Source organism: Musa acuminata, chromosome BXJ1-1 (assembly GCF_036884655.1).
Source record: "Musa acuminata AAA Group cultivar baxijiao chromosome BXJ1-1, Cavendish_Baxijiao_AAA, whole genome shotgun sequence".
Classification (NCBI taxonomy): domain Eukaryota; kingdom Viridiplantae; phylum Streptophyta; class Magnoliopsida; order Zingiberales; family Musaceae; genus Musa; species Musa acuminata.
This window is the reverse complement of record NC_088327.1, coordinates 38,608,138-38,680,226: the sequence shown is the minus strand read 5'-3', so window position 1 is coordinate 38,680,226 and position 72,089 is coordinate 38,608,138.

Below are 72,089 nucleotides of genomic sequence, written 5' to 3'. Positions count from 1 at the left end.
CACAAAGTAAACTTTAAATCCTCTCTTAGTAGCTTTTATGCACTTGAAAGATATGAAATAATTTTTTTAAATTTAAATCTTAATAGTGTTATATAAACTATAAGTATCTTGTCAAAAGATGATAATATTCTTATAAAATATTTACCTTATGGATATAACAAGCATAGTTTATAAATTGTATGATGTCATGATTTTTTATTCAACTTTTATACATTTCAATTCTTCCATTTTATACATTATTAGATACTACGGAAGTTACTATATACAATAAAGATTTCAGTTACATTAAAAGTATTAAAATAATATAACATTATGCATAAAATTTAATTGACCCTAATCTTTATATTACCTCACTCTTGTGATTAATAATTCAACCATCTACACATTACTTCAATAATGCAAAATTTATTTTTTTTACGTATAATGTAATGTTAGTCTGTCACGTTCGAAGACAACTTCTTATTGGCCTAACGATCTTCCTTCTTTAAACGACAATGTAATTTTTTGCACTATCATATAAAGAGATTGCTCCTCCATCATCTTGAGAATTAGAATAGTCGGCTAAAATATTATTTTAGTAATAATATAGTTTCACTTGCTTAAGATATTCGGAATAATATACGATGACGCATTATGTATGTTTCGATGTTAAAACTTATGATTAATAACACCAAGTTCACCACAATATTGACCTTAAAAATAAGTAGTTTGTGAAAATTTGTGTAGTTTTTTTAATGCCATCAAGATTGCTTTTTTTTAAAAACTAATTATGCTATATTATTCAACATTTTAGATAATATCATATAATTATTAAAATTTAGATCTTCTTTCAAAATATTTTACTAACATGAATTACGTTTATTTTTTAGCCATTGCTATAAAAGAGGCGATAGTTGGGGATGAGATCAGATCAATTGATATTAATCCTATAATCATACCTCCCCTTTAAAATCTAGTACACCTTACATCTCCTTGAGCTAATTTTTTCTAATATCATAAAAAATAAATTTTAATGCATTATGTATTATCATTATCATAATATGTGATGAATAAAAAATGATAAAATAAAAGTCTTTAATATTATCGATAAAATTGATATGGTTAGATGTCAACTTGAGGAAAAAATGACCCAAACGAAATTATAAATATCAATTTTAAACATTTATAGATTGCCAACAATCATGACAAGTATTATTAAATCAAAGAATGCTCTCTTTCTATTTCTAGAAATAGAAACATCCAAGTTTATAAGAAAGAAATTTTGACATGACTATTACCACATGAAATCAAGTTATATCATTAATTTGTAGAAATTTTCCAGTAAGATGAATAATTTTTTTCGATATTATTTAATTATATAGTTTATTATTTTAAATGTGTAATTCTTGTAATAGGGGTAGATTTTCAATTTCCTCTACAAATGCAAATCAATGTCCTTAAAACTAACTTTATTAAAGTACAATTATATTATTAGCTACTAGGTTTTGATAATGAATAACGTAGTCGATAGTTAAATGAACAAATTCTCAATTTAGGTCACTAGCATTTACTAAGTCAAAATATTTCTATAAAAAGAAACTCTCATTATAAGTTACCTATAATAAAATAATCTTAGAGCATTAGAATTTGCTCATCTTGAAAATTAAGTGATTGCAAAGTCAATGTTGGCAAAACAAATATTTAATGCATTTTAACAAAATATCAAATTTGTCTTCATAAATTTTGATTATGTTAAATTTTTAATTCACATATTTATACAATTGATTATTAAAATTCATCTTTGTTATTTAGCATGGGGGAAACAAATTAACATAAAATGCAAGACTTTTTTACAAATATTTCTAACTTTGCCATGCTCGTTTAAAATCATGATAACATCATATTATGACTCAAATTATCATGATAATCTTGATGTTTGTTGAAATAGTTTGCTCTTTTGATATAAAATAATGAACAAACATCTTGAATATGTCAAATTGACAATAATTTCATCCACATTTTGAAAATTTTAAATTTTATGAAAAAGATCATCGACTAGGTTCATTAATAAAGGTGAACTAGATATTATTCAAATTATTATTTCTAAGAGTAAGAATTTTTGTTTTTTATATTTTCAAAAATTACAAGAAAATTGATCTAAAAAAATTGAAGTTAGTTCTATTTTTAAAAAAGATTTCTATGTGTGGAGTTTAGAACCATGCCTCATGTAATTGATCACAAAAAAGCATAAAGTATTGGATGACTAAAGGATTACTAGCCAATTTACAAAAGAGATGCTTATTCCTCTCTCAATTATATTTATGCACTTGAAGGATATGGAATATATTTTTTTCAACATACCATACAATAATCTTAGATTTTTACATAAAGTATATGCATTATGTTAAAAGATGACATTATTTCTATAAAATATTAATTAATAAATATAACAAGCATAGTGTATAAAGTCATAATTCTTTATTTAATTTATATACATTTCCCTTGTACCATTTGATATGTTATTGCATGCAAAGAAAGTTACAATATACAATGAAGATTTCAGTTTCTAGACGACCATGGTCAGTTTCAAAAAACTAAAACCTCATGCATAACGTTTAATTAATCCTAATTTTTAAAGCAACTCACTCTTGCGATAAAACAATTCATCCATCAAGATATATTACTTCAGTATTGTAATTTCATTTACAAATATTCAAGTGTTGGCCCATCATGTTTCTAAGACAACTTCTCATTAGCCTGATGGTCTTCCTCCTCTTAACGACAATGCAATTTTTCTCGGTAGCGTCTGATAAGCTTCCTCCAACATCATCTTCAGCATTAGAAGAGTTGGCAAAAATCTTAGGTCAGTAGTAATTATTATTTATTTACTTATAGTATTTGAAATAGCGTATGATCCAGCATTATTGTAGTTTTGATATTAAAACAATGATAAATAACACCAAGTTCTTCTCAATGCTGACCATATAGGAAATATGTTAAGTGAAGAGTTATCTTCAATTCTTTTGATGCAAATCTAAAAGCTTGTTTCTTTTACTAATTTTGTTATATTCGATAATAGTTTTTATTGCTTCGTATGCTTGTTAAAATTTAGAGTTTGTTTCAAAATATTTTACTAATTGAATTACTTTTGTTCTTTAGCCATTGCTATCAAAGAGGCTATAGCTGGAGATGACATCAAATCATTCGATATAAAACCTTTTATCATTCCTCCTCTACATAATCCTATAGTCCCCGCTGTACACGATTAGGTTCATTGTCTTAATATCATAAACAATAAATTGTAATGCATTATGCGTTGTCATTATTTTACTTCGAAATGATCTAAAAATTATTAAAATATATGTCTCTCAAATTTTATCGATAAAATTGAAATAGTTAAATGTGAGCTTGTAGAAAAGATAACCCAAACGAAATTTTAAATATTAACTTTCATCCGTGAAAAGCATTATTATAACTATCGATTCTATGTTTTCTTGAAAAGAAGGTTGGATATAACTATTACCACATAAAATATAGTTATGTCATTATATTACATAATTATTCCAATATAATATATTGTTTCTCAATATTATTTAATTATATAGTCTATTGCCATAAATTGATAATTCGTGAGAGCGAGTTAGAGTTCCAATTTCCACTACAAAAGTAGACCAACACACAATATCCTCACTCCATTATATTATAACAATATTCTAAGCTCTTATATTTTAATGATTAATAACTTACATGATAGTTAAATGAAAAAAATTTAATTTCAAGTCACTAGTTGGTAATGAGTTGAAACATTGCTATAAAAAGAAAGTATAAATGCCTTATTAGTTGCCCAAGATAAACTAGCATTGGACCATTAAAATACACTCATCCTGAACTTTAAGTGGTTATAATCTTAGAGTAGGCAAAACTAAAGTTTTTTTAAATTTTTATATAATTGTGACATTTTCGATTTTTAATATGTTTGACTTTTTGTTCACTCCTTTTAACAATACATTATTAAATTTTATCTTTTTTAGGATTTGAGTAAAAGAATTAACATAAACGCAAAGATAAATAATTACAAATATTTTTAGGTTTATTATCGACAAATACAATATTGATAACAACATATCTCGATTTAAATTATCATGAGATAATAGATATTTATTATAAAATATTATACTTCTGATATAAAATAATTAACAAATGACTCGAACAAGTCAAGTTGACAATCAATACATCCGTATTTTAATATTTTTAACTTGTTGGAAGAGGATCATCAACTATATTCCTGAATAAGGTGAACAAGAAATTATTCAAATATAAAATTGTACTAGTGAGAATTTTCAATCCACATTTAGATTTTTTCATATTACAAGAATACTAAATTGACAACATAAAAAATTAAATTGGGCCTCATTTTAAATAAGAATTCTATGCGTCGAGAGTTTTACACCATGCTTTATATACTTCATCTCAAAAAGAGCATAACATACTAAACTACTGAGGTATTAATTAGTAATTCACAAAGTAAACTTTAAATCCTCTCTTAGTAGCTTTTATGCACTTGAAAGATATGAAATAATTTTTTTAAATTTAAATCTTAATAGTGTTATATAAACTATAAGTATCTTGTCAAAAGATGATAATATTCTTATAAAATATTTACCTTATGGATATAACAAGCATAGTTTATAAATTGTATGATGTCATGATTTTTTATTCAACTTTTATACATTTCAATTCTTCCATTTTATACATTATTAGATACTACGGAAGTTACTATATACAATAAAGATTTCAGTTACATTAAAAGTATTAAAATAATATAACATTATGCATAAAATTTAATTGACCCTAATCTTTATATTACCTCACTCTTGTGATTAATAATTCAACCATCTACACATTACTTCAATAAAGCAAAATTTATTTTTTTTACGTATAATGTAATGTTAGTCTGTCACGTTCGAAGACAACTTCTTATTGGCCTAACGATCTTCCTTCTTTAAACGACAATGTAATTTTTTGCACTATCATATAAAGAGATTGCTCCTCCATCATCTTGAGAATTAGAATAGTCGGCTAAAATATTATTTTAGTAATAATATAGTTTCACTTGCTTAAGATATTCGGAATAATATACGATGACGCATTATGTATGTTTCGATGTTAAAACTTATGATTAATAACACCAAGTTCACCACAATATGGACCTTAAAAATAAGTAGTTTGTGAAAATTTGTGTAGTTTTTTTAATGCCATCAAGATTGCTTTTTTTTTTTAACTAATTATGCTATATTATTCAACATTTTAGATAATATCATATAATTATTAAAATTTAGATCTTCTTTCAAAATATTTTACTAACATGAATTACGTTTATTTTTTAGCCATTGCTATAAAAGAGGCGATAGTTGGGGATGAGATCAGATCAATTGATATTAATCCTATAATCATACCTCCCCTTTAAAATCTAGTACACCTTACATCTCCTTGAGCTAATTTTTTCTAATATCATAAAAAATAAATTTTAATGCATTATGTATTATCATTATCATAATATGTGATGAATAAAAAATGATAAAATAAAAGTCTTTAATATTATCGATAAAATTGATATGGTTAGATGTCAACTTGAGGAAAAAATGACCCAAACGAAATTATAAATATCAATTTTAAACATTTATAGATTGCCAACAATCATGACAAGTATTATTATATCAAAGAATGCTCTCTTTCTATTTCTAGAAATAGAAACATCCAAGTTTATAAGAAAGAAATTTTGACATGACTATTACCACATGAAATCAAGTTATATCATTAATTTGTAGAAATTTTCCAGTAAGATGAATAATTTTTTTCGATATTATTTAATTATATAGTTTATTATTTTAAATGTGTAATTCTTGTAATAGGGGTAGATTTTCAATTTCCTCTACAAATGCAAATCAATGTCCATAAAACTAACTTTATTAAAGTACAATTATATTATTAGCTACTAGGTTTTGATAATGAATAACGTAGTCGATAGTTAAATGAACAAATTCTCAATTTAGGTCACTAGCATTTACTAAGTCAAAATATTTCTATAAAAAGAAACTCTCATTATAAGTTACCTATAATAAAATAATCTTAGAGCATTAGAATTTGCTCATCTTGAAAATTAAGTGATTGCAAAGTCAATGTTGGCAAAACAAATATTTAATGCATTTTAACAAAATATCAAATTTGTCTTCATAAATTTTGATTATGTTTAATTTTTAATTCACATATTTATACAATTGATTATTAAAATTCATCTTTGTTATTTAGCATGGGGGAAACAAATTAACATAAAATGCAAGACTTTTTTACAAATATTTCTAACTTTGCCATGCTCGTTTAAAATCATGATAACATCATATTATGACTCAAATTATCATGATAATCTTGATGTTTGTTGAAATAGTTTGCTCTTTTGATATAAAATAATGAACAAACATCTTGAATATGTCAAATTGACAATAATTTCATCCACATTTTGAAAATTTTAAATTTTATGAAAAAGATCATCGACTAGGTTCATTAATAAAGGTGAACTAGATATTATTCAAATTATTATTTCTAAGAGTAAGAATTTTTGTTTTTTATATTTTCAAAAATTACAAGAAAATTGATCTAAAAAAATTTAAGTTAGTTCTATTTTTAAAAAAGATTTCTATGTGTGGAGTTTAGAACCATGCCTCATGTAATTGATCACAAAAAAGCATAAAGTATTGGATGACTAAAGGATTACTAGCCAATTTACAAAAGAGATGCTTATTCCTCTCTCAATTATATTTATGCACTTGAAGGATATGGAATATATTTTTTTCAACATACCATACAATAATCTTAGATTTTTACATAAAGTATATGCATTATGTTAAAAGATGACATTATTTCTATAAAATATTTATTAATAAATATAACAAGCATAGTGTATAAAGTCATAATTCTTTATTTAATTTATATACATTTCCCTTGTACCATTTGATATGTTATTGCATGCAAAGAAAGTTACAATATACAATGAAGATTTCAGTTTCTAGACGACCATGGTCAGTTTCAAAAAACTAAAACCTCATGCATAACGTTTAATTAATCCTAATTTTTAAAGCAACTCACTCTTGCGATAAAACAATTCATCCATCAAGATATATTACTTCAGTATTGTAATTTCATTTACAAATATTCAAGTGTTGGCCCATCATGTTTCTAAGACAACTTCTCATTAGCCTGATGGTCTTCCTCCTCTTAACGACAATGCAATTTTTCTCGGTAGCGTCTGATAAGCTTCCTCCAACATCATCTTCAGCATTAGAAGAGTTGGCAAAAATCTTAGGTCAGTAGTAATTATTATTTATTTACTTATAGTATTTGAAATAGCGTATGATCCAGCATTATTGTAGTTTTGATATTAAAACAATGATAAATAACACCAAGTTCTTCTCAATGCTGACCATATAGGAAATATGTTAAGTGAAGAGTTATCTTCAATTCTTTTGATGCAAATCTAAAAGCTTGTTTCTTTTACTAATTTTGTTATATTCGATAATAGTTTTTATTGCTTCGTATGCTTGTTAAAATTTAGAGTTTGTTTCAAAATATTTTACTAATTGAATTACTTTTGTTCTTTAGCCATTGCTATCAAAGAGGCTATAGCTGGAGATGACATCAAATCATTCGATATAAAACCTTTTATCATTCCTCCTCTACATAATCCTATAGTCCCCGCTGTACACGATTAGGTTCATTGTCTTAATATCATAAACAATAAATTGTAATGCATTATGCGTTGTCATTATTTTACTTCGAAATGATCTAAAAATTATTAAAATATATGTCTCTCAAATTTTATCGATAAAATTGAAATAGTTAAATGTGAGCTTGTAGAAAAGATAACCCAAACGAAATTTTAAATATTAACTTTCATCCGTGAAAAGCATTATTATAACTATCGATTCTATGTTTTCTTGAAAAGAAGGTTGGATATAACTATTACCACATAAAATATAGTTATGTCATTATATTACATAATTATTCCAATATAATATATTGTTTCTCAATATTATTTAATTATATAGTCTATTGCCATAAATTGATAATTCGTGAGAGCGAGTTAGAGTTCCAATTTCCACTACAAAAGTAGACCAACACACAATATCCTCACTCCATTATATTATAACAATATTCTAAGCTCTTATATTTTAATGATTAATAACTTACATGATAGTTAAATGAAAAAAATTTAATTTCAAGTCACTAGTTGGTAATGAGTTGAAACATTGCTATAAAAAGAAAGTATAAATGCCTTATTAGTTGCCCAAGATAAACTAGCATTGGACCATTAAAATACACTCATCCTGAACTTTAAGTGGTTATAATCTTAGAGTAGGCAAAACTAAAGTTTTTTTAAATTTTTATATAATTGTGACATTTTAGATTTTTAATATGTTTGACTTTTTGTTCACTCCTTTTAACAATACATTATTAAATTTTATCTTTTTTAGGATTTGAGTAAAAGAATTAACATAAAAGCAAAGATAAATAATTACAAATATTTTTAGGTTTATTATCGACAAATACAATATTGATAACAACATATCTCGATTTAAATTATCATGAGATAATAGATATTTATTATAAAATATTATACTTCTGATATAAAATAATTAACAAATGACTCGAACAAGTCAAGTTGACAATCAATACATCCGTATTTTAATATTTTTAACTTGTTGGAAGAGGATCATCAACTATATTCCTGAATAAGGTGAACAAGAAATTATTCAAATATAAAATTGTACTAGTGAGAATTTTCAATCCACATTTAGATTTTTTCATATTACAAGAATACTAAATTGACAATATAAAAAATTAAATTGGGCCTCATTTTAAATAAGAATTCTATGCGTCGAGAGTTTTACACCATGCTTTATATACTTCATCTCAAAAAGAGCATAACATACTAAACTACTGAGGTATTAATTAGTAATTCACAAAGTAAACTTTAAATCCTCTCTTAGTAGCTTTTATGCACTTGAAAGATATGAAATAATTTTTTTAAATTTAAATCTTAATAGTGTTATATAAACTATAAGTATCTTGTCAAAAGATGATAATATTCTTATAAAATATTTACCTTATGGATATAACAAGCATAGTTTATAAATTGTATGATGTCATGATTTTTTATTCAACTTTTATACATTTCAATTCTTCCATTTTATACATTATTAGATACTACGGAAGTTATTATATACAATAAAGATTTCAGTTACATTAAAAGTATTAAAATAATATAACATTATGCATAAAATTTAATTGACCCTAATCTTTATATTACCTCACTCTTGTGATTAATAATTCAACCATCTACACATTACTTCAATAATGCAAAATTTATTTTTTTTACGTATAATGTAATGTTAGTCTATCACGTTCGAAGACAACTTCTTATTGGCCTAACGATCTTCCTTCTTTAAACGACAATGTAATTTTTTGCACTATCATATAAAGAGATTGCTCCTCCATCATCTTGAGAATTAGAATAGTTGGCTAAAATATTATTTTAGTAATAATATAGTTTCACTTGCTTAAGATATTCGGAATAATATACGATGACGCATTATGTATGTTTCGATGTTAAAACTTATGATTAATAACACCAAGTTCACCACAATATGGACCTTAAAAATAAGTAGTTTGTGAAAATTTGTGTAGTTTTTTTAATGCCATCAAGATTGCTTTTTTTTTTTAACTAATTATGCTATATTATTCAACATTTTAGATAATATCATATAATTATTAAAATTTAGATCTTCTTTCAAAATATTTTAGTAACATGAATTACGTTTATTTTTTAGCCATTGCTATAAAAGAGGCGATAGTTGGGGATGAGATCAGATCAATTGATATTAATCCTATAATCATACCTCCCCTTTAAAATCTAGTACAACTTACATCTCCTTGAGCTTAGTTTTTCTAATATCATAAAAAATAAATTTTAATGCATTATGTATTATCATTATCATAATATGTGATGAATAAAAAATGATAAAAACAAAAGTCTTTAATATTATCGATAAAATTGATATGGTTAGATGTCAACTTGAGGAAAAAATGACCCAAACAATATTATAAATATCAATTTTAAATATTTATAGATTGCCAACAATCATGACAAGTATTATTATATCAAAGAATGCTCTCTTTCTATTTCTAGAAATAGAAACATCCAAGTTTATAAGAAAGAAATTTTGACATGACTATTACCACATGAAATCAAGTTATATCATTATTTTGTAGAAATTTTCCAGTAAGATGAATAATTTTTTTCGATATTATTTAATTATATAGTTTATTATTTTAAATGTGTAATTCTTGTAATAGGGGTAGATTTTCAATTTCCTCTACAAATGCAAATCAATGTCCATAAAACTAACTTTATTAAAGTATAATTATATTATTAGCTACTAGGTTTTGATAATGAATAACGTAGTCGATAGTTAAATGAACAAATTCTCAATTTAGGTCACTAGCATTTACTAAGTCAAAATATTTCTATAAAAAGAAACTCTCATTATAAGTTACCTATAATAAAATAATCTTAGAGCATTAGAATTTGCTCATCTTGAAAATTAAGTGATTGCAAAGTCAATGTTGGCAAAACAAATATTTAAGGCATTTTAACAAAATATCAAATTTGTCTTCATAAATTTTGATTATGTTTAACTTTTTAATTCACATATTTATACAATTGATTATTAAAATTCATCTTTGTTATTTAGCATGGGGGAAACAAATTAACATAAAATGCAAGACTTTTTTACAAATATTTCTAACTTTGCCATGCTCGTTTAAAATCATGATAACATCATATTATGACTCAAATTATCATGATAATCTTGATGTTTATTGAAATAGTTTGCTCTTTTGATATAAAATAATGAACAAACATCTTGAATATGTCAAATTGACAATAATTTCATCCACATTTTGAAAATTTTAAATTTTATGAAAAAGATCATCGACTAGGTTCATTAATAAAGGTGAACTAGATATTATTCAAATTATTATTTCTAAGAGTAAGAATTTTTGTTTTTTATATTTTCAAAAATTACAAGAAAATTGATCTAAAAAAATTTAAGTTAGTTCTATTTTTAAAAAAGATTTCTATGTGTGGAGTTTAGAACCATGCCTCATGTAATTGATCACAAAAAAGCATAAAGTATTGGATGACTAAAGGATTACTAGCCAATTTACAAAAGAGATGCTTATTCCTCTCTCAATTATATTTATGCACTTGAAGGATATGGAATATATTTTTTTCAACATACCATACAATAATCTTAGATTTTTACATAAAGTATATGCATTATGTTAAAAGATGACATTATTTCTATAAAATATTTATTAATAAATATAACAAGCATAGTGTATAAAGTCATAATTCTTTATTTAATTTATATACATTTCCCTTGTACCATTTGATATGTTATTGCATGCAAAGAAAGTTACAATATACAATGAAGATTTCAGTTTCTAGACGACCATGGTCAGTTTCAAAAAACTAAAACCTCATGCATAACGTTTAATTAATCCTAATTTTTAAAGCAACTCACTCTTGCGATAAAACAATTCATCCATCAAGATATATTACTTCAGTATTGTAATTTCATTTACAAATATTCAAGTGTTGGCCCATCATGTTTCTAAGACAACTTCTCATTAGCCTGATGGTCTTCCTCCTCTTAACGACAATGCAATTTTTCTCGGTAGCGTCTGATAAGCTTCCTCCAACATCATCTTCAGCATTAGAAGAGTTGGCAAAAATCTTAGGTCAGTAGTAATTATTATTTATTTACTTATAGTATTTGAAATAGCGTATGATCCAGCATTATTGTAGTTTTGATATTAAAACAATGATAAATAACACCAAGTTCTTCTCAATGCTGACCATATAGGAAATATGTTAAGTGAAGAGTTATCTTCAATTCTTTTGATGCAAATCTAAAAGCTTGTTTCTTTTACTAATTTTGTTATATTCGATAATAGTTTTTATTGCTTCGTATGCTTGTTAAAATTTAGAGTTTGTTTCAAAATATTTTACTAATTGAATTACTTTTGTTCTTTAGCCATTGCTATCAAAGAGGCTATAGCTGGAGATGACATCAAATCATTCGATATAAAACCTTTTATCATTCCTCCTCTACATAATCCTATAGTCCCCGCTGTACACGATTAGGTTCATTGTCTTAATATCATAAACAATAAATTGTAATGCATTATGCGTTGTCATTATTTTACTTCGAAATGATCTAAAAATTATTAAAATATATGTCTCTCAAATTTTATCGATAAAATTGAAATAGTTAAATGTGAGCTTGTAGAAAAGATAACCCAAACGAAATTTTAAATATTAACTTTCATCCGTGAAAAGCATTATTATAACTATCGATTCTATGTTTTCTTGAAAAGAAGGTTGGATATAACTATTACCACATAAAATATAGTTATGTCATTATATTACATAATTATTCCAATATAATATATTGTTTCTCAATATTATTTAATTATATAGTCTATTGCCATAAATTGATAATTCGTGAGAGCGAGTTAGAGTTCCAATTTCCACTACAAAAGTAGACCAACACACAATATCCTCACTCCATTATATTATAACAATATTCTAAGCTCTTATATTTTAATGATTAATAACTTACATGATAGTTAAATGAAAAAAATTTAATTTCAAGTCACTAGTTGGTAATGAGTTGAAACATTGCTATAAAAAGAAAGTATAAATGCCTTATTAGTTGCCCAAGATAAACTAGCATTGGACCATTAAAATACACTCATCCTGAACTTTAAGTGGTTATAATCTTAGAGTAGGCAAAACTAAAGTTTTTTTAAATTTTTATATAATTGTGACATTTTAGATTTTTAATATGTTTGACTTTTTGTTCACTCCTTTTAACAATACATTATTAAATTTTATCTTTTTTAGGATTTGAGTAAAAGAATTAACATAAAAGCAAAGATAAATAATTACAAATATTTTTAGGTTTATTATCGACAAATACAATATTGATAACAACATATCTCGATTTAAATTATCATGAGATAATAGATATTTATTATAAAATATTATACTTCTGATATAAAATAATTAACAAATGACTCGAACAAGTCAAGTTGACAATCAATACATCCGTATTTTAATATTTTTAACTTGTTGGAAGAGGATCATCAACTATATTCCTGAATAAGGTGAACAAGAAATTATTCAAATATAAAATTGTACTAGTGAGAATTTTCAATCCACATTTAGATTTTTTCATATTACAAGAATACTAAATTGACAATATAAAAAATTAAATTGGGCCTCATTTTAAATAAGAATTCTATGCGTCGAGAGTTTTACACCATGCTTTATATACTTCATCTCAAAAAGAGCATAACATACTAAACTACTGAGGTATTAATTAGTAATTCACAAAGTAAACTTTAAATCCTCTCTTAGTAGCTTTTATGCACTTGAAAGATATGAAATAATTTTTTTAAATTTAAATCTTAATAGTGTTATATAAACTATAAGTATCTTGTCAAAAGATGATAATATTCTTATAAAATATTTACCTTATGGATATAACAAGCATAGTTTATAAATTGTATGATGTCATGATTTTTTATTCAACTTTTATACATTTCAATTCTTCCATTTTATACATTATTAGATACTACGGAAGTTATTATATACAATAAAGATTTCAGTTACATTAAAAGTATTAAAATAATATAACATTATGCATAAAATTTAATTGACCCTAATCTTTATATTACCTCACTCTTGTGATTAATAATTCAACCATCTACACATTACTTCAATAATGCAAAATTTATTTTTTTTACGTATAATGTAATGTTAGTCTATCACGTTCGAAGACAACTTCTTATTGGCCTAACGATCTTCCTTCTTTAAACGACAATGTAATTTTTTGCACTATCATATAAAGAGATTGCTCCTCCATCATCTTGAGAATTAGAATAGTTGGCTAAAATATTATTTTAGTAATAATATAGTTTCACTTGCTTAAGATATTCGGAATAATATACGATGACGCATTATGTATGTTTCGATGTTAAAACTTATGATTAATAACACCAAGTTCACCACAATATGGACCTTAAAAATAAGTAGTTTGTGAAAATTTGTGTAGTTTTTTTAATGCCATCAAGATTGCTTTTTTTTTTTAACTAATTATGCTATATTATTCAACATTTTAGATAATATCATATAATTATTAAAATTTAGATCTTCTTTCAAAATATTTTAGTAACATGAATTACGTTTATTTTTTAGCCATTGCTATAAAAGAGGCGATAGTTGGGGATGAGATCAGATCAATTGATATTAATCCTATAATCATACCTCCCCTTTAAAATCTAGTACAACTTACATCTCCTTGAGCTTAGTTTTTCTAATATCATAAAAAATAAATTTTAATGCATTATGTATTATCATTATCATAATATGTGATGAATAAAAAATGATAAAAACAAAAGTCTTTAATATTATCGATAAAATTGATATGGTTAGATGTCAACTTGAGGAAAAAATGACCCAAACAATATTATAAATATCAATTTTAAATATTTATAGATTGCCAACAATCATGACAAGTATTATTATATCAAAGAATGCTCTCTTTCTATTTCTAGAAATAGAAACATCCAAGTTTATAAGAAAGAAATTTTGACATGACTATTACCACATGAAATCAAGTTATATCATTATTTTGTAGAAATTTTCCAGTAAGATGAATAATTTTTTTCGATATTATTTAATTATATAGTTTATTATTTTAAATGTGTAATTCTTGTAATAGGGGTAGATTTTCAATTTCCTCTACAAATGCAAATCAATGTCCATAAAACTAACTTTATTAAAGTATAATTATATTATTAGCTACTAGGTTTTGATAATGAATAACGTAGTCGATAGTTAAATGAACAAATTCTCAATTTAGGTCACTAGCATTTACTAAGTCAAAATATTTCTATAAAAAGAAACTCTCATTATAAGTTACCTATAATAAAATAATCTTAGAGCATTAGAATTTGCTCATCTTGAAAATTAAGTGATTGCAAAGTCAATGTTGGCAAAACAAATATTTAAGGCATTTTAACAAAATATCAAATTTGTCTTCATAAATTTTGATTATGTTTAACTTTTTAATTCACATATTTATACAATTGATTATTAAAATTCATCTTTGTTATTTAGCATGGGGGAAACAAATTAACATAAAATGCAAGACTTTTTTACAAATATTTCTAACTTTGCCATGCTCGTTTAAAATCATGATAACATCATATTATGACTCAAATTATCATGATAATCTTGATGTTTATTGAAATAGTTTGCTCTTTTGATATAAAATAATGAACAAACATCTTGAATATGTCAAATTGACAATAATTTCATCCACATTTTGAAAATTTTAAATTTTATGAAAAAGATCATCGACTAGGTTCATTAATAAAGGTGAACTAGATATTATTCAAATTATTATTTCTAAGAGTAAGAATTTTTGTTTTTTATATTTTCAAAAATTACAAGAAAATTGATCTAAAAAAATTGAAGTTAGTTCTATTTTTAAAAAATATTTCTATGTGTGGAGTTTAGAACCATGCCTCATGTAATTGATCACAAAAAAGCATAAAGTATTGGATGACTAAAGGATTACTAGCCAATTTACAAAAGAGATGCTTATTCCTCTCTCAATTATATTTATGCACTTGAAGGATATGGAATATATTTTTTTCAACATACCATACAATAATCTTAGATTTTTACATAAAGTATATGCATTATGTTAAAAGATGACATTATTTCTATAAAATATTTATTAATAAATATAACAAGCATAGTGTATAAAGTCATAATTCTTTATTTAATTTATATACATTTCCCTTGTACCATTTGATATGTTATTGCATGCAAAGAAAGTTACAATATACAATGAAGATTTCAGTTTCTAGACGACCATGGTCAGTTTCAAAAAACTAAAACCTCATGCATAACGTTTAATTAATCCTAATTTTTAAAGCAACTCACTCTTGCGATAAAACAATTCATCCATCAAGATATATTACTTCAGTATTGTAATTTCATTTACAAATATTCAAGTGTTGGCCCATCATGTTTCTAAGACAACTTCTCATTAGCCTGATGGTCTTCCTCCTCTTAACGACAATGCAATTTTTCTCGGTAGCGTCTGATAAGCTTCCTCCAACATCATCTTCAGCATTAGAAGAGTTGGCAAAAATCTTAGGTCAGTAGTAATTATTATTTATTTACTTATAGTATTTGAAATAGCGTATGATCCAGCATTATTGTAGTTTTGATATTAAAACAATGATAAATAACACCAAGTTCTTCTCAATGCTGACCATATAGGAAATATGTTAAGTGAAGAGTTATCTTCAATTCTTTTGATGCAAATCTAAAAGCTTGTTTCTTTTACTAATTTTGTTATATTCGATAATAGTTTTTATTGCTTCGTATGCTTGTTAAAATTTAGAGTTTGTTTCAAAATATTTTACTAATTGAATTACTTTTGTTCTTTAGCCATTGCTATCAAAGAGGCTATAGCTGGAGATGACATCAAATCATTCGATATAAAACCTTTTATCATTCCTCCTCTACATAATCCTATAGTCCCCGCTGTACACGATTAGGTTCATTGTCTTAATATCATAAACAATAAATTGTAATGCATTATGCGTTGTCATTATTTTACTTCGAAATGATCTAAAAATTATTAAAATATATGTCTCTCAAATTTTATCGATAAAATTGAAATAGTTAAATGTGAGCTTGTAGAAAAGATAACCCAAACGAAATTTTAAATATTAACTTTCATCCGTGAAAAGCATTATTATAACTATCGATTCTATGTTTTCTTGAAAAGAAGGTTGGATATAACTATTACCACATAAAATATAGTTATGTCATTATATTACATAATTATTCCAATATAATATATTGTTTCTCAATATTATTTAATTATATAGTCTATTGCCATAAATTGATAATTCGTGAGAGCGAGTTAGAGTTCCAATTTCCACTACAAAAGTAGACCAACACACAATATCCTCACTCCATTATATTATAACAATATTCTAAGCTCTTATATTTTAATGATTAATAACTTACATGATAGTTAAATGAAAAAAATTTAATTTCAAGTCACTAGTTGGTAATGAGTTGAAACATTGCTATAAAAAGAAAGTATAAATGCCTTATTAGTTGCCCAAGATAAACTAGCATTGGACCATTAAAATACACTCATCCTGAACTTTAAGTGGTTATAATCTTAGAGTAGGCAAAACTAAAGTTTTTTTAAATTTTTATATAATTGTGACATTTTAGATTTTTAATATGTTTGACTTTTTGTTCACTCCTTTTAACAATACATTATTAAATTTTATCTTTTTTAGGATTTGAGTAAAAGAATTAACATAAAAGCAAAGATAAATAATTACAAATATTTTTAGGTTTATTATCGACAAATACAATATTGATAACAACATATCTCGATTTAAATTATCATGAGATAATAGATATTTATTATAAAATATTATACTTCTGATATAAAATAATTAACAAATGACTCGAACAAGTCAAGTTGACAATCAATACATCCGTATTTTAATATTTTTAACTTGTTGGAAGAGGATCATCAACTATATTCCTGAATAAGGTGAACAAGAAATTATTCAAATATAAAATTGTACTAGTGAGAATTTTCAATCCACATTTAGATTTTTTCATATTACAAGAATACTAAATTGACAACATAAAAAATTAAATTGGGCCTCATTTTAAATAAGAATTCTATGCGTCGAGAGTTTTACACCATGCTTTATATACTTCATCTCAAAAAGAGCATAACATACTAAACTACTGAGGTATTAATTAGTAATTCACAAAGTAAACTTTAAATCCTCTCTTAGTAGCTTTTATGCACTTGAAAGATATGAAATAATTTTTTTAAATTTAAATCTTAATAGTGTTATATAAACTATAAGTATCTTGTCAAAAGATGATAATATTCTTATAAAATATTTACCTTATGGATATAACAAGCATAGTTTATAAATTGTATGATGTCATGATTTTTTATTCAACTTTTATACATTTCAATTCTTCCATTTTATACATTATTAGATACTACGGAAGTTATTATATACAATAAAGATTTCAGTTACATTAAAAGTATTAAAATAATATAACATTATGCATAAAATTTAATTGACCCTAATCTTTATATTACCTCACTCTTGTGATTAATAATTCAACCATCTACACATTACTTCAATAATGCAAAATTTATTTTTTTTACGTATAATGTAATGTTAGTCTATCACGTTCGAAGACAACTTCTTATTGGCCTAACGATCTTCCTTCTTTAAACGACAATGTAATTTTTTGCACTATCATATAAAGAGATTGCTCCTCCATCATCTTGAGAATTAGAATAGTCGGCTAAAATATTATTTTAGTAATAATATAGTTTCACTTGCTTAAGATATTCGGAATAATATACGATGACGCATTATGTATGTTTCGATGTTAAAACTTATGATTAATAACACCAAGTTCACCACAATATGGACCTTAAAAATAAGTAGTTTGTGAAAATTTGTGTAGTTTTTTTAATGCCATCAAGATTGCTTTTTTTTTTAACTAATTATGCTATATTATTCAACATTTTAGATAATATCATATAATTATTAAAATTTAGATCTTCTTTCAAAATATTTTAGTAACATGAATTACGTTTATTTTTTAGCCATTGCTATAAAAGAGGCGATAGTTGGGGATGAGATCAGATCAATTGATATTAATCCTATAATCATACCTCCCCTTTAAAATCTAGTACAACTTACATCTCCTTGAGCTTAGTTTTTCTAATATCATAAAAAATAAATTTTAATGCATTATGTATTATCATTATCATAATATGTGATGAATAAAAAATGATAAAAACAAAAGTCTTTAATATTATCGATAATATTGATATGGTTAGATGTCAACTTGAGGAAAAAATTGACCCAAACAATATTATAAATATCAATTTTAAATATTCATAGATTGCCAACAATCATGACAAGTATTATTATATCAAAGAATGCTCTCTTTCTATTTCTAGAAATAGAAACATCCAAGTTTATAAGAAAGAAATTTTGACATGACTATTACCACATGAAATCAAGTTATATCATTATTTTGTAGAAATTTTCCAGTAAGATGAATAATTTTTTTCGATATTATTTAATTATATAGTTTATTATTTTAAATGTGTAATTCTTGTAATAGGGGTAGATTTTCAATTTCCTCTGCAAATGCAAATCAATGTCCATAAAACTAACTTTATTAAAGTATAATTATATTATTAGCTACTAGGTTTTGATAATGAATAACGTAGTCGATAGTTAAATGAACAAATTCTCAATTTAGGTCACTAGCATTTACTAAGTCAAAATATTTCTATAAAAAGAAACTCTCATTATAAGTTACCTATAATAAAATAATCTTAGAGCATTAGAATTTGCTCATCTTGAAAATTAAGTGATTGCAAAGTCAATGTTGGCAAAACAAATATTTAAGGCATTTTAACAAAATATCAAATTTGTCTTCATAAATTTTGATTATGTTTAACTTTTTAATTCACATATTTATACAATTGATTATTAAAATTCATCTTTGTTATTTAGCATGGGGGAAACAAATTAACATAAAATGCAAGACTTTTTTACAAATATTTCTAACTTTGCCATGCTCGTTTAAAATCATGATAACATCATATTATGACTCAAATTATCATGATAATCTTGATGTTTATTGAAATAGTTTGCTCTTTTGATATAAAATAATGAACAAACATCTTGAATATGTCAAATTGACAATAATTTCATCCACATTTTGAAAATTTTAAATTTTATGAAAAAGATCATCGACTAGGTTCATTAATAAAGGTGAACTAGATATTATTCAAATTATTATTTCTAAGAGTAAGAATTTTTGTTTTTTATATTTTCAAAAATTACAAGAAAATTGATCTAAAAAAATTTAAGTTAGTTCTATTTTTAAAAAAGATTTCTATGTGTGGAGTTTAGAACCATGCCTCATGTAATTGATCACAAAAAAGCATAAAGTATTGGATGACTAAAGGATTACTAGCCAATTTACAAAAGAGATGCTTATTCCTCTCTCAATTATATTTATGCACTTGAAGGATATGGAATATATTTTTTTCAACATACCATACAATAATCTTAGATTTTTACATAAAGTATATGCATTATGTTAAAAGATGACATTATTTCTATAAAATATTTATTAATAAATATAACAAGCATAGTGTATAAAGTCATAATTCTTTATTTAATTTATATACATTTCCCTTGTACCATTTGATATGTTATTGCATGCAAAGAAAGTTACAATATACAATGAAGATTTCAGTTTCTAGACGACCATGGTCAGTTTCAAAAAACTAAAACCTCATGCATAACGTTTAATTAATCCTAATTTTTAAAGCAACTCACTCTTGCGATAAAACAATTCATCCATCAAGATATATTACTTCAGTATTGTAATTTCATTTACAAATATTCAAGTGTTGGCCCATCATGTTTCTAAGACAACTTCTCATTAGCCTGATGGTCTTCCTCCTCTTAACGACAATGCAATTTTTCTCGGTAGCGTCTGATAAGCTTCCTCCAACATCATCTTCAGCATTAGAAGAGTTGGCAAAAATCTTAGGTCAGTAGTAATTATTATTTATTTACTTATAGTATTTGAAATAGCGTATGATCCAGCATTATTGTAGTTTTGATATTAAAACAATGATAAATAACACCAAGTTCTTCTCAATGCTGACCATATAGGAAATATGTTAAGTGAAGAGTTATCTTCAATTCTTTTGATGCAAATCTAAAAGCTTGTTTCTTTTACTAATTTTGTTATATTCGATAATAGTTTTTATTGCTTCGTATGCTTGTTAAAATTTAGAGTTTGTTTCAAAATATTTTACTAATTGAATTACTTTTGTTCTTTAGCCATTGCTATCAAAGAGGCTATAGCTGGAGATGACATCAAATCATTCGATATAAAACCTTTTATCATTCCTCCTCTACATAATCCTATAGTCCCCGCTGTACACGATTAGGTTCATTGTCTTAATATCATAAACAATAAATTGTAATGCATTATGCGTTGTCATTATTTTACTTCGAAATGATCTAAAAATTATTAAAATATATGTCTCTCAAATTTTATCGATAAAATTGAAATAGTTAAATGTGAGCTTGTAGAAAAGATAACCCAAACGAAATTTTAAATATTAACTTTCATCCGTGAAAAGCATTATTATAACTATCGATTCTATGTTTTCTTGAAAAGAAGGTTGGATATAACTATTACCACATAAAATATAGTTATGTCATTATATTACATAATTATTCCAATATAATATATTGTTTCTCAATATTATTTAATTATATAGTCTATTGCCATAAATTGATAATTCGTGAGAGCGAGTTAGAGTTCCAATTTCCACTACAAAAGTAGACCAACACACAATATCCTCACTCCATTATATTATAACAATATTCTAAGCTCTTATATTTTAATGATTAATAACTTACATGATAGTTAAATGAAAAAAATTTAATTTCAAGTCACTAGTTGGTAATGAGTTGAAACATTGCTATAAAAAGAAAGTATAAATGCCTTATTAGTTGCCCAAGATAAACTAGCATTGGACCATTAAAATACACTCATCCTGAACTTTAAGTGGTTATAATCTTAGAGTAGGCAAAACTAAAGTTTTTTTAAATTTTTATATAATTGTGACATTTTAGATTTTTAATATGTTTGACTTTTTGTTCACTCCTTTTAACAATACATTATTAAATTTTATCTTTTTTAGGATTTGAGTAAAAGAATTAACATAAAAGCAAAGATAAATAATTACAAATATTTTTAGGTTTATTATCGACAAATACAATATTGATAACAACATATCTCGATTTAAATTATCATGAGATAATAGATATTTATTATAAAATATTATACTTCTGATATAAAATAATTAACAAATGACTCGAACAAGTCAAGTTGACAATCAATACATCCGTATTTTAATATTTTTAACTTGTTGGAAGAGGATCATCAACTATATTCCTGAATAAGGTGAACAAGAAATTATTCAAATATAAAATTGTACTAGTGAGAATTTTCAATCCACATTTAGATTTTTTCATATTACAAGAATACTAAATTGACAACATAAAAAATTAAATTGGGCCTCATTTTAAATAAGAATTCTATGCGTCGAGAGTTTTACACCATGCTTTATATACTTCATCTCAAAAAGAGCATAACATACTAAACTACTGAGGTATTAATTAGTAATTCACAAAGTAAACTTTAAATCCTCTCTTAGTAGCTTTTATGCACTTGAAAGATATGAAATAATTTTTTTAAATTTAAATCTTAATAGTGTTATATAAACTATAAGTATCTTGTCAAAAGATGATAATATTCTTATAAAATATTTACCTTATGGATATAACAAGCATAGTTTATAAATTGTATGATGTCATGATTTTTTATTCAACTTTTATACATTTCAATTCTTCCATTTTATACATTATTAGATACTACGGAAGTTATTATATACAATAAAGATTTCAGTTACATTAAAAGTATTAAAATAATATAACATTATGCATAAAATTTAATTGACCCTAATCTTTATATTACCTCACTCTTGTGATTAATAATTCAACCATCTACACATTACTTCAATAATGCAAAATTTATTTTTTTTACGTATAATGTAATGTTAGTCTATCACGTTCGAAGACAACTTCTTATTGGCCTAACGATCTTCCTTCTTTAAACGACAATGTAATTTTTTGCACTATCATATAAAGAGATTGCTCCTCCATCATCTTGAGAATTAGAATAGTTGGCTAAAATATTATTTTAGTAATAATATAGTTTCACTTGCTTAAGATATTCGGAATAATATACGATGACGCATTATGTATGTTTCGATGTTAAAACTTATGATTAATAACACCAAGTTCACCACAATATGGACCTTAAAAATAAGTAGTTTGTGAAAATTTGTGTAGTTTTTTTAATGCCATCAAGATTGCTTTTTTTTTTTAACTAATTATGCTATATTATTCAACATTTTAGATAATATCATATAATTATTAAAATTTAGATCTTCTTTCAAAATATTTTAGTAACATGAATTACGTTTATTTTTTAGCCATTGCTATAAAAGAGGCGATAGTTGGGGATGAGATCAGATCAATTGATATTAATCCTATAATCATACCTCCCCTTTAAAATCTAGTACAACTTACATCTCCTTGAGCTTAGTTTTTCTAATATCATAAAAAATAAATTTTAATGCATTATGTATTATCATTATCATAATATGTGATGAATAAAAAATGATAAAAACAAAAGTCTTTAATATTATCGATAAAATTGATATGGTTAGATGTCAACTTGAGGAAAAAATGACCCAAACAATATTATAAATATCAATTTTAAATATTTATAGATTGCCAACAATCATGACAAGTATTATTATATCAAAGAATGCTCTCTTTCTATTTCTAGAAATAGAAACATCCAAGTTTATAAGAAAGAAATTTTGACATGACTATTACCACATGAAATCAAGTTATATCATTATTTTGTAGAAATTTTCCAGTAAGATGAATAATTTTTTTCGATATTATTTAATTATATAGTTTATTATTTTAAATGTGTAATTCTTGTAATAGGGGTAGATTTTCAATTTCCTCTACAAATGCAAATCAATGTCCATAAAACTAACTTTATTAAAGTATAATTATATTATTAGCTACTAGGTTTTGATAATGAATAACGTAGTCGATAGTTAAATGAACAAATTCTCAATTTAGGTCACTAGCATTTACTAAGTCAAAATATTTCTATAAAAAGAAACTCTCATTATAAGTTACCTATAATAAAATAATCTTAGAGCATTAGAATTTGCTCATCTTGAAAATTAAGTGATTGCAAAGTCAATGTTGGCAAAACAAATATTTAAGGCATTTTAACAAAATATCAAATTTGTCTTCATAAATTTTGATTATGTTTAACTTTTTAATTCACATATTTATACAATTGATTATTAAAATTCATCTTTGTTATTTAGCATGGGGGAAACAAATTAACATAAAATGCAAGACTTTTTTACAAATATTTCTAACTTTGCCATGCTCGTTTAAAATCATGATAACATCATATTATGACTCAAATTATCATGATAATCTTGATGTTTATTGAAATAGTTTGCTCTTTTGATATAAAATAATGAACAAACATCTTGAATATGTCAAATTGACAATAATTTCATCCACATTTTGAAAATTTTAAATTTTATGAAAAAGATCATCGACTAGGTTCATTAATATAGGTGAACTAGATATTATTCAAATTATTATTTCTAAGAGTAAGAATTTTTGTTTTTTATATTTTCAAAAATTACAAGAAAATTGATCTAAAAAAATTTAAGTTAGTTCTATTTTTAAAAAAGATTTCTATGTGTGGAGTTTAGAACCATGCCTCATGTAATTGATCACAAAAAAGCATAAAGTATTGGATGACTAAAGGATTACTAGCCAATTTACAAAAGAGATGCTTATTCCTCTCTCAATTATATTTATGCACTTGAAGGATATGGAATATATTTTTTTCAACATACCATACAATAATCTTAGATTTTTACATAAAGTATATGCATTATGTTAAAAGATGACATTATTTCTATAAAATATTTATTAATAAATATAACAAGCATAGTGTATAAAGTCATAATTCTTTATTTAATTTATATACATTTCCCTTGTACCATTTGATATGTTATTGCATGCAAAGAAAGTTACAATATACAATGAAGATTTCAGTTTCTAGACGACCATGGTCAGTTTCAAAAAACTAAAACCTCATGCATAACGTTTAATTAATCCTAATTTTTAAAGCAACTCACTCTTGCGATAAAACAATTCATCCATCAAGATATATTACTTCAGTATTGTAATTTCATTTACAAATATTCAAGTGTTGGCCCATCATGTTTCTAAGACAACTTCTCATTAGCCTGATGGTCTTCCTCCTCTTAACGACAATGCAATTTTTCTCGGTAGCGTCTGATAAGCTTCCTCCAACATCATCTTCAGCATTAGAAGAGTTGGCAAAAATCTTAGGTCAGTAGTAATTATTATTTATTTACTTATAGTATTTGAAATAGCGTATGATCCAGCATTATTGTAGTTTTGATATTAAAACAATGATAAATAACACCAAGTTCTTCTCAATGCTGACCATATAGGAAATATGTTAAGTGAAGAGTTATCTTCAATTCTTTTGATGCAAATCTAAAAGCTTGTTTCTTTTACTAATTTTGTTATATTCGATAATAGTTTTTATTGCTTCGTATGCTTGTTAAAATTTAGAGTTTGTTTCAAAATATTTTACTAATTGAATTACTTTTGTTCTTTAGCCATTGCTATCAAAGAGGCTATAGCTGGAGATGACATCAAATCATTCGATATAAAACCTTTTATCATTCCTCCTCTACATAATCCTATAGTCCCCGCTGTACACGATTAGGTTCATTGTCTTAATATCATAAACAATAAATTGTAATGCATTATGCGTTGTCATTATTTTACTTCGAAATGATCTAAAAATTATTAAAATATATGTCTCTCAAATTTTATCGATAAAATTGAAATAGTTAAATGTGAGCTTGTAGAAAAGATAACCCAAACGAAATTTTAAATATTAACTTTCATCCGTGAAAAGCATTATTATAACTATCGATTCTATGTTTTCTTGAAAAGAAGGTTGGATATAACTATTACCACATAAAATATAGTTATGTCATTATATTACATAATTATTCCAATATAATATATTGTTTCTCAATATTATTTAATTATATAGTCTATTGCCATAAATTGATAATTCGTGAGAGCGAGTTAGAGTTCCAATTTCCACTACAAAAGTAGACCAACACACAATATCCTCACTCCATTATATTATAACAATATTCTAAGCTCTTATATTTTAATGATTAATAACTTACATGATAGTTAAATGAAAAAAATTTAATTTCAAGTCACTAGTTGGTAATGAGTTGAAACATTGCTATAAAAAGAAAGTATAAATGCCTTATTAGTTGCCCAAGATAAACTAGCATTGGACCATTAAAATACACTCATCCTGAACTTTAAGTGGTTATAATCTTAGAGTAGGCAAAACTAAAGTTTTTTTAAATTTTTATATAATTGTGACATTTTAGATTTTTAATATGTTTGACTTTTTGTTCACTCCTTTTAACAATACATTATTAAATTTTATCTTTTTTAGGATTTGAGTAAAAGAATTAACATAAAAGCAAAGATAAATAATTACAAATATTTTTAGGTTTATTATCGACAAATACAATATTGATAACAACATATCTCGATTTAAATTATCATGAGATAATAGATATTTATTATAAAATATTATACTTCTGATATAAAATAATTAACAAATGACTCGAACAAGTCAAGTTGACAATCAATACATCCGTATTTTAATATTTTTAACTTGTTGGAAGAGGATCATCAACTATATTCCTGAATAAGGTGAACAAGAAATTATTCAAATATAAAATTGTACTAGTGAGAATTTTCAATCCACATTTAGATTTTTTCATATTACAAGAATACTAAATTGACAACATAAAAAATTAAATTGGGCCTCATTTTAAATAAGAATTCTATGCGTCGAGAGTTTTACACCATGCTTTATATACTTCATCTCAAAAAGAGCATAACATACTAAACTACTGAGGTATTAATTAGTAATTCACAAAGTAAACTTTAAATCCTCTCTTAGTAGCTTTTATGCACTTGAAAGATATGAAATAATTTTTTTAAATTTAAATCTTAATAGTGTTATATAAACTATAAGTATCTTGTCAAAAGATGATAATATTCTTATAAAATATTTACCTTATGGATATAACAAGCATAGTTTATAAATTGTATGATGTCATGATTTTTTATTCAACTTTTATACATTTCAATTCTTCCATTTTATACATTATTAGATACTACGGAAGTTATTATATACAATAAAGATTTCAGTTACATTAAAAGTATTAAAATAATATAACATTATGCATAAAATTTAATTGACCCTAATCTTTATATTACCTCACTCTTGTGATTAATAATTCAACCATCTACACATTACTTCAATAATGCAAAATTTATTTTTTTTACGTATAATGTAATGTTAGTCTATCACGTTCGAAGACAACTTCTTATTGGCCTAACGATCTTCCTTCTTTAAACGACAATGTAATTTTTTGCACTATCATATAAAGAGATTGCTCCTCCATCATCTTGAGAATTAGAATAGTCGGCTAAAATATTATTTTAGTAATAATATAGTTTCACTTGCTTAAGATATTCGGAATAATATACGATGACGCATTATGTATGTTTCGATGTTAAAACTTATGATTAATAACACCAAGTTCACCACAATATGGACCTTAAAAATAAGTAGTTTGTGAAAATTTGTGTAGTTTTTTTAATGCCATCAAGATTGCTTTTTTTTTTTAACTAATTATGCTATATTATTCAACATTTTAGATAATATCATATAATTATTAAAATTTAGATCTTCTTTCAAAATATTTTAGTAACATGAATTACGTTTATTTTTTAGCCATTGCTATAAAAGAGGCGATAGTTGGGGATGAGATCAGATCAATTGATATTAATCCTATAATCATACCTCCCCTTTAAAATCTAGTACAACTTACATCTCCTTGAGCTTAGTTTTTCTAATATCATAAAAAATAAATTTTAATGCATTATGTATTATCATTATCATAATATGTGATGAATAAAAAATGATAAAAACAAAAGTCTTTAATATTATCGATAAAATTGATATGGTTAGATGTCAACTTGAGGAAAAAATGACCCAAACAATATTATAAATATCAATTTTAAATATTTATAGATTGCCAACAATCATGACAAGTATTATTATATCAAAGAATGCTCTCTTTCTATTTCTAGAAATAGAAACATCCAAGTTTATAAGAAAGAAATTTTGACATGACTATTACCACATGAAATCAAGTTATATCATTATTTTGTAGAAATTTTCCAGTAAGATGAATAATTTTTTTCGATATTATTTAATTATATAGTTTATTATTTTAAATGTGTAATTCTTGTAATAGGGGTAGATTTTCAATTTCCTCTACAAATGCAAATCAATGTCCATAAAACTAACTTTATTAAAGTATAATTATATTATTAGCTACTAGGTTTTGATAATGAATAACGTAGTCGATAGTTAAATGAACAAATTCTCAATTTAGGTCACTAGCATTTACTAAGTCAAAATATTTCTATAAAAAGAAACTCTCATTATAAGTTACCTATAATAAAATAATCTTAGAGCATTAGAATTTGCTCATCTTGAAAATTAAGTGATTGCAAAGTCAATGTTGGCAAAACAAATATTTAAGGCATTTTAACAAAATATCAAATTTGTCTTCATAAATTTTGATTATGTTTAACTTTTTAATTCACATATTTATACAATTGATTATTAAAATTCATCTTTGTTATTTAGCATGGGGGAAACAAATTAACATAAAATGCAAGACTTTTTTACAAATATTTCTAACTTTGCCATGCTCGTTTAAAATCATGATAACATCATATTATGACTCAAATTATCATGATAATCTTGATGTTTATTGAAATAGTTTGCTCTTTTGATATAAAATAATGAACAAACATCTTGAATATGTCAAATTGACAATAATTTCATCCACATTTTGAAAATTTTAAATTTTATAAAAAAAGATCATCGACTAGGTTCATTAATAAAGGTGAACTAGATATTATTCAAATTATTATTTCTAAGAGTAAGAATTTTTGTTTTTTATATTTTCAAAAATTACAAGAAAATTGATCTAAAAAAATTGAAGTTAGTTCTATTTTTAAAAAAGATTTCTATGTGTGGAGTTTAGAACCATGCCTCATGTAATTGATCACAAAAAAGCATAAAGTATTGGATGACTAAAGGATTACTAGCCAATTTACAAAAGAGATGCTTATTCCTCTCTCAATTATATTTATGCACTTGAAGGATATGGAATATATTTTTTTCAACATACCATACAATAATCTTAGATTTTTACATAAAGTATATGCATTATGTTAAAAGATGACATTATTTCTATAAAATATTTATTAATAAATATAACAAGCATAGTGTATAAAGTCATAATTCTTTATTTAATTTATATACATTTCCCTTGTACCATTTGATATGTTATTGCATGCAAAGAAAGTTACAATATACAATGAAGATTTCAGTTTCTAGACGACCATGGTCAGTTTCAAAAAACTAAAACCTCATGCATAACGTTTAATTAATCCTAATTTTTAAAGCAACTCACTCTTGCGACAAAACAATTCATCCATCAAGATATATTACTTCAGTATTGTAATTTCATTTACAAATATTCAAGTGTTGGCCCATCATGTTTCTAAGACAACTTCTCATTAGCCTGATGGTCTTCCTCCTCTTAACGACAATGCAATTTTTCTCGGTAGCGTCTAATAAGCTTCCTCCAACATCATCTTCAGCATTAGAAGAGTTGGCAAAAATCTTAGGTCAGTAGTAATTATTATTTATTTACTTATAGTATTTGAAATAGCGTATGATCCAGCATTATTGTAGTTTTGATATTAAAACAATGATAAATAACACCAAGTTCTTCTCAATGCTGACCATATAGGAAATATGTTAAGTGAAGAGTTATCTTCAATTCTTTTGATGCAAATCTAAAAGCTTGTTTCTTTTACTAATTTTGTTATATTCGATAATAGTTTTTATTGCTTCGTATGCTTGTTAAAATTTAGAGTTTGTTTCAAAATATTTTACTAATTGAATTACTTTTGTTCTTTAGCCATTGCTATCAAAGAGGCTATAGCTGGAGATGACATCAAATCATTCGATATAAAACCTTTTATCATTCCTCCTCTACATAATCCTATAGTCCCCGCTGTACACGATTAGGTTCATTGTCTTAATATCATAAACAATAAATTGTAATGCATTATGCGTTGTCATTATTTTACTTCGAAATGATCTAAAAATTATTAAAATATATGTCTCTCAAATTTTATCGATAAAATTGAAATAGTTAAATGTGAGCTTGTAGAAAAGATAACCCAAACGAAATTTTAAATATTAACTTTCATCCGTGAAAAGCATTATTATAACTATCGATTCTATGTTTTCTTGAAAAGAAGGTTGGATATAACTATTACCACATAAAATATAGTTATGTCATTATATTACATAATTATTCCAATATAATATATTGTTTCTCAATATTATTTAATTATATAGTCTATTGCCATAAATTGATAATTCGTGAGAGCGAGTTAGAGTTCCAATTTCCACTACAAAAGTAGACCAACACACAATATCCTCACTCCATTATATTATAACAATATTCTAAGCTCTTATATTTTAATGATTAATAACTTACATGATAGTTAAATGAAAAAAATTTAATTTCAAGTCACTAGTTGGTAATGAGTTGAAACATTGCTATAAAAAGAAAGTATAAATGCCTTATTAGTTGCCCAAGATAAACTAGCATTGGACCATTAAAATACACTCATCCTGAACTTTAAGTGGTTATAATCTTAGAGTAGGCAAAACTAAAGTTTTTTTAAATTTTTATATAATTGTGACATTTTAGATTTTTAATATGTTTGACTTTTTGTTCACTCCTTTTAACAATACATTATTAAATTTTATCTTTTTTAGGATTTGAGTAAAAGAATTAACATAAACGCAAAGATAAATAATTACAAATATTTTTAGGTTTATTATCGACAAATACAATATTGATAACAACATATCTCGATTTAAATTATCATGAGATAATAGATATTTATTATAAAATATTATACTTCTGATATAAAATAATTAACAAATGACTCGAACAAGTCAAGTTGACAATCAATACATCCGTATTTTAATATTTTTAACTTGTTGGAAGAGGATCATCAACTATATTCCTGAATAAGGTGAACAAGAAATTATTCAAATATAAAATTGTACTAGTGAGAATTTTCAATCCACATTTAGATTTTTTCATATTACAAGAATACTAAATTGACAACATAAAAAATTAAATTGGGCCTCATTTTAAATAAGAATTCTATGCGTCGAGAGTTTTACACCATGCTTTATATACTTCATCTCAAAAAGAGCATAACATACTAAACTACTGAGGTATTAATTAGTAATTCACAAAGTAAACTTTAAATCCTCTCTTAGTAGCTTTTATGCACTTGAAAGATATGAAATAATTTTTTTAAATTTAAATCTTAATAGTGTTATATAAACTATAAGTATCTTGTCAAAAGATGATAATATTCTTATAAAATATTTACCTTATGGATATAACAAGCATAGTTTATAAATTGTATGATGTCATGATTTTTTATTCAACTTTTATACATTTCAATTCTTCCATTTTATACATTATTAGATACTACGGAAGTTACTATATACAATAAAGATTTCAGTTACATTAAAAGTATTAAAATAATATAACATTATGCATAAAATTTAATTGACCCTAATCTTTATATTACCTCACTCTTGTGATTAATAATTCAACCATCTACACATTACTTCAATAATGCAAAATTTATTTTTTTTACGTATAATGTAATGTTAGTCTGTCACGTTCGAAGACAACTTCTTATTGGCCTAACGATCTTCCTTCTTTAAACGACAATGTAATTTTTTGCACTATCATATAAAGAGATTGCTCCTCCATCATCTTGAGAATTAGAATAGTCGGCTAAAATATTATTTTAGTAATAATATAGATTCACTTGCTTAAGATATTCGGAATAATATACGATGACGCATTATGTATGTTTCGATGTTAAAACTTATGATTAATAACACCAAGTTCACCACAATATGGACCTTAAAAATAAGTAGTTTGTGAAAATTTGTGTAGTTTTTTTAATGCCATCAAGATTGCTTTTTTTTTTTAACTAATTATGCTATATTATTCAACATTTTAGATAATATCATATAATTATTAAAATTTAGATCTTCTTTCAAAATATTTTACTAACATGAATTACGTTTATTTTTTAGCCATTGCTATAAAAGAGGCGATAGTTGGGGATGAGATCAGATCAATTGATATTAATCCTATAATCATACCTCCCCTTTAAAATCTAGTACACCTTACATCTCCTTGAGCTAATTTTTTCTAATATCATAAAAAATAAATTTTAATGCATTATGTATTATCATTATCATAATATGTGATGAATAAAAAATGATAAAATAAAAGTCTTTAATATTATCGATAAAATTGATATGGTTAGATGTCAACTTGAGGAAAAAATGACCCAAACGAAATTATAAATATCAATTTTAAACATTTATAGATTGCCAACAATCATGACAAGTATTATTATATCAAAGAATGCTCTCTTTCTATTTCTAGAAATAGAAACATCCAAGTTTATAAGAAAGAAATTTTGACATGACTATTACCACATGAAATCAAGTTATATCATTAATTTGTAGAAATTTTCCAGTAAGATGAATAATTTTTTTCGATATTATTTAATTATATAGTTTATTATTTTAAATGTGTAATTCTTGTAATAGGGGTAGATTTTCAATTTCCTCTACAAATGCAAATCAATGTCCATAAAACTAACTTTATTAAAGTACAATTATATTATTAGCTACTAGGTTTTGATAATGAATAACGTAGTCGATAGTTAAATGAACAAATTCTCAATTTAGGTCACTAGCATTTACTAAGTCAAAATATTTCTATAAAAAGAAACTCTCATTATAAGTTACCTATAATAAAATAATCTTAGAGCATTAGAATTTGCTCATCTTGAAAATTAAGTGATTGCAAAGTCAATGTTGGCAAAACAAATATTTAATGCATTTTAACAAAATATCAAATTTGTCTTCATAAATTTTGATTATGTTTAATTTTTAATTCACATATTTATACAATTGATTATTAAAATTCATCTTTGTTATTTAGCATGGGGGAAACAAATTAACATAAAATGCAAGACTTTTTTACAAATATTTCTAACTTTGCCATGCTCGTTTAAAATCATGATAACATCATATTATGACTCAAATTATCATGATAATCTTGATGTTTGTTGAAATAGTTTGCTCTTTTGATATAAAATAATGAACAAACATCTTGAATATGTCAAATTGACAATAATTTCATCCACATTTTGAAAATTTTAAATTTTATGAAAAAGATCATCGACTAGGTTCATTAATAAAGGTGAACTAGATATTATTCAAATTATTATTTCTAAGAGTAAGAATTTTTGTTTTTTATATTTTCAAAAATTACAAGAAAATTGATCTAAAAAAATTTAAGTTAGTTCTATTTTTAAAAAAGATTTCTATGTGTGGAGTTTAGAACCATGCCTCATGTAATTGATCACAAAAAAGCATAAAGTATTGGATGACTAAAGGATTACTAGCCAATTTACAAAAGAGATGCTTATTCCTCTCTCAATTATATTTATGCACTTGAAGGATATGGAATATATTTTTTTCAACATACCATACAATAATCTTAGATTTTTACATAAAGTATATGCATTATGTTAAAAGATGACATTATTTCTATAAAATATTTATTAATAAATATAACAAGCATAGTGTATAAAGTCATAATTCTTTATTTAATTTATATACATTTCCCTTGTACCATTTGATATGTTATTGCATGCAAAGAAAGTTACAATATACAATGAAGATTTCAGTTTCTAGACGACCATGGTCAGTTTCAAAAAACTAAAACCTCATGCATAACATTTAATTAATCCTAATTTTTAAAGCAACTCACTCTTGCGATAAAACAATTCATCCATCAAGATATATTACTTCAGTATTGTAATTTCATTTACAAATATTCAAGTGTTGGCCCATCATGTTTCTAAGACAACTTCTCATTAGCCTGATGGTCTTCCTCCTCTTAACGATAATGCAATTTTTCTCGGTAGCGTCTGATAAGCTTCCTCCAACATCATCTTCAGCATTAGAAGAGTTGGCAAAAATCTTAGGTCAGTAGTAATTATTATTTATTTACTTATAGTATTTGAAATAGCGTATGATCCAGCATTATTGTAGTTTTGATATTAAAACAATGATAAATAACACCAAGTTCTTCTCAATGCTGACCATATAGGAAATATGTTAAGTGAAGAGTTATCTTCGATTCTTTTGATGCAAATCTAAAAGCTTGTTTCTTTTACTAATTTTGTTATATTCGATAATAGTTTTTATTGCTTCGTATGCTTGTTAAAATTTAGAGTTTGTTTCAAAATATTTTACTAATTGAATTACTTTTGTTCTTTAGCCATTGCTATCAAAGAGGCTATAGCTGGAGATGACATCAAATCATTCGATATAAAACCTTTTATCATTCCTCCTCTACATAATCCTATAGTCCCCGCTGTACACGATTAGGTTCATTGTCTTAATATCATAAACAATAAATTGTAATGCATTATGCGTTGTCATTATTTTACTTCGAAATGATCTAAAAATTATTAAAATATATGTCTCTCAAATTTTATCGATAAAATTGAAATAGTTAAATGTGAGCTTGTAGAAAAGATAACCCAAACGAAATTTTAAATATTAACTTTCATCCGTGAAAAGCATTATTATAACTATCGATTCTATGTTTTCTTGAAAAGAAGGTTGGATATAACTATTACCACATAAAATATAGTTATGTCATTATATTACATAATTATTCCAATATAATATATTGTTTCTCAATATTATTTAATTATATAGTCTATTGCCATAAATTGATAATTCGTGAGAGCGAGTTAGAGTTCCAATTTCCACTACAAAAGTAGACCAACACACAATATCCTCACTCCATTATATTATAACAATATTCTAAGCTCTTATATTTTAATGATTAATAACTTACATGATAGTTAAATGAAAAAAATTTAATTTCAAGTCACTAGTTGGTAATGAGTTGAAACATTGCTATAAAAAGAAAGTATAAATGCCTTATTAGTTGCCCAAGATAAACTAGCATTGGACCATTAAAATACACTCATCCTGAACTTTAAGTGGTTATAATCTTAGAGTAGGCAAAACTAAAGTTTTTTTAAATTTTTATATAATTGTGACATTTTAGATTTTTAATATGTTTGACTTTTTGTTCACTCCTTTTAACAATACATTATTAAATTTTATCTTTTTTAGGATTTGAGTAAAAGAATTAACATAAAAGCAAAGATAAATAATTACAAATATTTTTAGGTTTATTATCGACAAATACAATATTGATAACAACATATCTCGATTTAAATTATCATGAGATAATAGATATTTATTATAAAATATTATACTTCTGATATAAAATAATTAACAAATGACTCGAACAAGTCAAGTTGACAATCAATACATCCGTATTTTAATATTTTTAACTTGTTGGAAGAGGATCATCAACTATATTCCTGAATAAGGTGAACAAGAAATTATTCAAATATAAAATTGTACTAGTGAGAATTTTCAATCCACATTTAGATTTTTTCATATTACAAGAATACTAAATTGACAACATAAAAAATTAAATTGGGCCTCATTTTAAATAAGAATTCTATGCGTCGAGAGTTTTACACCATGCTTTATATACTTCATCTCAAAAAGAGCATAACATACTAAACTACTGAGGTATTAATTAGTAATTCACAAAGTAAACTTTAAATCCTCTCTTAGTAGCTTTTATGCACTTGAAAGATATGAAATAATTTTTTTAAATTTAAATCTTAATAGTGTTATATAAACTATAAGTATCTTGTCAAAAGATGATAATATTCTTATAAAATATTTACCTTATGGATATAACAAGCATAGTTTATAAATTGTATGATGTCATGATTTTTTATTCAACTTTTATACATTTCAATTCTTCCATTTTATACATTATTAGATACTACGGAAGTTACTATATACAATAAAGATTTCAGTTACATTAAAAGTATTAAAATAATATAACATTATGCATAAAATTTAATTGACCCTAATCTTTATATTACCTCACTCTTGTGATTAATAATTCAACCATCTACACATTACTTCAATAAAGCAAAATTTATTTTTTTTACGTATAATGTAATGTTAGTCTGTCACGTTCGAAGACAACTTCTTATTGGCCTAACGATCTTCCTTCTTTAAACGACAATGTAATTTTTTGCACTATCATATAAAGAGATTGCTCCTCCATCATCTTGAGAATTAGAATAGTCGGCTAAAATATTATTTTAGTAATAATATAGTTTCACTTGCTTAAGATATTCGGAATAATATACGATGACGCATTATGTATGTTTCGATGTTAAAACTTATGATTAATAACACCAAGTTCACCACAATATGGACCTTAAAAATAAGTAGTTTGTGAAAATTTGTGTAGTTTTTTTAATGCCATCAAGATTGCTTTTTTTTTTTAACTAATTATGCTATATTATTCAACATTTTAGATAATATCATATAATTATTAAAATTTAGATCTTCTTTCAAAATATTTTACTAACATGAATTACGTTTATTTTTTAGCCATTGCTATAAAAGAGGCGATAGTTGGGGATGAGATCAGATCAATTGATATTAATCCTATAATCATACCTCCCCTTTAAAATCTAGTACACCTTACATCTCCTTGAGCTAATTTTTTCTAATATCATAAAAAATAAATTTTAATGCATTATGTATTATCATTATCATAATATGTGATGAATAAAAAATGATAAAATAAAAGTCTTTAATATTATCGATAAAATTGATATGGTTAGATGTCAACTTGAGGAAAAAATGACCCAAACGAAATTATAAATATCAATTTTAAACATTTATAGATTGCCAACAATCATGACAAGTATTATTATATCAAAGAATGCTCTCTTTCTATTTCTAGAAATAGAAACATCCAAGTTTATAAGAAAGAAATTTTGACATGACTATTACCACATGAAATCAAGTTATATCATTAATTTGTAGAAATTTTCCAGTAAGATGAATAATTTTTTTCGATATTATTTAATTATATAGTTTATTATTTTAAATGTGTAATTCTTGTAATAGGGGTAGATTTTCAATTTCCTCTACAAATGCAAATCAATGTCCATAAAACTAACTTTATTAAAGTACAATTATATTATTAGCTACTAGGTTTTGATAATGAATAACGTAGTCGATAGTTAAATGAACAAATTCTCAATTTAGGTCACTAGCATTTACTAAGTCAAAATATTTCTATAAAAAGAAACTCTCATTATAAGTTACCTATAATAAAATAATCTTAGAGCATTAGAATTTGCTCATCTTGAAAATTAAGTGATTGCAAAGTCAATGTTGGCAAAACAAATATTTAATGCATTTTAACAAAATATCAAATTTGTCTTCATAAATTTTGATTATGTTTAATTTTTAATTCACATATTTATACAATTGATTATTAAAATTCATCTTTGTTATTTAGCATGGGGGAAACAAATTAACATAAAATGCAAGACTTTTTTACAAATATTTCTAACTTTGCCATGCTCGTTTAAAATCATGATAACATCATATTATGACTCAAATTATCATGATAATCTTGATGTTTGTTGAAATAGTTTGCTCTTTTGATATAAAATAATGAACAAACATCTTGAATATGTCAAATTGACAATAATTTCATCCACATTTTGAAAATTTTAAATTTTATGAAAAAGATCATCGACTAGGTTCATTAATAAAGGTGAACTAGATATTATTCAAATTATTATTTCTAAGAGTAAGAATTTTTGTTTTTTATATTTTCAAAAATTACAAGAAAATTGATCTAAAAAAATTTAAGTTAGTTCTATTTTTAAAAAAGATTTCTATGTGTGGAGTTTAGAACCATGCCTCATGTAATTGATCACAAAAAAGCATAAAGTATTGGATGACTAAAGGATTACTAGCCAATTTACAAAAGAGATGCTTATTCCTCTCTCAATTATATTTATGCACTTGAAGGATATGGAATATATTTTTTTCAACATACCATACAATAATCTTAGATTTTTACATAAAGTATATGCATTATGTTAAAAGATGACATTATTTCTATAAAATATTTATTAATAAATATAACAAGCATAGTGTATAAAGTCATAATTCTTTATTTAATTTATATACATTTCCCTTGTACCATTTGATATGTTATTGCATGCAAAGAAAGTTACAATATACAATGAAGATTTCAGTTTCTAGACGACCATGGTCAGTTTCAAAAAACTAAAACCTCATGCATAACGTTTAATTAATCCTAATTTTTAAAGCAACTCACTCTTGCGATAAAACAATTCATCCATCAAGATATATTACTTCAGTATTGTAATTTCATTTACAAATATTCAAGTGTTGGCCCATCATGTTTCTAAGACAACTTTTCATTAGCCTGATGGTCTTCCTCCTCTTAACGACAATGCAATTTTTCTCGGTAGCGTCTGATAAGCTTCCTCCAACATCATCTTCAGCATTAGAAGAGTTGGCAAAAATCTTAGGTCAGTAGTAATTATTATTTATTACTTATAGTATTTGAAATAGCGTATGATCCAGCATTATTGTAGTTTTGATATTAAAACAATGATAAATAACACCAAGTTCTTCTCAATGCTGACCATATAGGAAATATGTTAAGTGAAGAGTTATCTTCAATTCTTTTGATGCAAATCTAAAAGCTTGTTTCTTTTACTAATTTTGTTATATTCGATAATAGTTTTTATTGCTTCGTATGCTTGTTAAAATTTAGAGTTTGTTTCAAAATATTTTACTAATTGAATTACTTTTGTTCTTTAGCCATTGCTATCAAAGAGGCTATAGCTGGAGATGACATCAAATCATTCGATATAAAACCTTTTATCATTCCTCCTCTACATAATCCTATAGTCCCCGCTGTACACGATTAGGTTCATTGTCTTAATATCATAAACAATAAATTGTAATGCATTATGCGTTGTCATTATTTTACTTCGAAATGATCTAAAAATTATTAAAATATATGTCTCTCAAATTTTATCGATAAAATTGAAATAGTTAAATGTGAGCTTGTAGAAAAGATAACCCAAACGAAATTTTAAATATTAACTTTCATCCGTGAAAAGCATTATTATAACTATCGATTCTATGTTTTCTTGAAAAGAAGGTTGGATATAACTATTACCACATAAAATATAGTTATGTCATTATATTACATAATTATTCCAATATAATATATTGTTTCTCAATATTATTTAATTATATAGTCTATTGCCATAAATTGATAATTCGTGAGAGCGAGTTAGAGTTCCAATTTCCACTACAAAAGTAGACCAACACACAATATCCTCACTCCATTATATTATAACAATATTCTAAGCTCTTATATTTTAATGATTAATAACTTACATGATAGTTAAATGAAAAAAATTTAATTTCAAGTCACTAGTTGGTAATGAGTTGAAACATTGCTATAAAAAGAAAGTATAAATGCCTTATTAGTTGCCCAAGATAAACTAGCATTGGACCATTAAAATACACTCATCCTGAACTTTAAGTGGTTATAATCTTAGAGTAGGCAAAACTAAAGTTTTTTTAAATTTTTATATAATTGTGACATTTTATATTTTTAATATGTTTGACTTTTTGTTCACTCCTTTTAACAATACATTATTAAATTTTATCTTTTTTAGGATTTGAGTAAAAGAATTAACATAAAAGCAAAGATAAATAATTACAAATATTTTTAGGTTTATTATCGACAAATACAATATTGATAACAACATATCTCGATTTAAATTATCATGAGATAATAGATATTTATTATAAAATATTATACTTCTGATATAAAATAATTAACAAATGACTCGAACAAGTCAAGTTGACAATCAATACATCCGTATTTTAATATTTTTAACTTGTTGGAAGAGGATCATCAACTATATTCCTGAATAAGGTGAACAAGAAATTATTCAAATATAAAATTGTACTAGTGAGAATTTTCAATCCACATTTAGATTTTTTCATATTACAAGAATACTAAATTGACAACATAAAAAATTAAATTGGGCCTCATTTTAAATAAGAATTCTATGCGTCGAGAGTTTTACACCATGCTTTATATACTTCATCTCAAAAAGAGCATAACATACTAAACTACTGAGGTATTAATTAGTAATTCACAAAGTAAACTTTAAATCCTCTCTTAGTAGCTTTTATGCACTTGAAAGATATGAAATAATTTTTTTAAATTTAAATCTTAATAGTGTTATATAAACTATAAGTATCTTGTCAAAAGATGATAATATTCTTATAAAATATTTACCTTATGGATATAACAAGCATAGTTTATAAATTGTATGATGTCATGATTTTTTATTCAACTTTTATACATTTCAATTCTTCCATTTTGTACATTATTAGATACTACGGAAGTTACTATATACAATAAAGATTTCAGTTACATTAAAAGTATTAAAATAATATAACATTATGCATAAAATTTAATTGACCCTAATCTTTATATTACCTCACTCTTGTGATTAATAATTCAACCATCTACACATTACTTCAATAATGCAAAATTTATTTTTTTTACGTATAATGTAATGTTAGTCTGTCACGTTCGAAGACAACTTCTTATTGGCCTAACGATCTTCCTTCTTTAAACGACAATGTAATTTTTTGCACTATCATATAAAGAGATTGCTCCTCCATCATCTTGAGAATTAGAATAGTCGGCTAAAATATTATTTTAGTAATAATATAGTTTCACTTGCTTAAGATATTCGGAATAATATACGATGACGCATTATGTATGTTTCGATGTTAAAACTTATGATTAATAACACCAAGTTCACCACAATATGGACCTTAAAAATAAGTAGTTTGTGAAAATTTGTGTAGTTTTTTTAATGCCATCAAGATTGCTTTTTTTTTTTAACTAATTATGCTATATTATTCAACATTTTAGATAATATCATATAATTATTAAAATTTAGATCTTCTTTCAAAATATTTTACTAACATGAATTACGTTTATTTTTTAGCCATTGCTATAAAAGAGGCGATAGTTGGGGATGAGATCAGATCAATTGATATTAATCCTATAATCATACCTCCCCTTTAAAATCTAGTACACCTTACATCTCCTTGAGCTAATTTTTTCTAATATCATAAAAAATAAATTTTAATGCATTATGTATTATCATTATCATAATATGTGATGAATAAAAAATGATAAAATAAAAGTCTTTAATATTATCGATAAAATTGATATGGTTAGATGTCAACTTGAGGAAAAAATGACCCAAACGAAATTATAAATATCAATTTTAAACATTTATAGATTGCCAACAATCATGACAAGTATTATTATATCAAAGAATGCTCTCTTTCTATTTCTAGAAATAGAAACATCCAAGTTTATAAGAAAGAAATTTTGACATGACTATTACCACATGAAATCAAGTTATATCATTAATTTGTAGAAATTTTCCAGTAAGATGAATAATTTTTTTCGATATTATTTAATTATATAGTTTATTATTTTAAATGTGTAATTCTTGTAATAGGGGTAGATTTTCAATTTCCTCTACAAATGCAAATCAATGTCCATAAAACTAACTTTATTAAAGTACAATTATATTATTAGCTACTAGGTTTTGATAATGAATAACGTAGTCGATAGTTAAATGAACAAATTCTCAATTTAGGTCACTAGCATTTACTAAGTCAAAATATTTCTATAAAAAGAAACTCTCATTATAAGTTACCTATAATAAAATAATCTTAGAGCATTAGAATTTGCTCATCTTGAAAATTAAGTGATTGCAAAGTCAATGTTGGCAAAACAAATATTTAATGCATTTTAACAAAATATCAAATTTGTCTTCATAAATTTTGATTATGTTTAATTTTTAATTCACATATTTATACAATTGATTATTAAAATTCATCTTTGTTATTTAGCATGGGGGAAACAAATTAACATAAAATGCAAGACTTTTTTACAAATATTTCTAACTTTGCCATGCTCGTTTAAAATCATGATAACATCATATTATGACTCAAATTATCATGATAATCTTGATGTTTGTTGAAATAGTTTGCTCTTTTGATATAAAATAATGAACAAACATCTTGAATATGTCAAATTGACAATAATTTCATCTACATTTTGAAAATTTTAAATTTTATGAAAAAGATCATCGACTAGGTTCATTAATAAAGGTGAACTAGATATTATTCAAATTATTATTTCTAAGAGTAAGAATTTTTGTTTTTTATATTTTCAAAAATTACAAGAAAATTGATCTAAAAAAATTTAAGTTAGTTCTATTTTTAAAAAAGATTTCTATGTGTGGAGTTTAGAACCATGCCTCATGTAATTGATCACAAAAAAGCATAAAGTATTGGATGACTAAAGGATTACTAGCCAATTTACAAAAGAGATGCTTATTCCTCTCTCAATTATATTTATGCACTTGAAGGATATGGAATATATTTTTTTCAACATACCATACAATAATCTTAGATTTTTACATAAAGTATATGCATTATGTTAAAAGATGACATTATTTCTATAAAATATTTATTAATAAATATAACAAGCATAGTGTATAAAGTCATAATTCTTTATTTAATTTATATACATTTCCCTTGTACCATTTGATATGTTATTGCATGCAAAGAAAGTTACAATATACAATGAAGATTTCAGTTTCTAGACGACCATGGTCAGTTTCAAAAAACTAAAACCTCATGCATAACATTTAATTAATCCTAATTTTTAAAGCAACTCACTCTTGCGATAAAACAATTCATCCATCAAGATATATTACTTCAGTATTGTAATTTCATTTACAAATATTCAAGTGTTGGCCCATCATGTTTCTAAGACAACTTCTCATTAGCCTGATGGTCTTCCTCCTCTTAACGATAATGCAATTTTTCTCGGTAGCGTCTGATAAGCTTCCTCCAACATCATCTTCAGCATTAGAAGAGTTGGCAAAAATCTTAGGTCAGTAGTAATTATTATTTATTTACTTATAGTATTTGAAATAGCGTATGATCCAGCATTATTGTAGTTTTGATATTAAAACAATGATAAATAACACCAAGTTCTTCTCAATGCTGACCATATAGGAAATATGTTAAGTGAAGAGTTATCTTCGATTCTTTTGATGCAAATCTAAAAGCTTGTTTCTTTTACTAATTTTGTTATATTCGATAATAGTTTTTATTGCTTCGTATGCTTGTTAAAATTTAGAGTTTGTTTCAAAATATTTTACTAATTGAATTACTTTTGTTCTTTAGCCATTGCTATCAAAGAGGCTATAGCTGGAGATGACATCAAATCATTCGATATAAAACCTTTTATCATTCCTCCTCTACATAATCCTATAGTCCCCGCTGTACACGATTAGGTTCATTGTCTTAATATCATAAACAATAAATTGTAATGCATTATGCGTTGTCATTATTTTACTTCGAAATGATCTAAAAATTATTAAAATATATGTCTCTCAAATTTTATCGATAAAATTGAAATAGTTAAATGTGAGCTTGTAGAAAAGATAACCCAAACGAAATTTTAAATATTAACTTTCATCCGTGAAAAGCATTATTATAACTATCGATTCTATGTTTTCTTGAAAAGAAGGTTGGATATAACTATTACCACATAAAATATAGTTATGTCATTATATTACATAATTATTCCAATATAATATATTGTTTCTCAATATTATTTAATTATATAGTCTATTGCCATAAATTGATAATTCGTGAGAGCGAGTTAGAGTTCCAATTTCCACTACAAAAGTAGACCAACACACAATATCCTCACTCCATTATATTATAACAATATTCTAAGCTCTTATATTTTAATGATTAATAACTTACATGATAGTTAAATGAAAAAAATTTAATTTCAAGTCACTAGTTGGTAATGAGTTGAAACATTGCTATAAAAAGAAAGTATAAATGCCTTATTAGTTGCCCAAGATAAACTAGCATTGGACCATTAAAATACACTCATCCTGAACTTTAAGTGGTTATAATCTTAGAGTAGGCAAAACTAAAGTTTTTTTAAATTTTTATATAATTGTGACATTTTAGATTTTTAATATGTTTGACTTTTTGTTCACTCCTTTTAACAATACATTATTAAATTTTATCTTTTTTAGGATTTGAGTAAAAGAATTAACATAAAAGCAAAGATAAATAATTACAAATATTTTTAGGTTTATTATCGACAAATACAATATTGATAACAACATATCTCGATTTAAATTATCATGAGATAATAGATATTTATTATAAAATATTATACTTCTGATATAAAATAATTAACAAATGACTCGAACAAGTCAAGTTGACAATCAATACATCCGTATTTTAATATTTTTAACTTGTTGGAAGAGGATCATCAACTATATTCCTGAATAAGGTGAACAAGAAATTATTCAAATATAAAATTGTACTAGTGAGAATTTTCAATCCACATTTAGATTTTTTCATATTACAAGAATACTAAATTGACAACATAAAAAATTAAATTGGGCCTCATTTTAAATAAGAATTCTATGCGTCGAGAGTTTTACACCATGCTTTATATACTTCATCTCAAAAAGAGCATAACATACTAAACTACTGAGGTATTAATTAGTAATTCACAAAGTAAACTTTAAATCCTCTCTTAGTAGCTTTTATGCACTTGAAAGATATGAAATAATTTTTTTAAATTTAAATCTTAATAGTGTTATATAAACTATAAGTATCTTGTCAAAAGATGATAATATTCTTATAAAATATTTACCTTATGGATATAACAAGCATAGTTTATAAATTGTATGATGTCATGATTTTTTATTCAACTTTTATACATTTCAATTCTTCCATTTTATACATTATTAGATACTACGGAAGTTACTATATACAATAAAGATTTCAGTTACATTAAAAGTATTAAAATAATATAACATTATGCATAAAATTTAATTGACCCTAATCTTTATATTACCTCACTCTTGTGATTAATAATTCAACCATCTACACATTACTTCAATAAAGCAAAATTTATTTTTTTTACGTATAATGTAATGTTAGTCTGTCACGTTCGAAGACAACTTCTTATTGGCCTAACGATCTTCCTTCTTTAAACGACAATGTAATTTTTTGCACTATCATATAAAGAGATTGCTCCTCCATCATCTTGAGAATTAGAATAGTCGGCTAAAATATTATTTTAGTAATAATATAGTTTCACTTGCTTAAGATATTCGGAATAATATACGATGACGCATTATGTATGTTTCGATGTTAAAACTTATGATTAATAACACCAAGTTCACCACAATATGGACCTTAAAAATAAGTAGTTTGTGAAAATTTGTGTAGTTTTTTTAATGCCATCAAGATTGCTTTTTTTTTTTAACTAATTATGCTATATTATTCAACATTTTAGATAATATCATATAATTATTAAAATTTAGATCTTCTTTCAAAATATTTTACTAACATGAATTACGTTTATTTTTTAGCCATTGCTATAAAAGAGGCGATAGTTGGGGATGAGATCAGATCAATTGATATTAATCCTATAATCATACCTCCCCTTTAAAATCTAGTACACCTTACATCTCCTTGAGCTAATTTTTTCTAATATCATAAAAAATAAATTTTAATGCATTATGTATTATCATTATCATAATATGTGATGAATAAAAAATGATAAAATAAAAGTCTTTAATATTATCGATAAAATTGATATGGTTAGATGTCAACTTGAGGAAAAAATGACCCAAACGAAATTATAAATATCAATTTTAAACATTTATAGATTGCCAACAATCATGACAAGTATTATTATATCAAAGAATGCTCTCTTTCTATTTCTAGAAATAGAAACATCCAAGTTTATAAGAAAGAAATTTTGACATGACTATTACCACATGAAATCAAGTTATATCATTAATTTGTAGAAATTTTCCAGTAAGATGAATAATTTTTTTCGATATTATTTAATTATATAGTTTATTATTTTAAATGTGTAATTCTTGTAATAGGGGTAGATTTTCAATTTCCTCTACAAATGCAAATCAATGTCCATAAAACTAACTTTATTAAAGTACAATTATATTATTAGCTACTAGGTTTTGATAATGAATAACGTAGTCGATAGTTAAATGAACAAATTCTCAATTTAGGTCACTAGCATTTACTAAGTCAAAATATTTCTATAAAAAGAAACTCTCATTATAAGTTACCTATAATAAAATAATCTTAGAGCATTAGAATTTGCTCATCTTGAAAATTAAGTGATTGCAAAGTCAATGTTGGCAAAACAAATATTTAATGCATTTTAACAAAATATCAAATTTGTCTTCATAAATTTTGATTATGTTTAATTTTTAATTCACATATTTATACAATTGATTATTAAAATTCATCTTTGTTATTTAGCATGGGGGAAACAAATTAACATAAAATGCAAGACTTTTTTACAAATATTTCTAACTTTGCCATGCTCGTTTAAAATCATGATAACATCATATTATGACTCAAATTATCATGATAATCTTGATGTTTGTTGAAATAGTTTGCTCTTTTGATATAAAATAATGAACAAACATCTTGAATATGTCAAATTGACAATAATTTCATCCACATTTTGAAAATTTTAAATTTTATGAAAAAGATCATCGACTAGGTTCATTAATAAAGGTGAACTAGATATTATTCAAATTATTATTTCTAAGAGTAAGAATTTTTGTTTTTTATATTTTCAAAAATTACAAGAAAATTGATCTAAAAAAATTTAAGTTAGTTCTATTTTTAAAAAAGATTTCTATGTGTGGAGTTTAGAACCATGCCTCATGTAATTGATCACAAAAAAGCATAAAGTATTGGATGACTAAAGGATTACTAGCCAATTTACAAAAGAGATGCTTATTCCTCTCTCAATTATATTTATGCACTTGAAGGATATGGAATATATTTTTTTCAACATACCATACAATAATCTTAGATTTTTACATAAAGTATATGCATTATGTTAAAAGATGACATTATTTCTATAAAATATTTATTAATAAATATAACAAGCATAGTGTATAAAGTCATAATTCTTTATTTAATTTATATACATTTCCCTTGTACCATTTGATATGTTATTGCATGCAAAGAAAGTTACAATATACAATGAAGATTTCAGTTTCTAGACGACCATGGTCAGTTTCAAAAAACTAAAACCTCATGCATAACGTTTAATTAATCCTAATTTTTAAAGCAACTCACTCTTGCGATAAAACAATTCATCCATCAAGATATATTACTTCAGTATTGTAATTTCATTTACAAATATTCAAGTGTTGGCCCATCATGTTTCTAAGACAACTTTTCATTAGCCTGATGGTCTTCCTCCTCTTAACGACAATGCAATTTTTCTCGGTAGCGTCTGATAAACTTCCTCCAACATCATCTTCAGCATTAGAAGAGTTGGCAAAAATCTTAGGTCAGTAGTAATTATTATTTATTACTTATAGTATTTGAAATAGCGTATGATCCAGCATTATTGTAGTTTTGATATTAAAACAATGATAAATAACACCAAGTTCTTCTCAATGCTGACCATATAGGAAATATGTTAAGTGAAGAGTTATCTTCAATTCTTTTGATGCAAATCTAAAAGCTTGTTTCTTTTACTAATTTTGTTATATTCGATAATAGTTTTTATTGCTTCGTATGCTTGTTAAAATTTAGAGTTTGTTTCAAAATATTTTACTAATTGAATTACTTTTGTTCTTTAGCCATTGCTATCAAAGAGGCTATAGCTGGAGATGACATCAAATCATTCGATATAAAACCTTTTATCATTCCTCCTCTACATAATCCTATAGTCCCCGCTGTACACGATTAGGTTCATTGTCTTAATATCATAAACAATAAATTGTAATGCATTATGCGTTGTCATTATTTTACTTCGAAATGATCTAAAAATTATTAAAATATATGTCTCTCAAATTTTATCGATAAAATTGAAATAGTTAAATGTGAGCTTGTAGAAAAGATAACCCAAACGAAATTTTAAATATTAACTTTCATCCGTGAAAAGCATTATTATAACTATCGATTCTATGTTTTCTTGAAAAGAAGGTTGGATATAACTATTACCACATAAAATATAGTTATGTCATTATATTACATAATTATTCCAATATAATATATTGTTTCTCAATATTATTTAATTATATAGTCTATTGCCATAAATTGATAATTCGTGAGAGCGAGTTAGAGTTCCAATTTCCACTACAAAAGTAGACCAACACACAATATCCTCACTCCATTATATTATAACAATATTCTAAGCTCTTATATTTTAATGATTAATAACTTACATGATAGTTAAATGAAAAAAATTTAATTTCAAGTCACTAGTTGGTAATGAGTTGAAACATTGCTATAAAAAGAAAGTATAAATGCCTTATTAGTTGCCCAAGATAAACTAGCATTGGACCATTAAAATACACTCATCCTGAACTTTAAGTGGTTATAATCTTAGAGTAGGCAAAACTAAAGTTTTTTTAAATTTTTATATAATTGTGACATTTTAGATTTTTAATATGTTTGACTTTTTGTTCACTCCTTTTAACAATACATTATTAAATTTTATCTTTTTTAGGATTTGAGTAAAAGAATTAACATAAAAGCAAAGATAAATAATTACAAATATTTTTAGGTTTATTATCGACAAATACAATATTGATAACAACATATCTCGATTTAAATTATCATGAGATAATAGATATTTATTATAAAATATTATACTTCTGATATAAAATAATTAACAAATGACTCGAACAAGTCAAGTTGACAATCAATACATCCGTATTTTAATATTTTTAACTTGTTGGAAGAGGATCATCAACTATATTCCTGAATAAGGTGAACAAGAAATTATTCAAATATAAAATTGTACTAGTGAGAATTTTCAATCCACATTTAGATTTTTTCATATTACAAGAATACTAAATTGACAACATAAAAAATTAAATTGGGCCTCATTTTAAATAAGAATTCTATGCGTCGAGAGTTTTACACCATGCTTTATATACTTCATCTCAAAAAGAGCATAACATACTAAACTACTGAGGTATTAATTAGTAATTCACAAAGTAAACTTTAAATCCTCTCTTAGTAGCTTTTATGCACTTGAAAGATATGAAATAATTTTTTTAAATTTAAATCTTAATAGTGTTATATAAACTATAAGTATCTTGTCAAAAGATGATAATATTCTTATAAAATATTTACCTTATGGATATAACAAGCATAGTTTATAAATTGTATGATGTCATGATTTTTTATTCAACTTTTATACATTTCAATTCTTCCATTTTATACATTATTAGATACTACGGAAGTTACTATATACAATAAAGATTTCAGTTACATTAAAAGTATTAAAATAATATAACATTATGCATAAAATTTAATTGACCCTAATCTTTATATTACCTCACTCTTGTGATTAATAATTCAACCATCTACACATTACTTCAATAAAGCAAAATTTATTTTTTTTACGTATAATGTAATGTTAGTCTGTCACGTTCGAAGACAACTTCTTATTGGCCTAACGATCTTCCTTCTTTAAACGACAATGTAATTTTTTGCACTATCATATAAAGAGATTGCTCCTCCATCATCTTGAGAATTAGAATAGTCGGCTAAAATATTATTTTAGTAATAATATAGTTTCACTTGCTTAAGATATTCGGAATAATATACGATGACGCATTATGTATGTTTCGATGTTAAAACTTATGATTAATAACACCAAGTTCACCACAATATGGACCTTAAAAATAAGTAGTTTGTGAAAATTTGTGTAGTTTTTTTAATGCCATCAAGATTGCTTTTTTTTTTTAACTAATTATGCTATATTATTCAACATTTTAGATAATATCATATAATTATTAAAATTTAGATCTTCTTTCAAAATATTTTACTAACATGAATTACGTTTATTTTTTAGCCATTGCTATAAAAGAGGCGATAGTTGGGGATGAGATCAGATCAATTGATATTAATCCTATAATCATACCTCCCCTTTAAAATCTAGTACACCTTACATCTCCTTGAGCTAATTTTTTCTAATATCATAAAAAATAAATTTTAATGCATTATGTATTATCATTATCATAATATGTGATGAATAAAAAATGATAAAATAAAAGTCTTTAATATTATCGATAAAATTGATATGGTTAGATGTCAACTTGAGGAAAAAATGACCCAAACGAAATTATAAATATCAATTTTAAACATTTATAGATTGCCAACAATCATGACAAGTATTATTATATCAAAGAATGCTCTCTTTCTATTTCTAGAAATAGAAACATCCAAGTTTATAAGAAAGAAATTTTGACATGACTATTACCACATGAAATCAAGTTATATCATTAATTTGTAGAAATTTTCCAGTAAGATGAATAATTTTTTTCGATATTATTTAATTATATAGTTTATTATTTTAAATGTGTAATTCTTGTAATAGGGGTAGATTTTCAATTTCCTCTACAAATGCAAATCAATGTCCATAAAACTAACTTTATTAAAGTACAATTATATTATTAGCTACTAGGTTTTGATAATGAATAACGTAGTCGATAGTTAAATGAACAAATTCTCAATTTAGGTCACTAGCATTTACTAAGTCAAAATATTTCTATAAAAAGAAACTCTCATTATAAGTTACCTATAATAAAATAATCTTAGAGCATTAGAATTTGCTCATCTTGAAAATTAAGTGATTGCAAAGTCAATGTTGGCAAAACAAATATTTAATGCATTTTAACAAAATATCAAATTTGTCTTCATAAATTTTGATTATGTTTAATTTTTAATTCACATATTTATACAATTGATTATTAAAATTCATCTTTGTTATTTAGCATGGGGGAAACAAATTAACATAAAATGCAAGACTTTTTTACAAATATTTCTAACTTTGCCATGCTCGTTTAAAATCATGATAACATCATATTATGACTCAAATTATCATGATAATCTTGATGTTTGTTGAAATAGTTTGCTCTTTTGATATAAAATAATGAACAAACATCTTGAATATGTCAAATTGACAATAATTTCATCCACATTTTGAAAATTTTAAATTTTATGAAAAAGATCATCGACTAGGTTCATTAATAAAGGTGAACTAGATATTATTCAAATTATTATTTCTAAGAGTAAGAATTTTTGTTTTTTATATTTTCAAAAATTACAAGAAAATTGATCTAAAAAAATTTAAGTTAGTTCTATTTTTAAAAAAGATTTCTATGTGTGGAGTTTAGAACCATGCCTCATGTAATTGATCACAAAAAAGCATAAAGTATTGGATGACTAAAGGATTACTAGCCAATTTACAAAAGAGATGCTTATTCCTCTCTCAATTATATTTATGCACTTGAAGGATATGGAATATATTTTTTTCAACATACCATACAATAATCTTAGATTTTTACATAAAGTATATGCATTATGTTAAAAGATGACATTATTTCTATAAAATATTTATTAATAAATATAACAAGCATAGTGTATAAAGTCATAATTCTTTATTTAATTTATATACATTTCCCTTGTACCATTTGATATGTTATTGCATGCAAAGAAAGTTACAATATACAATGAAGATTTCAGTTTCTAGACGACCATGGTCAGTTTCAAAAAACTAAAACCTCATGCATAACGTTTAATTAATCCTAATTTTTAAAGCAACTCACTCTTGCGATAAAACAATTCATCCATCAAGATATATTACTTCAGTATTGTAATTTCATTTACAAATATTCAAGTGTTGGCCCATCATGTTTCTAAGACAACTTTTCATTAGCCTGATGGTCTTCCTCCTCTTAACGACAATGCAATTTTTCTCGGTAGCGTCTGATAAACTTCCTCCAACATCATCTTCAGCATTAGAAGAGTTGGCAAAAATCTTAGGTCAGTAGTAATTATTATTTATTACTTATAGTATTTGAAATAGCGTATGATCCAGCATTATTGTAGTTTTGATATTAAAACAATGATAAATAACACCAAGTTCTTCTCAATGCTGACCATATAGGAAATATGTTAAGTGAAGAGTTATCTTCAATTCTTTTGATGCAAATCTAAAAGCTTGTTTCTTTTACTAATTTTGTTATATTCGATAATAGTTTTTATTGCTTCGTATGCTTGTTAAAATTTAGAGTTTGTTTCAAAATATTTTACTAATTGAATTACTTTTGTTCTTTAGCCATTGCTATCAAAGAGGCTATAGCTGGAGATGACATCAAATCATTCGATATAAAACCTTTTATCATTCCTCCTCTACATAATCCTATAGTCCCCGCTGTACACGATTAGGTTCATTGTCTTAATATCATAAACAATAAATTGTAATGCATTATGCGTTGTCATTATTTTACTTCGAAATGATCTAAAAATTATTAAAATATATGTCTCTCAAATTTTATCGATAAAATTGAAATAGTTAAATGTGAGCTTGTAGAAAAGATAACCCAAACGAAATTTTAAATATTAACTTTCATCCGTGAAAAGCATTATTATAACTATCGATTCTATGTTTTCTTGAAAAGAAGGTTGGATATAACTATTACCACATAAAATATAGTTATGTCATTATATTACATAATTATTCCAATATAATATATTGTTTCTCAATATTATTTAATTATATAGTCTATTGCCATAAATTGATAATTCGTGAGAGCGAGTTAGAGTTCCAATTTCCACTACAAAAGTAGACCAACACACAATATCCTCACTCCATTATATTATAACAATATTCTAAGCTCTTATATTTTAATGATTAATAACTTACATGATAGTTAAATGAAAAAAATTTAATTTCAAGTCACTAGTTGGTAATGAGTTGAAACATTGCTATAAAAAGAAAGTATAAATGCCTTATTAGTTGCCCAAGATAAACTAGCATTGGACCATTAAAATACACTCATCCTGAACTTTAAGTGGTTATAATCTTAGAGTAGGCAAAACTAAAGTTTTTTTAAATTTTTATATAATTGTGACATTTTAGATTTTTAATATGTTTGACTTTTTGTTCACTCCTTTTAACAATACATTATTAAATTTTATCTTTTTTAGGATTTGAGTAAAAGAATTAACATAAAAGCAAAGATAAATAATTACAAATATTTTTAGGTTTATTATCGACAAATACAATATTGATAACAACATATCTCGATTTAAATTATCATGAGATAATAGATATTTATTATAAAATATTATACTTCTGATATAAAATAATTAACAAATGACTCGAACAAGTCAAGTTGACAATCAATACATCCGTATTTTAATATTTTTAACTTGTTGGAAGAGGATCATCAACTATATTCCTGAATAAGGTGAACAAGAAATTATTCAAATATAAAATTGTACTAGTGAGAATTTTCAATCCACATTTAGATTTTTTCATATTACAAGAATACTAAATTGACAACATAAAAAATTAAATTGGGCCTCATTTTAAATAAGAATTCTATGCGTCGAGAGTTTTACACCATGCTTTATATACTTCATCTCAAAAAGAGCATAACATACTAAACTACTGAGGTATTAATTAGTAATTCACAAAGTAAACTTTAAATCCTCTCTTAGTAGCTTTTATGCACTTGAAAGATATGAAATAATTTTTTTAAATTTAAATCTTAATAGTGTTATATAAACTATAAGTATCTTGTCAAAAGATGATAATATTCTTATAAAATATTTACCTTATGGATATAACAAGCATAGTTTATAAATTGTATGATGTCATGATTTTTTATTCAACTTTTATACATTTCAATTCTTCCATTTTATACATTATTAGATACTACGGAAGTTACTATATACAATAAAGATTTCAGTTACATTAAAAGTATTAAAATAATATAACATTATGCATAAAATTTAATTGACCCTAATCTTTATATTACCTCACTCTTGTGATTAATAATTCAACCATCTACACATTACTTCAATAAAGCAAAATTTATTTTTTTTACGTATAATGTAATGTTAGTCTGTCACGTTCGAAGACAACTTCTTATTGGCCTAACGATCTTCCTTCTTTAAACGACAATGTAATTTTTTGCACTATCATATAAAGAGATTGCTCCTCCATCATCTTGAGAATTAGAATAGTCGGCTAAAATATTATTTTAGTAATAATATAGTTTCACTTGCTTAAGATATTCGGAATAATATACGATGACGCATTATGTATGTTTCGATGTTAAAACTTATGATTAATAACACCAAGTTCACCACAATATGGACCTTAAAAATAAGTAGTTTGTGAAAATTTGTGTAGTTTTTTTAATGCCATCAAGATTGCTTTTTTTTTTTAACTAATTATGCTATATTATTCAACATTTTAGATAATATCATATAATTATTAAAATTTAGATCTTCTTTCAAAATATTTTACTAACATGAATTACGTTTATTTTTTAGCCATTGCTATAAAAGAGGCGATAGTTGGGGATGAGATCAGATCAATTGATATTAATCCTATAATCATACCTCCCCTTTAAAATCTAGTACACCTTACATCTCCTTGAGCTAATTTTTTCTAATATCATAAAAAATAAATTTTAATGCATTATGTATTATCATTATCATAATATGTGATGAATAAAAAATGATAAAATAAAAGTCTTTAATATTATCGATAAAATTGATATGGTTAGATGTCAACTTGAGGAAAAAATGACCCAAACGAAATTATAAATATCAATTTTAAACATTTATAGATTGCCAACAATCATGACAAGTATTATTATATCAAAGAATGCTCTCTTTCTATTTCTAGAAATAGAAACATCCAAGTTTATAAGAAAGAAATTTTGACATGACTATTACCACATGAAATCAAGTTATATCATTAATTTGTAGAAATTTTCCAGTAAGATGAATAATTTTTTTCGATATTATTTAATTATATAGTTTATTATTTTAAATGTGTAATTCTTGTAATAGGGGTAGATTTTCAATTTCCTCTACAAATGCAAATCAATGTCCATAAAACTAACTTTATTAAAGTACAATTATATTATTAGCTACTAGGTTTTGATAATGAATAACGTAGTCGATAGTTAAATGAACAAATTCTCAATTTAGGTCACTAGCATTTACTAAGTCAAAATATTTCTATAAAAAGAAACTCTCATTATAAGTTACCTATAATAAAATAATCTTAGAGCATTAGAATTTGCTCATCTTGAAAATTAAGTGATTGCAAAGTCAATGTTGGCAAAACAAATATTTAATGCATTTTAACAAAATATCAAATTTGTCTTCATAAATTTTGATTATGTTTAATTTTTAATTCACATATTTATACAATTGATTATTAAAATTCATCTTTGTTATTTAGCATGGGGGAAACAAATTAACATAAAATGCAAGACTTTTTTACAAATATTTCTAACTTTGCCATGCTCGTTTAAAATCATGATAACATCATATTATGACTCAAATTATCATGATAATCTTGATGTTTGTTGAAATAGTTTGCTCTTTTGATATAAAATAATGAACAAACATCTTGAATATGTCAAATTGACAATAATTTCATCCACATTTTGAAAATTTTAAATTTTATGAAAAAGATCATCGACTAGGTTCATTAATAAAGGTGAACTAGATATTATTCAAATTATTATTTCTAAGAGTAAGAATTTTTGTTTTTTATATTTTCAAAAATTACAAGAAAATTGATCTAAAAAAATTTAAGTTAGTTCTATTTTTAAAAAAGATTTCTATGTGTGGAGTTTAGAACCATGCCTCATGTAATTGATCACAAAAAAGCATAAAGTATTGGATGACTAAAGGATTACTAGCCAATTTACAAAAGAGATGCTTATTCCTCTCTCAATTATATTTATGCACTTGAAGGATATGGAATATATTTTTTTCAACATACCATACAATAATCTTAGATTTTTACATAAAGTATATGCATTATGTTAAAAGATGACATTATTTCTATAAAATATTTATTAATAAATATAACAAGCATAGTGTATAAAGTCATAATTCTTTATTTAATTTATATACATTTCCCTTGTACCATTTGATATGTTATTGCATGCAAAGAAAGTTACAATATACAATGAAGATTTCAGTTTCTAGACGACCATGGTCAGTTTCAAAAAACTAAAACCTCATGCATAACGTTTAATTAATCCTAATTTTTAAAGCAACTCACTCTTGCGATAAAACAATTCATCCATCAAGATATATTACTTCAGTATTGTAATTTCATTTACAAATATTCAAGTGTTGGCCCATCATGTTTCTAAGACAACTTCTCATTAGCCTGATGGTCTTCCTCCTCTTAACGACAATGCAATTTTTCTCGGTAGCGTCTGATAAGCTTCCTCCAACATCATCTTCAGCATTAGAAGAGTTGGCAAAAATCTTAGGTCAGTAGTAATTATTATTTATTTACTTATAGTATTTGAAATAGCGTATGATCCAGCATTATTGTAGTTTTGATATTAAAACAATGATAAATAACACCAAGTTCTTCTCAATGCTGACCATATAGGAAATATGTTAAGTGAAGAGTTATCTTCGATTCTTTTGATGCAAATCTAAAAGCTTGTTTCTTTTACTAATTTTGTTATATTCGATAATAGTTTTTATTGCTTCGTATGCTTGTTAAAATTTAGAGTTTGTTTCAAAATATTTTACTAATTGAATTACTTTTGTTCTTTAGCCATTGCTATCAAAGAGGCTATAGCTGGAGATGACATCAAATCATTCGATATAAAACCTTTTATCATTCCTCCTCTACATAATCCTATAGTCCCCGCTGTACACGATTAGGTTCATTGTCTTAATATCATAAACAATAAATTGTAATGCATTATGCGTTGTCATTATTTTACTTCGAAATGATCTAAAAATTATTAAAATATATGTCTCTCAAATTTTATCGATAAAATTGAAATAGTTAAATGTGAGCTTGTAGAAAAGATAACCCAAACGAAATTTTAAATATTAACTTTCATCCGTGAAAAGCATTATTATAACTATCGATTCTATGTTTTCTTGAAAAGAAGGTTGGATATAACTATTACCACATAAAATATAGTTATGTCATTATATTACATAATTATTCCAATATAATATATTGTTTCTCAATATTATTTAATTATATAGTCTATTGCCATAAATTGATAATTCGTGAGAGCGAGTTAGAGTTCCAATTTCCACTACAAAAGTAGACCAACACACAATATCCTCACTCCATTATATTATAACAATATTCTAAGCTCTTATATTTTAATGATTAATAACTTACATGATAGTTAAATGAAAAAAATTTAATTTCAAGTCACTAGTTGGTAATGAGTTGAAACATTGCTATAAAAAGAAAGTATAAATGCCTTATTAGTTGCCCAAGATAAACTAGCATTGGACCATTAAAATACACTCATCCTGAACTTTAAGTGGTTATAATCTTAGAGTAGGCAAAACTAAAGTTTTTTTAAATTTTTATATAATTGTGACATTTTAAATTTTTAATATGTTTGACTTTTTGTTCACTCCTTTTAACAATACATTATTAAATTTTATCTTTTTTAGGATTTGAGTAAAAGAATTAACATAAAAGCAAAGATAAATAATTACAAATATTTTTAGGTTTATTATCGACAAATACAATATTGATAACAACATATCTCGATTTAAATTATCATGAGATAATAGATATTTATTATAAAATATTATACTTCTGATATAAAATAATTAACAAATGACTCGAACAAGTCAAGTTGACAATCAATACATCCGTATTTTAATATTTTTAACTTGTTGGAAGAGGATCATCAACTATATTCCTGAATAAGGTGAACAAGAAATTATTCAAATATAAAATTGTACTAGTGAGAATTTTCAATCCACATTTAGATTTTTTCATATTACAAGAATACTAAATTGACAACATAAAAAATTAAATTGGGCCTCATTTTAAATAAGAATTCTATGCGTCGAGAGTTTTACACCATGCTTTATATACTTCATCTCAAAAAGAGCATAACATACTAAACTACTGAGGTATTAATTAGTAATTCACAAAGTAAACTTTAAATCCTCTTTTAGTAGCTTTTATGCACTTGAAAGATATGAAATAATTTTTTTAAATTTAAATCTTAATAGTGTTATATAAACTATAAGTATCTTGTCAAAAGATGATAATATTCTTATAAAATATTTACCTTATGGATATAACAAGCATAGTTTATAAATTGTATGATGTCATGATTTTTTATTCAACTTTTATACATTTCAATTCTTCCATTTTATACATTATTAGATACTACGGAAGTTACTATATACAATAAAGATTTCAGTTACATTAAAAGTATTAAAATAATATAACATTATGCATAAAATTTAATTGACCCTAATCTTTATATTACCTCACTCTTGTGATTAATAATTCAACCATCTACACATTACTTCAATAATGCAAAATTTATTTTTTTTACGTATAATGTAATGTTAGTCTATCACGTTCGAAGACAACTTCTTATTGGCCTAACGATCTTCCTTCTTTAAACGACAATGTAATTTTTTGCACTATCATATAAAGAGATTGCTCCTCCATCATCTTGAGAATTAGAATAGTTGGCTAAAATATTATTTTAGTAATAATATAGTTTCACTTGCTTAAGATATTCGGAATAATATACGATGACGCATTATGTATGTTTCGATGTTAAAACTTATGATTAATAACACCAAGTTCACCACAATATGGACCTTAAAAATAAGTAGTTTGTGAAAATTTGTGTAGTTTTTTTAATGCCATCAAGATTGCTTTTTTTTTTTAAACTAATTATGCTATATTATTCAACATTTTAGATAATATCATATAATTATTAAAATTTAGATCTTCTTTCAAAATATTTTAGTAACATGAATTACGTTTATTTTTTAGCCATTGCTATAAAAGAGGCGATAGTTGGGGATGAGATTAGATCAATTGATATTAATCCTATAATCATACCTCCCCTTTAAAATCTAGTACACCTTACATCTCCTTGAGCTTAGTTTTTCTAATATCATAAAAAATAAATTTTAATGCATTATGTATTATCATTATCATAATATGTGATGAATAAAAAATGATAAAAACAAAAGTCTTTAATATTATCGATAAAATTGATATGGTTAGATGTCAACTTGAGGAAAAAATGACCCAAACAATATTATAAATATCAATTTTAAATATTTATAGATTGCCAACAATCATGACAAGTATTATTATATCAAAGAATGCTCTCTTTCTATTTCTAGAAATAGAAACATCCAAGTTTATAAGAAAGAAATTTTGACATGACTATTACCACATGAAATCTAGTTATATCATTATTTTGTAGAAATTTTCCAGTAAGATGAATAATTTTTTTCGATATTATTTAATTATATAGTTTATTATTTTAAATGTGTAATTCTTGTAATAGGGGTAGATTTTCAATTTCCTCTACAAATGCAAATCAATGTCCATAAAACTAACTTTATTAAAGTATAATTATATTATTAGCTACTAGGTTTTGATAATGAATAACGTAGTCGATAGTTAAATGAACAAATTCTCAATTTAGGTCACTAGCATTTACTAAGTCAAAATATTTCTATAAAAAGAAACTCTCATTATAAGTTACCTATAATAAAATAATCTTAGAGCATTAGAATTTGCTCATCTTGAAAATTAAGTGATTGCAAAGTCAATGTTGGCAAAACAAATATTTAAGGCATTTTAACAAAATATCAAATTTGTCTTCATAAATTTTGATTATGTTTAACTTTTTAATTCACATATTTATACAATTGATTATTAAAATTCATCTTTGTTATTTAGCATGGGGGAAACAAATTAACATAAAATGCAAGACTTTTTTACAAATATTTCTAACTTTGCCATGCTCGTTTAAAATCATGATAACATCATATTATGACTCAAATTATCATGATAATCTTGATGTTTATTGAAATAGTTTGCTCTTTTGATATAAAATAATGAACAAACATCTTGAATATGTCAAATTGACAATAATTTCATCCACATTTTGAAAATTTTAAATTTTATGAAAAAGATCATCGACTAGGTTCATTAATAAAGGTGAACTAGATATTATTCAAATTATTATTTCTAAGAGTAAGAATTTTTGTTTTTTATATTTTCAAAAATTACAAGAAAATTGATCTAAAAAAATTTAAGTTAGTTCTATTTTTAAAAAAGATTTCTATGTGTGGAGTTTAGAACCATGCCTCATGTAATTGATCACAAAAAAGCATAAAGTATTGGATGACTAAAGGATTACTAGCCAATTTACAAAAGAGATACTTATTCCTCTCTCAATTATATTTATGCACTTGAAGGATATGGAATATATTTTTTTCAACATACCATACAATAATCTTAGATTTTTACATAAAGTATATGCATTATGTTAAAAGATGACATTATTTCTATAAAATATTTATTAATAAATATAACAAGCATAGTGTATAAAGTCATAATTCTTTATTTAATTTATATGCATTTCCCTTGTACCATTTGATATGTTATTGCATGCAAAGAAAGTTACAATATACAATGAAGATTTCAGTTTCTAGACGACCATGGTCAGTTTCAAAAAACTAAAACCTCATGCATAACGTTTAATTAATCCTAATTTTTAAAGCAACTCACTCTTGCGATAAAACAATTCATCCATCAAGATATATTACTTCAGTATTGTAATTTCATTTACAAATATTCAAGTGTTGGCCCATCATGTTTCTAAGACAACTTCTCATTAGCCTGATGGTCTTCCTCCTCTTAACGACAATGCAATTTTTCTCGGTAGCGTCTGATAAGCTTCCTCCAACATCATCTTCAGCATTAGAAGAGTTGGCAAAAATCTTAGGTCAGTAGTAATTATTATTTATTTACTTATAGTATTTGAAATAGCGTATGATCCAGCATTATTGTAGTTTTGATATTAAAACAATGATAAATAACACCAAGTTCTTCTCAATGCTGACCATATAGGAAATATGTTAAGTGAAGAGTTATCTTCAATTCTTTTGATGCAAATCTAAAAGCTTGTTTCTTTTACTAATTTTGTTATATTCGATAATAGTTTTTATTGCTTCGTATGCTTGTTAAAATTTAGAGTTTGTTTCAAAATATTTTACTAATTGAATTACTTTTGTTCTTTAGCCATTGCTATCAAAGAGGCTATAGCTGGAGATGACATCAAATCATTCGATATAAAACCTTTTATCATTCCTCCTCTACATAATCCTATAGTCCCCGCTGTACACGATTAGGTTCATTGTCTTAATATCATAAACAATAAATTGTAATGCATTATGCGTTGTCATTATTTTACTTCGAAATGATCTAAAAATTATTAAAATATATGTCTCTCAAATTTTATCGATAAAATTGAAATAGTTAAATGTGAGCTTGTAGAAAAGATAACCCAAACGAAATTTTAAATATTAACTTTCATCCGTGAAAAGCATTATTATAACTATCGATTCTATGTTTTCTTGAAAAGAAGGTTGGATATAACTATTACCACATAAAATATAGTTATGTCATTATATTACATAATTATTCCAATATAATATATTGTTTCTCAATATTATTTAATTATATAGTCTATTGCCATAAATTGATAATTCGTGAGAGCGAGTTAGAGTTCCAATTTCCACTACAAAAGTAGACCAACACACAATATCCTCACTCCATTATATTATAACAATATTCTAAGCTCTTATATTTTAATGATTAATAACTTACATGATAGTTAAATGAAAAAAATTTAATTTCAAGTCACTAGTTGGTAATGAGTTGAAATATTGCTATAAAAAGAAAGTATAAATGCCTTATTAGTTGCCCAAGATAAACTAGCATTGGACCATTAAAATACACTCATCCTGAACTTTAAGTGGTTATAATCTTAGAGTAGGCAAAACTAAAGTTTTTTAAAATTTTTATATAATTGTGACATTTTAGATTTTTAATATGTTTGACTTTTTGTTCACTCCTTTTAACAATACATTATTAAATTTTATCTTTTTTAGGATTTGAGTAAAAGAATTAACATAAAAGCAAAGATAAATAATTACAAATATTTTTAGGTTTATTATCAACAAATACAATATTGATTACAACATATCTCGATTTAAATTATCATGAGATAATAGATATTTATTATAAAATATTATACTTCTGATATAAAATAATTAACAAATGACCCGAACAAGTCAAGTTGACAATCAATACATCCGTATTTTAATATTTTTAACTTGTTGGAAGAGGATCATCAACTATATTCCTGAATAAGGTGAACAAGAAATTATTCAAATATAAAATTGTACTAGTGAGAATTTTCAATCCACATTTAGATTTTTTCATATTACAAGAATACTAAATTGACAACATAAAAAATTAAATTGGGCCTCATTTTAAATAAGAATTCTATGCGTCGAGAGTTTTACACCATGCTTTATATACTTCATCTCAAAAAGAGCATAACATACTAAACTACTGAGGTATTAATTAGTAATTCACAAAGTAAACTTTAAATCCTCTCGTAGTAGCTTTTATGCACTTGAAAGATATGAAATAATTTTTTTAAATTTAAATCTTAATAGTGTTATATAAACTATAAGTATCTTGTCAAAAGATGATAATATTCTTATAAAATATTTACCTTATGGATATAACAAGCATAGTTTATAAATTGTATGATGTCATGATTTTTTATTCAACTTTTATACATTTCAATTCTTCCATTTTATACATTATTAGATACTACGGAAGTTACTATATACAATAAAGATTTCAGTTACATTAAAAGTATTAAAATAATATAACATTATGCATAAAATTTAATTGACCCTAATCTTTATATTACCTCACTCTTGTGATTAATAATTCAACCATCTACACATTACTTCAATAATGCAAAATTTATTTTTTTTACGTATAATGTAATGTTAGTCTATCACGTTCGAAGACAACTTCTTATTGGCCTAACGATCTTCCTTCTTTAAACGACAATGTAATTTTTTGCACTATCATATAAAGAGATTGCTCCTCCATCATCTTGAGAATTAGAATAGTTGGCTAAAATATTATTTTAGTAATAATATAGTTTCACTTGCTTAAGATATTCGGAATAATATACGATGACGCATTATGTATGTTTCGATGTTAAAACTTATGATTAATAACACCAAGTTCACCACAATATGGACCTTAAAAATAAGTAGTTTGTGAAAATTTGTGTAGTTTTTTTAATGCCATCAAGATTGCTTTTTTTTTTTAACTAATTATGCTATATTATTCAACATTTTAGATAATATCATATAATTATTAAAATTTAGATCTTCTTTCAAAATATTTTAGTAACATGAATTACGTTTATTTTTTAGCCATTGCTATAAAAGAGGCGATAGTTGGGGATGAGATCAGATCAATTGATATTAATCCTATAATCATACCTCCCCTTTAAAATCTAGTACACCTTACATCTCCTTGAGCTAAGTTTTTCTAATATCATAAAAAATAAATTTTAATGCATTATGTATTATCATTATCATAATATGTGATGAATAAAAAATGATAAAAAAAAAGTCTTTAATATTATCGATAAAATTGATATGGTTAGATGTCAACTTGAGGAAAAAATGACCCAAACAATATTATAAATATCAATTTTAAATATTTATAGATTGCCAACAATCATGACAAGTATTATTATATCAAAGAATGCTCTCTTTCTATTTCTAGAAATAGAAACATCCAAGTTTATAAGAAAGAAATTTTGACATGACTATTACCACATGAAATCAAGTTATATCATTATTTTGTAGAAATTTTCCAGTAAGATGAATAATTTTTTTCGATATTATTTAATTATATAGTTTATTATTTTAAATGTGTAATTCTTGTAATAGGGGTAGATTTTCAATTTCCTCTACAAATGCAAATCAATGTCCATAAAACTAACTTTATTAAAGTATAATTATATTATTAGCTACTAGGTTTTGATAATGAATAACGTAGTCGATAGTTAAATGAACAAATTCTCAATTTAGGTTACTAGCATTTACTAAGTCAAAATATTTCTATAAAAAGAAACTCTCATTATAAGTTACCTATAATAAAATAATCTTAGAGCATTAGAATTTGCTCATCTTGAAAATTAAGTGATTGCAAAGTCAATGTTGGCAAAACAAATATTTAAGGCATTTTAACAAAATATCAAATTTGTCTTCATAAATTTTGATTATGTTTAACTTTTTAATTCACATATTTATACAATTGATTATTAAAATTCATCTTTGTTATTTAGCATGGGGGAAACAAATTAACATAAAATGCAAGACTTTTTTACAAATATTTCTAACTTTGCCATGCTCGTTTAAAATCATGATAACATCATATTATGACTCAAATTATCATGATAATCTTGATGTTTATTGAAATAGTTTGCTCTTTTGATATAAAATAATGAACAAACATCTTGAATATGTCAAATTGACAATAATTTCATCCACATTTTGAAAATTTTAAATTTTATGAAAAAGATCATCGACTAGGTTCATTAATAAAGGTGAACTAGATATTATTCAAATTATTATTTCTAAGAGTAAGAATTTTTGTTTTTTATATTTTCAAAAATTACAAGAAAATTGATCTAAAAAAATTTAAGTTAGTTCTATTTTTAAAAAAGATTTCTATGTGTGGAGTTTAGAACCATGCCTCATGTAATTGATCACAAAAAAGCATAAAGTATTGGATGACTAAAGGATTACTAGCCAATTTACAAAAGAGATGCTTATTCCTCTCTCAATTATATTTATGCACTTGAAGGATATGGAATATATTTTTTTCAACATACCATACAATAATCTTAGATTTTTACATAAAGTATATGCATTATGTTAAAAGATGACATTATTTCTATAAAATATTTATTAATAAATATAACAAGCATAGTGTATAAAGTCATAATTCTTTATTTAATTTATATACATTTCCCTTGTACCATTTGATATGTTATTGCATGCAAAGAAAGTTACAATATACAATGAAGATTTCAGTTTCTAGACGACCATGGTCAGTTTCAAAAAACTAAAACCTCATGCATAACGTTTAATTAATCCTAATTTTTAAAGCAACTCACTCTTGCGATAAAACAATTCATCCATCAAGATATATTACTTCAGTATTGTAATTTCATTTACAAATATTCAAGTGTTGGCCCATCATGTTTCTAAGACAACTTCTCATTAGCCTGATGGTCTTCCTCCTCTTAACGACAATGCAATTTTTCTCGGTAGCGTCTGATAAGCTTCCTCCAACATCATCTTCAGCATTAGAAGAGTTGGCAAAAATCTTAGGTCAGTAGTAATTATTATTTATTTACTTATAGTATTTGAAATAGCGTATGATCCAGCATTATTGTAGTTTTGATATTAAAACAATGATAAATAACACCAAGTTCTTCTCAATGCTGACCATATAGGAAATATGTTAAGTGAAGAGTTATCTTCAATTCTTTTGATGCAAATCTAAAAGCTTGTTTCTTTTACTAATTTTGTTATATTCGATAATAGTTTTTATTGCTTCGTATGCTTGTTAAAATTTAGAGTTTGTTTCAAAATATTTTACTAATTGAATTACTTTTGTTCTTTAGCCATTGCTATCAAAGAGGCTATAGCTGGAGATGACATCAAATCATTCGATATAAAACCTTTTATCATTCCTCCTCTACATAATCCTATAGTCCCCGCTGTACACGATTAGGTTCATTGTCTTAATATCATAAACAATAAATTGTAATGCATTATGCGTTGTCATTATTTTACTTCGAAATGATCTAAAAATTATTAAAATATATGTCTCTCAAATTTTATCGATAAAATTGAAATAGTTAAATGTGAGCTTGTAGAAAAGATAACCCAAACGAAATTTTAAATATTAACTTTCATCCGTGAAAAGCATTATTATAACTATCGATTCTATGTTTTCTTGAAAAGAAGGTTGGATATAACTATTACCACATAAAATATAGTTATGTCATTATATTACATAATTATTCCAATATAATATATTGTTTCTCAATATTATTTAATTATATAGTCTATTGCCATAAATTGATAATTCGTGAGAGCGAGTTAGAGTTCCAATTTCCACTACAAAAGTAGACCAACACACAATATCCTCACTCCATTATATTATAACAATATTCTAAGCTCTTATATTTTAATGATTAATAACTTACATGATAGTTAAATGAAAAAAATTTAATTTCAAGTCACTAGTTGGTAATGAGTTGAAACATTGCTATAAAAAGAAAGTATAAATGCCTTATTAGTTGCCCAAGATAAACTAGCATTGGACCATTAAAATACACTCATCCTGAACTTTAAGTGGTTATAATCTTAGAGTAGGCAAAACTAAAGTTTTTTTAAATTTTTATATAATTGTGACATTTTAGATTTTTAATATGTTTGACTTTTTGTTCACTCCTTTTAACAATACATTATTAAATTTTATCTTTTTTAGGATTTGAGTAAAAGAATTAACATAAAAGCAAAGATAAATAATTACAAATATTTTTAGGTTTATTATCGACAAATACAATATTGATAACAACATATCTCGATTTAAATTATCATGAGATAATAGATATTTATTATAAAATATTATACTTCTGATATAAAATAATTAACAAATGACTCGAACAAGTCAAGTTGACAATCAATACATCCGTATTTTAATATTTTTAACTTGTTGGAAGAGGATCATCAACTATATTCCTGAATAAGGTGAACAAGAAATTATTCAAATATAAAATTGTACTAGTGAGAATTTTCAATCCACATTTAGATTTTTTCATATTACAAGAATACTAAATTGACAACATAAAAAATTAAATTGGGCCTCATTTTAAATAAGAATTCTATGCGTCGAGAGTTTTACACCATGCTTTATATACTTCATCTCAAAAAGAGCATAACATACTAAACTACTGAGGTATTAATTAGTAATTCACAAAGTAAACTTTAAATCCTCTCTTAGTAGCTTTTATGCACTTGAAAGATATGAAATAATTTTTTTAAATTTAAATCTTAATAGTGTTATATAAACTATAAGTATCTTGTCAAAAGATGATAATATTCTTATAAAATATTTACCTTATGGATATAACAAGCATAGTTTATAAATTGTATGATGTCATGATTTTTTATTCAACTTTTATACATTTCAATTCTTCCATTTTATACATTATTAGATACTACGGAAGTTACTATATACAATAAAGATTTCAGTTACATTAAAAGTATTAAAATAATATAACATTATGCATAAAATTTAATTGACCCTAATCTTTATATTACCTCACTCTTGTGATTAATAATTCAACCATCTACACATTACTTCAATAATACAATATTTATTTTTTTTACGTATAATGTAATGTTAGTCTATCACGTTCGAAGACAACTTCTTATTGGCCTAACGATCTTCCTTCTTTAAACGACAATGTAATTTTTTGCACTATCATATAAAGAGATTGCTCCTCCATCATCTTGAGAATTAGAATAGTTGGCTAAAATATTATTTTAGTAATAATATAGTTTCACTTGCTTAAGATATTCGGAATAATATACGATGACGCATTATGTATATTTCGATGTTAAAACTTATGATTAATAACACCAAGTTCACCACAATATGGACCTTAAAAATAAGTAGTTTGTGAAAATTTGTGTAGTTTTTTTAATGCCATCAAGATTGCTTTTTTTTTTTTAACTAATTATGCTATATTATTTAACATTTTAGATAATATCATATAATTATTAAAATTTAGATCTTCTTTCAAAATATTTTAGTAACATGAATTACGTTTATTTTTTAGCCATTGCTATAAAAGAGGCGATAGTTGGGGATGAGATCAGATCAATTGATATTAATCCTATAATCATACCTCCCCTTTAAAATCTAGTACACCTTACATCTCCTTGAGCTAAGTTTTTCTAATATCATAAAAAATAAATTTTAATGCATTATGTATTATCATTATCATAATATGTGATGAATAAAAAATGATAAAAAAAAAGTCTTTAATATTATCGATAAAATTGATATGGTTAGATGTCAACTTGAGGAAAAAATGACCCAAACAATATTATAAATATCAATTTTAAATATTTATAGATTGCCAACAATCATGACAAGTATTATTATATCAAAGAATGCTCTCTTTCTATTTCTAGAAATAGAAACATCCAAGTTTATAAGAAAGAAATTTTGACATGACTATTACCACATGAAATCAAGTTATATCATTATTTTGTAGAAATTTTCCAGTAAGATGAATAATTTTTTTCGATATTATTTAATTATATAGTTTATTATTTTAAATGTGTAATTCTTGTAATAGGGGTAGATTTTCAATTTCCTCTACAAATGCAAATCAATGTCCATAAAACTAACTTTATTAAAGTATAATTATATTATTAGCTACTAGGTTTTGATAATGAATAACGTAGTCGATAGTTAAATGAACAAATTCTCAATTTAGGTCACTAGCATTTACTAAGTCAAAATATTTCTATAAAAAGAAACTCTCATTATAAGTTACCTATAATAAAATAATCTTAGAGCATTAGAATTTGCTCATCTTGAAAATTAAGTGATTGCAAAGTCAATGTTGGCAAAACAAATATTTAAGGCATTTTAACAAAATATCAAATTTGTCTTCATAAATTTTGATTATGTTTAACTTTTTAATTCACATATTTATACAATTGATTATTAAAATTCATCTTTGTTATTTAGCATGGGGGAAACAAATTAACATAAAATGCAAGACTTTTTTACAAATATTTCTAACTTTGCCATGCTCGTTTAAAATCATGATAACATCATATTATGACTCAAATTATCATGATAATCTTGATGTTTATTGAAATAGTTTGCTCTTTTGATATAAAATAATGAACAAACATCTTGAATATGTCAAATTGACAATAATTTCATCCACATTTTGAAAATTTTAAATTTTATGAAAAAGATCATCGACTAGGTTCATTAATAAAGGTGAACTAGATATTATTCAAATTATTATTTCTAAGAGTAAGAATTTTTGTTTTTTATATTTTCAAAAATTACAAGAAAATTGATCTAAAAAAATTTAAGTTAGTTCTATTTTTAAAAAAGATTTCTATGTGTGGAGTTTAGAACCATGCCTCATGTAATTGATCACAAAAAAGCATAAAGTATTGGATGACTAAAGGATTACTAGCCAATTTACAAAAGAGATGCTTATTCCTCTCTCAATTATATTTATGCACTTGAAGGATATGGAATATATTTTTTTCAACATACCATACAATAATCTTAGATTTTTACATAAAGTATATGCATTATGTTAAAAGATGACATTATTTCTATAAAATATTTATTAATAAATATAACAAGCATAGTGTATAAAGTCATAATTCTTTATTTAATTTATATACATTTCCCTTGTACCATTTGATATGTTATTGCATGCAAAGAAAGTTACAATATACAATGAAGATTTCAGTTTCTAGACGACCATGGTCAGTTTCAAAAAACTAAAACCTCATGCATAACGTTTAATTAATCATAATTTTTAAAGCAACTCACTCTTGCGATAAAACAATTCATCCATCAAGATATATTACTTCAGTATTGTAATTTCATTTACAAATATTCAAGTGTTGGCCCATCATGTTTCTAAGACAACTTCTCATTAGCCTGATGGTCTTCCTCCTCTTAACGACAATGCAATTTTTCTCGGTAGCGTCTGATAAGCTTCCTCCAACATCATCTTCAGCATTAGAAGAGTTGGCAAAAATCTTAGGTCAGTAGTAATTATTATTTATTTACTTATAGTATTTGAAATAGCGTATGATCCAGCATTATTGTAGTTTTGATATTAAAACAATGATAAATAACACCAAGTTCTTCTCAATGCTGACCATATAGGAAATATGTTAAGTGAAGAGTTATCTTCAATTCTTTTGATGCAAATCTAAAAGCTTGTTTCTTTTACTAATTTTGTTATATTCGATAATAGTTTTTATTGCTTCGTATGCTTGTTAAAATTTAGAGTTTGTTTCAAAATATTTTACTAATTGAATTACTTTTGTTCTTTAGCCATTGCTATCAAAGAGGCTATAGCTGGAGATGACATCAAATCATTCGATATAAAACCTTTTATCATTCCTCCTCTACATAATCCTATAGTCCCCGCTGTACACGATTAGGTTCATTGTCTTAATATCATAAACAATAAATTGTAATGCATTATGCGTTGTCATTATTTTACTTCGAAATGATCTAAAAATTATTAAAATATATGTCTCTCAAATTTTATCGATAAAATTGAAATAGTTAAATGTGAGCTTGTAGAAAAGATAACCCAAACGAAATTTTAAATATTAACTTTCATCCGTGAAAAGCATTATTATAACTATCGATTCTATGTTTTCTTGAAAAGAAGGTTGGATATAACTATTACCACATAAAATATAGTTATGTCATTATATTACATAATTATTCCAATATAATATATTGTTTCTCAATATTATTTAATTATATAGTCTATTGCCATAAATTGATAATTCGTGAGAGCGAGTTAGAGTTCCAATTTCCACTACAAAAGTAGACCAACACACAATATCCTCACTCCATTATATTATAACAATATTCTAAGCTCTTATATTTTAATGATTAATAACTTACATGATAGTTAAATGAAAAAAATTTAATTTCAAGTCACTAGTTGGTAATGAGTTGAAACATTGCTATAAAAAGAAAGTATAAATGCCTTATTAGTTGCCCAAGATAAACTAGCATTGGACCATTAAAATACACTCATCCTGAACTTTAAGTGGTTATAATCTTAGAGTAGGCAAAACTAAAGTTTTTTTAAATTTTTATATAATTGTGACATTTTAGATTTTTAATATGTTTGACTTTTTGTTCACTCCTTTTAACAATACATTATTAAATTTTATCTTTTTTAGGATTTGAGTAAAAGAATTAACATAAAAGCAAAGATAAATAATTACAAATATTTTTAGGTTTATTATCGACAAATACAATATTGATAACAACATATCTCGATTTAAATTATCATGAGATAATAGATATTTATTATAAAATATTATACTTCTGATATAAAATAATTAACAAATGACTCGAACAAGTCAAGTTGACAATCAATACATCCGTATTTTAATATTTTTAACTTGTTGGAAGGGGATCATCAACTATATTCCTGAATAAGGTGAACAAGAAATTATTCAAATATAAAATTGTACTAGTGAGAATTTTCAATCCACATTTAGATTTTTTCATATTACAAGAATACTAAATTGACAACATAAAAAATTAAATTGGGCCTCATTTTAAATAAGAATTCTATGCGTCGAGAGTTTTACACCATGCTTTATATACTTCATCTCAAAAAGAGCATAACATACTAAACTACTGAGGTATTAATTAGTAATTCACAAAGTAAACTTTAAATCCTCTCTTAGTAGCTTTTATGCACTTGAAAGATATGAAATAATTTTTTTAAATTTAAATCTTAATAGTGTTATATAAACTATAAGTATCTTGTCAAAAGATGAT